The following is a 72,089-nucleotide window of genomic DNA, read 5'->3' as shown; positions in this document are numbered from 1 at the left end:
AGGCCGCGCGCCCCCTCCCCCCTAGTCCGAATAGGACAAGGAAAGGGGGGCGGCGCCCCCCTTTCCTCTTTCCCCCTTCCCCCTTCCTTCTCCAACAAGGCAAGAGGGGGGAGTCCTACTCCCGGTGGGAGTAGGACTCCTCCAGGCGCACCCCTAGGGGGTCGGCCGCACCTTCCCTCTCCCTCCTTTATATACGGGGGCAGGGGGCACCCCATGACACACAAGTTGATCTTCGTGATCGTTCCTTAGCCGTGTGCGGTGCCCCCCTCCACCATATTCCACCTCGGTCATATAGTTGCGGTGCTTAGGCAAAGCCCTGCATCGGTAGAACATCATCATCGTCACCACGCCGTCGTGCTAACGGAACTCATCCCCGACACCCTGCTGGATCGGAGTCCCGGGATCGTCATCGAGTTGAACGTGTGCTGAACTCAGAGGTGTCGTACGTTCGGTGCTTGGATCAGTCGGATCGTGAAGACGTACGACTACATCAACCGCGTTATCATAACGCTTCCGCTTTCGGTCTACAAGGGTACGTAGACACACTCTCCCCTCTCGTTGCTATGCATCACCATGATCTTGCGTGTGCGTAGGAATTTTTTTGAAATTACTATGTTCCCCAACAGTGGTATCCGAGCCTAGGTTTTATGCGTAGGTGTTATATGCACGAGTAGAACACAAGTGAGTTGTGGGCGATACAAGTCATACTGCTTACCAGCATGTCATACTTTGGTTCAGCGGTATTGTTGGATGAAGCGGCCCGGACCGACATTACGCGTACGCTTACGCGTGACTGGTTTTACCGACGTGCTTCGCACACAGGTGACTAGCGGGTGTCTATTTCTCCAACTTTAGTTGAACCGAGTGTGGCTACGCCCGGTCCTTGCGAAGGTTAAAACAGCACTAACTTGACGAACTATCGTTATGGTTTTGATGCATAGGTAAGAACGGTTCTTGCTCAGCCCGTAGCAGCCACGTAAAATTTGTAACAACAAAGTAGAGGACGTCTAACTTGTTTTTGAGGGCATGTTGTGATGTGATATGGTCAAGACGTGATGCTATATTTTATTGTATGAGATGATCATGTTTTGTAACCGAAGTTATCGGCAACTGGCAGGAGCCATATGGTTGTCGCTTTATTGTATGAAATGCAAACGCCCTGTAATTGCTTTACTTTATCACTAAGCAGTAGCGATAGTCGTAGAAGCAATAGATGGCGTAACGACAACGATGCTACGATGGAGATCAAGGTGTCGCGCTGGTGATGATGGTGATCACGACGGTGCTTCGGAGATGGAGATCACAAGCACAAGATGATGATGGCCATATCATATCACTTATATTGATTGCATGTGATGTTTATCCTTTATGCATCTTATCTTGCTTTGATTGACGGTAGCATTTTAAGATGATCTCTCACTACATTATCAAGAAGTGTTCTCCCTGAGTATGCACCATTGTGAAAGTTCTTCGTGCTGAGACACCACGTGATGATCGGGTGTGATAGGCTCTACGTTCAAATACAACGGGTGTAAAACAGTTGCACACACGGAATACTCAGGTTAAACTTGACGAGCCTAGCATATACAGATATGGCCTCGGAACACGGAGACCGAAAGGTCGAACGTGAATCATACAGTAGATATGATCAACATAGTGATGTTCACCATTGAAACTACTCCATCTCACGTGATGATCGGACATGGTTTAGTTGATTTGGATCACGTGATCACTTAGATGACTAGAGAGATGTCTGTCTAAGTGGGAGTTCTTAAGTAATATGATTAATTGAACTTTAATTTGTCATGAACTTAGTCCTGGTAGTATTTTGCAAATTATGTTGTAGATCAATAGCTCGCGTTGTTGCTTCCCTATGTTTTATATGTGTTCCTAGAGAAAACCAAGTTGAAAGATGTTAGTAGCAATGATGCGGACTTGGTTCGTGATCTGAGGTTTATCCTCATTGCTGCACAAAATAATTATGTCCTTTATGCACCGCTAGGTGACAGACATGCAGGAGCAAATACAGACGTTATTAACGTTTGGCTAGCTCAATATGATGACTACTTGATAGTTTTGTGCACCATGCTTTATGGCTTAGAACCGGGACTACAAAAACATTTTTGAAACGTCATGGAACATATAAGATGTTTCAAGAGATGAAATTGGTATTTCAGACTCATGCCCGTGTCAAGAGGTATGAGACCTTTGACAAATACTTCGCCTAAAAGATGGAGGAGAATTGCTCAACTAGTGAGCAAGTGCTTAGATTGTCTGAGTACTACAATCGCTTGAATCAAGTGGGGGTTAATCTTCCAGATAAGATAGTGATTGGCAGAGTTCTCTAGTCACCATCACCAAGTTATTGGAACTTCGTGATGAACTACAATGCAAGGGATGACGAAAACGATTCCCGAGCTCTTCGTGATGCTGGAATCAACGAAGGTAGAAAGCAAGAAAGAGCATCAAGTGTTGATGATTGACAAGATCACTAGTTTCAAGAAAAGGGCAAAGGGAAAGAAAGGGAACTTCAAGTAGAATGACAAGCAAGTTGTCACTCCCGCGAAGAAGCCCAAAGCTGGACCAAAGCCTGAAACTTAGTGCTTACACTGCAAAAGAAATAGTCACTGGAAGCGGAAATGCCCTGAATATTTGGTGGATAAGAAGGATGGCAAAGTGAACAAAGGTATATTTGATATACAGGTTATTGATGTGTACCTTACTAGTGTTTATAGTAGCTCCTGAGTATTTGATACTTGTTCGGTTGCTAAGATTAGTAACTCGAAACAGGAGTTACAAAATAAACAGAAAGTAGTTGAGGGTGAAGTGGCGATGTGTGTTGGAAGTGGTTCCAAGATTGATATGATCATCATCGCACACTCCCTATACTTTCGGGATTAGTGTTAAACCTAAATAAATGTTATTTGGCGTTTGCGTTGAGCATAAATATGATTTGATCATGTTTATTGCAATAAGGTTATTCATTTAAAGTCAAAGAATAATTGTTTTTCTGTTTACATGAATAAAACCTTCGATGGTCATACACCCAATGAAAATAGTTTATTGGATCTCGATCGTAGTGATACACATAATCATAATATTGATGCCAAAAGATGAAAAGTTGATAATGATAGTGCAACTTATTTGTGGCACTGCCGTTTGGGTCATATCGGTGTAAAGCGCGTGAAGAAACTCCATGCTGATGGGTTTTTGGAATCACTTGATTACGAATCATTTGATGCTTGCGAACCGTGCCTTTTGGGCAAGATGACTGAAACTCCGTTCTCCGGAATAATGGAACGAGCTACTGACTTATTGAAAATAATACATACCGATGTATGCGATCCAATAAGTATTGATGCTCGTGGCAAGTATCGTTATTTTCTGACCTTCACAAATGATTTGAGCGGATATGGGTATATCTACTTACTGAAACACAAGTCTGAAACATTTGAAATGTTCAAAGTAATTCAGAGTGAAGTGAAGAATCATCGTAACAAGAAAATAAAGTTTCTACGATCTGATCGTGGAGAAGAATATTTGAGTTACGTGTTTGGCCTTCATATAAAACAATGTGGAATAGTTTCACAGTTCACACCACCTGGAACACTATAGCGTTATGGTGTGTCTGAATGTCGTAACCGCACTTTATTGGATATTGTGCAATCTATGATCTCTCTTATCGGTTTACCACTATTGTTTTGGGGTTATGCATTAGAGACAGATGCATTCACTTTAAATAGGGCACCATCGAAATCCGTTGATATGACGCTTATGAACTGTGGTTTGACAAGAAACCAAAGTTGTCGTTTCTTAAAGTTTGGGGCTGCGATGCTTATGTAAAAAAGTTTCAACATGATAAGCTCAAACCTAAATTGGAGAAGTGTCTCTTCATAGAATACCAAAAGGAAATTGTTGGTTACACCTTCTATCACAAATCCGAAGGCAAAATATTCATTGCTAAGATGGATCCTTTCTAGAGAAGGAGTTTCTCTCGAAAGAAGTGAGTGTGAGGAAAGTAGAGCTTGATAAGGTAATTGTACCTTCTCCCGAATTGCAAAGTAGTTCATCACAGAAATCAGTTCCAGTGACCACTACACCAATTAGTGAGGAAGCTAATGATATTGATCATGAAACTTCAGATCAAGTTACTACCGAACCTCGTAGGTCAACCAGAATAAGATCCGCACCAGAGTGGTACGGTAATACTATTCTAGAAGTCATGTAACTAGACCATGATGAACCTAGGAACTATGAGGAAGCGATGATGAGCCCAGATTCCGCGAAATGGCTTGAGGCCATGAAATCTGAGATGTGATCCATGTATGAGAACAAAGTGTGGACTTTGGTTGTCTTGCCCGATGATCGGCAAGCCATAGAAATAAATGGATCTTCAAGAGGAAGACGGACGCTGATAGTATTGTTACTATCTACAAAGCTCGACTTGTCGCAAAAAGGTTTCCGACAAGTTCAAGGTGTTGAATACGATGATATTTTCTTACTCGTATCGATGCTTAAGTCTGTCTGAATCATGTTAGCAATTGCCACATTTTATGAAATCTGGCAAATGGATGTCAAAACTACATTTCTTTATGGATTTATTAAAGAAGAGTTGTATATGATGCAACTAGAAGGTTTTGTCAATCCTAAAGGTGCTAACAAAGTGTGCAAGCTCCATCAATCCATCAATGGACTGGTGCAAGCATCTCGGAGTTGGAATATACGCTTTGATGAGTTGATCAAAGCATATCGTTTTATGCAGACTTTTGGAAAGGCCTGTATTTACAAGAAAGTGAGTGGGAGCACTACAGCCTTTCTGATAAGTATATGTGAATGACATATTTTTGATCGGAAATAATGTAGAATTTTCTGGAAAGCATAAAGGATTATTTGAAAGGAGTTTTTCAAAGAAAGACCTCAGTAAAGCTACATACATATTGAGCATCAAGATCTATTGAGATAGATCAAGACGCTTGATAATATTTTCAATGAGTACATACCTTGACAAGATTTTGAAGCAGTTCAAAATGGAACAGTCAAAGAAAGAGTTCTTGCCTGTGTTGCAAAGGTATGAAATTGAGTAAGACTCAAATCCCGACCACGGCAGAAAATATAAAGAGAATGAAAGTCATTCCCTATGCATCAGTCATAGGTTCTATAAAAGTATACCATGCTATGGACTAGATCTATTATATACTCTGCCCTGTTTTGGCAAGGGAGTACAATAGTGATCTAAGAGTAGATCACTGGACAGAGGTCAAGAATATCCTTAGTGAGGACTAAGGAAATATTTTTCGATTATGGAGATGATAAAAGAGCCCGTCGTAAAGAGTTACATCGGTGCAAGCTTTTACACTGATCCAGATGACTCTAAGTCTCAATCTGGATACATATTGAAAGTGGGAGAAATTAACTAGAGTAGCTCCGTGCAGAGCATTGTAGACATAGAATATTTGCAAAATACATACGGCTCTGAATGTGACAGACCAGTTGACTAAACTTCTCTCATGAGCAAAACATGATCATACCTTAGTACTCTTTGGGTGTTAATCAGATAGCGATGTGAACTAGATTATTGACTCTAGTAAACCCTTTTGGGTGTTGGTCACATGACGATGTGAACTATGGGTGTTAATCACATACATATGTGAATATTGGTGTTGAATCACATGGTGATGTGAACTAGATTATTGACTCTAGTGCAAGTGGGAGACTGAAGGAAATATGCCCTAGAGGCAATAATAAAGTTATTATTTATTTCCTTATTTCATGATAAATGTTTATTATTCATGCTAGAATTGTATTAACCGGAAACATGATACATGTGTGAATACATAGACAAACTGAGTGTCACTAGTATGCCTCTACTTGACTAGCTCATTAATCAAAGATGGTTATGTTTCCTAACCATAGATATGTGTTGTCATTTGATTAACGAGATCACATCATTAGGAGAATGATGTGATTGACTTGACCCATTCCGTTAGCCTAGCACTTGATTGTTTAGTATGTTGTTATTGCTTTCTTCATGACTTATACAAAGTTCCTACAACTATGAGATTATGCAACTCCCGTTTACCGGAGGAACACTTTGTGTGCTACCAAACGTCACAACGTAACTGGGTCATTATAAAGGAGCTCTACAGGTGTCTCCAAAGGTAGATGTTGAGTTGGCGTATTTCGAGATTAGGTTTTGTCACTCGATTGTCGGAGAGGTATCTCTGGGCCCACTCGGTAATGCACATCACTATAAGCCTTGCAAGCAATGTGACCAATGAGTTGGTTATGGAATGATGCATTACGTAACGAGTAAAGAGACTTGCCGGTAACGAGATTGAACTAGGTATTGGATACCGACGATCGAATCTCGGGCAAGTAACATACCGATGACAAAGGGAACATCGTATGTTGTTATGCGGTTTGACCGATAAAGATCTTCGTAGAATATGTAGGAGCCAATATGAGCATCCAGGTTCCGCTATTGGTTATGAACCGGAAACAGTTCTAGGTCATGTCTACATAGTTCTCGAACCCGTAGGGTCCGCACGCTTAACGTTACGATGAGAGTTTTATTATGAGTTTATAAGTTTTGATGTACCGAAGGTTGTTCGGAGTCCCGGATGTGATCACGGACATGACGAGGAGTCTCGAAATGGTCGAGACATAAAGGTTGATATATTGGAAGCCTATATTTGGATATCGGAATCGTTCCGGGTGAAATCGGGATTTTACCGGAGTACCGGGGGGTTACTGGAACCCCCCCCCCCCCCCGGGGGGGGGGGTTAATGGGCCTACATGGGCCACAGGGGAGAAGAGGAGGGCCAGCCAGGGCAGGCCGCGTGCCCCCTCCCCCGCTAGTCCGAATAGGACAAGGAAAGGGGGGGCGGCGCCCCCCTTTCCTCTTTCCCCCTTCCCCCTTCCTTCTCCAACAAGGCAAGAGGGGGGAGTCCTACTCCCGGTGGGAGTAGGACTCCTCCAGGCGCACCCCTAGGGGGCCGGCCGCACGTCCCCCCTCCCTCCTTTATATACGGGGGCAAGGGGCACCCCATGACACACAATTTGATCTTCGTGATCGTTCCTTAGCCATGTGCGGTGCCCCCCTCCACCATATTCCACCTCGGTCACATCGTTGCGGTGCTTAGGCGAAGCCCTGCATCGGTAGAACATCATCATTGTCACCACGCCGTCGTGCTGACGGAACTCATCCCCGACACCCTGCTGGATCGGAGTCCAGGGATCGTCATCGAGCTGAACGTGTGCTGAACTCGGAGGTGTCGTACGTTCGGTGCTTGGATCGGTCGGATCGTGAAGACGTACGACTACATCAACCGCGTTGTCATAACGCTTCCGCTTTCGGTCTACAAGGGTACGTAGACACACTCTCCCCTCTCGTTGCTATGCATCACCATGATCTTGCGTGTGCGTAGGAATTTTTTGAAATTACTACGTTCCCCAACACATTTGACTTCTCGAGATTACCGGTGGTTGGTCATAGGCGTTAGTTGGAAGTGCACGATCATAAGCATAGTTCGGGCATACCAAATATATCCACCCTTTTGTCCATGATTTCTTTCGGTCGGTGGACACCTTCACCTTACAAACATCTCCACACCAACATGGCGGGATGTTAACATCTTTCTCCTTCACCTTGTCCAAAGATGCGTCCTCCCACTTGTTCGGCATGTCTTCTTGGTTAGCACACAGTGGCCTCGTCATGGAACCGAATGAAGCCATGCCTACAACACCGAGAATTCTTGGTTAACACTAACCCCCACTTAACAATAACCACAACCCTAACCATAGCATAACCCTAACACCAACATCAAACACGCATAACCCTAACCCTAGCATAGTATGAAGCCTAACCATAACCCTAACACCAACACCAACACAAATTTTTAAATCCAAGCCAAAACTAGGGTTTTCCCAAACTAGCAATATTTGATCAAATCTGACAATTCCTATAGATGAAAACAAGGGAATCGGAGGAGATTACCTTAAGGGAGGGGTTGGCTTCGATATCCATGGACAATATCTCCGGATCTGATAAGGATTTGAGAGGGGAGAGAGGAGGGCAGAGGGGAGGCACTGAGCTTCGGGTTTGTGTGGGGGTGGGGGTGTGGGGTGGGGATGGGTGGGAGGGGGTGGGTGCAGCCTAAGAGTCCATATGTGCAGCGCCTAAGAGCTAGGCGCTGAACAATGCAGCGCCCAGCCATTAGGCGCTGCACATCTAGACATGCCAGTCCAGATAGCAACAGAAGGTATCCAGTAGGTGGCGGCCATAGCTAACAACAACCTAGGGAGTCGATTGTATGCTTCCTCCCAATTGCCATACAACATCTTGAATGCGGCTTGCTTCGCCTTCCATGCCTTGCTGTACTTCACCTTGTAATGAAAGATGGCTTTCACAAGGTCAATGACACTCTTGATGCTCATTATTGGAAGTGTGGATATTTGGTTGGATAACCTGTAAGCAATGAACTCGGACGTGAGTTATCTGTGTTGTTGATACACAACCTCGCCATCCGCATTCTTGTGTCGGCACATGTGACTTGGTGTACAACTCACTATGCACCAAGTGGGACCTCCTTTCCATGGCCTTGCACGCACAATCCATGGACATCTTGGCACTTCACATTTAACCGTGTAACGCACTTTGACGTCCGAGTTGGACACTTTATGTGGACGATAATGCGTAATCGAGTAGTTGTCGAGCCACATCTTCAATTCCAAGAAGGATTGAAACTCACAACCGGGATATATCCCGTTCTTGCCGCCTTCCAAATCACGGTGAGAACTTGGCCTAGCTCCAAGAGATATACATTTGCCACCATCTACAACGGCTTCATATGCGAGGCTAAGATCCTTGAACAATGGTGTCTTATGATCCCGCCCGAATACCTTCTTTAATGCTTGGGCCTCCTTGGGTGTGAACCCTTCCTCGTCAACTTCTTCATCGGGACCATCGTCATCGGAGTCCGATGCATATGGACGAGAAAAAGGGATGGATTGGTCCATTGTATCTTGCACATGATATTGCTCGAGATCACCCACATTGTTGTCATGGAGATCAACTTCGTTGTCATCCTCCTCGTACTCATAATTGTCCTCTTCAAAAGCTTCATTTTGGTTGTTTGAAACCGGGCTCAATGTTGGACAAACTTGTTGCGTCAAATGAGGTTCACTAACTTGATCTTGGTTCATGGGTGGGGGAGTACTAGCAACCAACAGGGAGGGGTTCCGGTTCAAATCCAAATGCAAACTAGACTCAACCTTCTTGGTGGCAAATAACTCAAGAGCCTTGTCTAGAGATTCCACAACCGTCTCCTTGTATGCAACCCAACGTTGCTCCGAGTTCACACGCATTGTCTTCCAACGGATGTGCATTCCGAAACCAACATGATGCCTTCCCTCGAACTCAACAACGTCACTTGGGTCCATCCAATTCAAATCCTTCCTCACTTGTTCCAAGACATCCGCATAGCTAGGACTACTCTCAAACACCATGTCAAGCTCATCCGGGTCCAGCTCAACATTGCCTTTCAAAAAGGCCTCTTTATCCACATGATGAACATAAACACATGTTCTTCCAATCCCTAGAATAATCAAAAACACACATATATCAAGTAAGTACTTAACAAAAAAATTGCACAAAATACATAAGCCCTAACATATATATGAAACAATAAGCCTAACCCCCACTTATAATAACCACAACCCTAACCATAGCATAACCCTAACACCATCATCAAACACACATAACCCTAACCCTAGCATAGTATGAAACCTAACCATAACCCTCACACCAACATCAACACAAATTTCCAAATGCAAGCCAAAACTAGGGTTTCCCCAAACTAGCAAGATTAGATCAAATGTGACAATTCCTATGGATGAAAATGAGGGGATCGGAGGAGATTACCTTAGGGGAGGGGTTGGCTTCGAAATCCACGGTCAAATACTCTGGATTTGCAAGATTTGAGAAGGGAGGGGAAGAGAGGGGAAGAGAGGAGGGCCGCAAGGCTAAGGGTTTGGGTGGGTGGGGGTGTGTGGGGTGCAGGTGGGAGGGGAGAGAGGGTGGGGCCAGCCTAAGTGACAAACAGACTATGCAGCGCCTAAGGGACGGGCGCTGCACATTGCAAGTGTGACGCCTAAGGGCTAGGCGCTGCACATTACAAGTGTGACACCTAAGGGCTAGGCGATGCATGGCTAGTTGTGGGGCCGCACCTGGCCCCGGGCTGCCATGCTAGCCGGGCGTGCAACGCCTGAGGCAAAGGCGTTGAATAGTGCGGTGCAGCGCCCGGCTATCGGGCGCCACACGAAACGGTCCGTTATATGAAAAAAATTCAAGACCAGGTCAGATCGTGATTTGATTTCGTCCTCAGGTCAAATATGTGATTTCTACCTAAATATGCTACAATCTCGACTTCTACCACTTATAAATTGTCAGATTCCAAAATTAAATAACTGAAGCATTATGTGGGTCACTATGGACTGAATGCAACCCATGCATACACGTTAATGCCTCCTCTTTTTTAGTGCCCGACTGCCTGTACATCTTGGCACCGCGCGGCATAGTGCCCAGACTACATTGCCCTGGTGGTCCTCCACTTGATTCCAAGAAGAAAATTTGCCATGTCCTTTGCCATGTGCAAGAAGAACACACCTTAGGTGCCAGCCTCTCCACAAAATCATGAGAACCAGTCCTCTTCTGTCCTGGCAAATTCTTGAAAAAAGCAGTAAGAGCCAATCCAGTCCAGAATACTGGAACTAGCTCTACAGAAGCAAAGCTCTGGGATTTTTCACATTTCATTTCTCAAAGCTTTGGGTTTAAGAGCATCTACAGCAACACATAGCAAATCTAGACCCTCAAATGCCCACGGACACTCCGGCGGGCACTAACCGGGCACATGTCATATTCAAAATTTCATCACTAGACAAAAGGAGCATAGTTCATCGAAGTTCAATGGCAGACAGTACAAATCCATACTACAAACTACTTAAAATATAGATAACATATAAATAGAACGGGGAAGGGCGGAGGAAATCACCATTTCCTCGCTAGCCCCTTCCTCATACCACACTGCTGACTGGATGGTGGTGGAGGTGGGCGGCGTACCTAAAGGAGTGGAGCAGAGATGCCAGAGTTGCACGCCGGGCGGGAAGGGTCGGCGATGTTGTCGGTGCTGCGTCGACGGGCGACCGGCACTGAGGAACAACATCAGTCGCTGCTTGCGCCGCCTTGCTCGAGAAGCAACCTCCTCAAGGCGATGCGGAGGGCCACTAATACGTCTCCATTGTATCTACTTCTCCAAACTCGTTTGCCCTTGTTTTGGGCTCTAATTTGCATGATTTGAATAGAACTAACCCGGACTGATGATGTTTTCAGCAGAATTGCTATGGTGTTATTTTTGTGCAGTAATAAAAGTTTTTCGGATTGACCTAAAAATTTACGAAGCATTTTTTGGAATATATAAAAATACTGGTGCAAGAAGTTACCAGAGGGGGTCCACCCAGAGGCCACAAGTCCTGGGGGCGCCCCCTCCCCCCCCCCGGGGGGGGATGCCTAGCAGGCTTGTGGGCCCCCTAGACCTCCTCCGACCCTAACTCCAACTCTATAAGTACCTATTCGGGGAGAAAAATCAGAGGGAAGGATTCATCGCGTTTTATGATACTAAGCCACCGCCGCCTCCTGTTCTTCATCGGGAGGGCTGATCTGGAGTCCGTTCGGGGCTCCTGAGAGGGGGATTCGTCGCCATCATCATCACCAACCTTCCTCCATCACCAATTCCATGATGCTCACTGCATGCGTGAGTAATTCCATCATAGGATTGTTGGACGGTGATGGGTTGGATGAGATTTATCATGCAATCGAGTTAGTTTTGTTAGGGTTTGATCCCTGGTACCCACTATGTTTTGAGATTGATGTTGCTATGACTTTGTTATGCTTAATGCTTGTCACTAGGGCCCGAGTGCCATGATTTCAGATCTGAACCTATTAAGTTTTCATGAATATATGTGAGTTCTTGATCCTATATATCTTGCAAGTTGTAGACACCTATTATGAGTTACGATCCGCATACCCCAAGGTGACAATAATTGGGATTCTTTATGGTGATTATCATAGTTTGAGGAGTTCATGTATTCACTAAGTACTAATGCATGCTTTGTTCCGGTTCTCTATTAAAAAGAGGCCTTAATATCCCTTAGTTTCCATTAGGACCCCCCCCCTGCACGCGGAGGGTATGACAAAAGATGGCATGCAAGTTCTTTTCCATAAGCACGTATGACTATATGTGGAATATATGACTACGTTATATTGATGAATTGGAGCTAGTTCTGTGTCACCCTAGGTTCCAACACTATTATCATTGTCAATCCATTGCCTATGAGATTTCACATGTTCATCTTTGCTAAGTTACTTTCGTTGCTACTACTGTCAAAATCACTACAAACTACTACTGTTACTTTTGCCACTGTTACCGTCACTTTCATATTACTTTGCTACTCAAAAAATTGATGCAGATATTAAGTCTTTTAGGTGTGGTTGAATTGAGAACTCAACTTTTAATACTCACAATATTTTTTTTGCTCCCCTTGTGTCGAATCAATAAATTTGGGTTGAATACTCTACCCTCAAAAACGGTTGCGATCCCCTATACTTGTGGGTTATCAGCCACCACCTCCACATCGATGCTCGAATCGACGGATTCTGTACCAGAGCCACTGTTGCTTCCATCGCCGGCCATTGGATCAAAGGGAAGAGGACCGAAACTGGAGTAGGCGGAGATGGGAGTGAAGTGGAGTTCAGATTGACCGATGTCTAGGGTTTTTAGATGGGAATATTTGTGGGGCATGGGTGGGCCAGGCTGGACCAAACCAACGTGGCGGACGCACCCGGGCCACCTCATATCCGCCCCATATTTGGGCGTGATATGAGGGGCGCCAGATGGCCCTGGCGTTTGAGGACGCTTTAAGGCGCCCCTCTAGGTCGTTTTTTCACGACCGGACGGTGACTAGCTCATCCGTCCGGGAGTTTGGGGACGGTTTGGGTGCCTGGCTGTAGATACCCTAATACAGTACACTATGGCACCAAATCAAATGGGACATGCACTATCCCAGGCAACTCTTCATGCAAAAATTCTCACCTTAGTTAGCACAGGGGAGTTACAAATTAGCTTCCACATCTTTCTTGAGCAATATCCCGCCGCACTTGTCCCATGTTTTTGTAGGCTCGAGAAGAGGTGTCTAGAGGGGGGTGATTAGACACTCAACAAGCAAAAGTGGCAATTTTTAAGTTCTTCAAGTTGAGGTGGACTTTTAGCACAATTTTAAGCATACACAATACATTTCAAGCAAGCATGACAAGAGTATAAGAAGCGGAAAGAGTAAAGCATGCTAATTGCAAGAAAGTAAAGGGATGGGATTGGAGTGTGCAAACGCAATGAAGACACGGAGATTTTTGGCGTGGTTCTGATAGGTTGTGCTATCGTACGTTCACGTTGATGGAGACTTCAACCCATGAAGGGTAACGGTTGCACGAATCCACGGAGGGCTCCACCCATGAAGGGTCAACGAAGAAGCAACCTTGTCTATCCCACCATGACCATCGCCCACGAAGGACTTGCCTCACTCGGGTAGATCTTCACGAAGTAGGTGATCTCCTTGCCCTTACAAACTCCTTGGTTCAACTCCACATTCTTGTCGGAGGCTCCCAAGTGACACCTAACCAATCTAGGTGACACCACTCTCCAAAAGGTAATAGACGGTGTGTTGATGATGAACTCCTTGCTCTTGTGCTTCAAATGATAGTCTCCCCAACACTCAACTCTCTCTCATAGATTTGGCTATAGTGGAAAGATGATTTGAGTGGAAAGCAACTTGGGAAAGGCTAGGGATCAAGATTCTTGTGGTTGGATTGGAATGTCTTGGTCTCAACACATGAGTAGGTGGTTATCTCTCAGAAAATGAGTAGTGAAAGTGTAGGCACGTTCTGATGGCTCTCACTTAAATGGAGAAGGGGTGGAGGGGTATATATAGCCTCCACACAAAATCCAACAGTTGCACACATTTGACCCAACTCGGTCGGACCGAATAGAAGAAACCGGTGAGGCCGATTTAGTTAAAAATGTGAATGTTAGGAATCTCAGTGAGACCGACATGATCAACTAGTGAGACCGATTGCATTAACTCGGTGAGACCAATTTCAGCAATGAGCAAACAGAGAGTTGGTCAGACAAACTCAGTGGGACCGATTGCACATTTCGGTGAGACCGAAATAATTACAATAGGCAACAGAGAGTTTGCAAGGCCATCTCGGTGAGACCGAGCTCCGTATCGGTGAGACCGAATTGTCTAGGGTTTCTGGCAGTGGCTAGTCAAATAAACTCGGTGGCGCCGGATAGATCAAATCGGAGGGGCCGAGTTTGACTTTAGGTTTTGGACATATGTGGAAATGAGAAAGCGGCTGAGGGTTTTGGAGCAATATCACTAAGCACTTTGAGCAAGTAGACCATTAAGCAACACCTCGTCCCCTTTTAATAGCATTGGCTTTCCTATGAACTCAGTGTGATCTTGGATCACTAAAATGAAAATGAAGAGTCTTAAGCCTTCGCCAAACTTTGTCCTTAGCATTTTGAAGGGGTTCCACATTCTCTTGTCCTCGCCATGCCATTGTTGAACCGATCTAAAATGTACTAGATAAAGGTATTAGCCCAACAAGAGATATGTTGTCATTAATTACCAAAATCACCCACGAAGCACTTGTGCTTTCAGTTTTGCACTTTCTTCATTCTTGAGGCTGTAAGCAAATGTGTAGGTAATCATCATGGTAGAAAAGTCATTTCTTTCATAATGCCAGGCAGGAAAAATCCCTTTTGAATCATCAGGTGCACTCATGTTAAGACTGCTCACTTGATCTTGTAGCAAATGGGAACGGCTGATTAATGCCAATGATTCCGAAATTGGAAATTTTTATGTTCGTTTTTAGGGCCTGTCCAACAATTTTTTTATAGCTCTGCCACTATAGTCCTGTATTAGATGTTTGAACGAAATTGGAAGTTTTCTGTGATGGCAAACAAGTAAATTTGATTTGCATGCCCATGTGTATCTCTAGGAATTTTCAAGTCATAATGCATAATTTAAACATTTACACTCCCTTGGGGTCCGGGCTAAGGCCTTGAATTTACATAATGCTACAGTTATGTGATGCAACTTAATGACTTACATTCATCATTTTCGAGTAAGTGTTTCACAAATTATTTATGATCTTTAGTTTTTTAGTTGCATGCCACACATGCATCACCCAAATGAACTAAGAACAAATATTTATTAAATTTTTTTTTTAGTTTCAAAATGTGCCTCGACACATCAAACATGTTTGGCGTAGTTAAACTGGGCAACTAGGTACAACATTTTCATTCTTCCAAAAGAGTGTAACCGCGGGAAGAAGATAATAACTGCACTTTTTCGATATGAATTTATTAATTACTTTCTCAATTATTATTTTTTGTTGTGACGTGAATTTCCTGATTACTTACTCAGTTTATTTTTCTTTATTAATTACAAGGGATTTCCGAATTTTGCATTATGATATATTAGTGAATAATAATTAGTTTTTAGGAAATACACATCATTAAGGAAAAAAGGAGTAAGTTTTTGTACTAGTAAATTCATATTCTCATAATTCAATAGTTGTGAAGCTTGCATTGATTTTTAATCCTCAACATTTTTCCGATGTTGCATCAACATTTTTATACTAAACTTTTATATTTTTAAAATTATTTTTATCATAATTTATATGCCTATGTGTCATATTTTACCATATAATAATATAATCAAATTTTAAATATAGTGATTTTTATATGGTTGTAATGTAGTTACTGGAATACTAAAGTTCAACTTATTTGTTATGACAACAATTATGTTTGGATCATTTTCATAATTACATAAGTTATATAGTATAGTGTATACATGTGTGTGTGGGCGCGCGTGCGCGCTCATGTGTGTGTGTGTTCATTTATATTTTAAAAACATTAATCATGTTGGATACCTCTAAAACTTAGGTCTGTTAATATCTTAATAGTGGTTTTCTTGTGTATTTTTAGGTACATATAATTATAGGAACTAGTACATTATAAATCAAATCATGGGGAAATGTTTATTGCAATGTGGGTTCAATAATAACGTGATAACATGTGCATGGTCCGTATTAGATATCATCATTTATATTAATCACCGGTGAACATGAAAATGCTTGCAAGTGTACTTTTCATAAACAAGATTTGATGGTTTGATATGCTCATCTGGAACAATATTGGTTTCATCCGGTGTATACAAGAGCTCCTGCTAGTTTCTAGGATAAAACATTTTTCACAAAATTATATATAAAATCTATTTAGTAGGATCTAGTACAACATGTATGATATTTATCGGCGGGAGATAGGCAATACACGAGATTGGTCTGTGCTATAGACTTCTCTGCTAACTAAGATTGTTTTTCACATATTTAATAATCTTTTGGACATAATGTATAATAGTACTTGGATTACCATTGTAACATAGTATTTGAGGCTCTCCTACAAGATTTCACGGCTTAGATTCCTTCGGTGACACCTTAAGTGCCAGCCTCTCCACAAAATGAGAACCAGTCCTCTTCTGTCCTGGCAAATTCTTGAAAAAAGCAGCAAGAGCCAATCCGGTCCAGAATACTGGGACCAGCTCCGCGGAAGCAAAGCTCTAGGATTTCCACATTTCGTTTCTCAAAGCTTTGCCTTTAGTACAGTCCACTGTAGCACAAAATCAAACAGGACAAGCGCTGTCCCAGGCTACTCTTCAAGCAAAAATTCTCACCTTATTCATCACAGGGGAGTTCCAGATTAGCTTCCTCATCTTTCTTGAGCAATCTCCCTCCGCACTTGTCCCAGGTTTTGCACTTTCTCATTCTTGAGTCTGTAAGCCAGGCAGGAAAATCCCCTTTTCAATCATCAAACGCGCTCATGTTAAGGATGATACTCGCATCATGCGGGCGGAAGATTCGTCTGAGTGATTGTTCATTCCAGGAATTACTAACTCTGATGCTAAGCTAGCTCAACCTTGAATTGTATGTATATGTCTATCATTCATTCTTCCCGGACTTGGTTTTAATTTCAGGGAAGCCAATTACCACGCCAGGCCCTGACGCACTTACCATTTCCCACTCTCAAGGTGACGCTTTCTTTAGCAATTCCAGGCCATGTTCAATACCATGCCACACAGGCAAAGCTTCATTCCCAAATACAGCATCTAATAAATTACCTCTCAGGTAGTAGATTGCTTTCATATGGGTCTTGCAGCTAAACTCTGAAGGTATTGGATCAGTCGCCATGCTTTCCTGGTGCTCGCATTTCAATACACGCAAGACTCCTTGATCACCAGCTCCACGCACCCTGTCGGCTCCAGCCGGAGCATCAAGTATCTTACCAGCAAGCGACGTCATCATCGATGTCGCCATCAACTGATTGACCGCTTCCTCAAGCTTGGCTTTATCACCTCCTTTCAGAAGACCTGCCCAAAATAAAAGGAAGGAGCACATCGTGAATAAACAAACTAGCTACAACTTAATCGAGGATAATCGGTGAAGTGAGTACGACACCCCTCACCATCACTATATATACTACTCCTCTCCATACTCATCCCACTCATGACCGTCGGATTCCTTGATGGTGAAATCATCGCTACCAAGGTACATGCAGTCCTCGTCGAGTCCATCAGCCACAGTGTTTGTAACATATTCACTATTAGTTAGTATGCGATCATTGTCATACTCCTCTGGATAGTCAACATTTTCGAATAAATCTTCGCAGCGAACCATCTTCACAAACTCCACCTGGTGCCCATGGAATCCCTCCCCACTAGCAGGGTGTACAATCCTGATCCCTTCTTGCTCGCAGAAAAGGCAGCGCACTGGTTCTGCCACACGTATGCAGACCACAATCAGTAATCACAGCATGGATTTACATGCACTTAATTTTTCCAACAACAAAAAGGGCAACATTGGTATTTAACCTACAGAATATATAAACATATCCTTTCTATCTTGACTTCAGAAGTTAGATTCTGGTGAGCTGATTGTGTGTCAGCGGTATGTTAAACTGTATAGTTTCCAAGGACTGTGAGTCTATCATATATATTACTCCCTCCGATCCGAATTAATTGACACAGCCTCTATACAATGTAAATGGACATTGTATAGAGGCTGCGTCAATTAATACGGAATGGAGGGAGTATCATATATATACCAGCCCCTGATAGCCGTGTGTGGTATAAGCATCAGAAAAGTTAATGAACATCCTTATCTATCTGATGCAAAAAGAATCTTAAACAAAAGAACAGGAGCATATATATACCAGCCCCTGGTAGTGGAAACTCCACAGGGCAGCATAGAAGCTGGCAATCCTGGTCGCCATTGTTCTTGTTGCTAAGCTCAGCAAAGAAGAGTACTGGACCCGAACATACAGAGCCAACATTCCGGGTCACCAGAAAGTTGGCATGTGTGTGATGGTAGCGGTCATCTTCAACAGGAGTATCACTCTTGTCGGGACCAGATACATATTCATTCACACCGCAGACCACATGAAGCTGATAACAGGCTTGTCCCTATAAGATGGCAAAAAAAGGAGCAAATCAGCAAATGTTGCATAGAATTAAGAGAAAATTAATTGCTCATCTTTTAAAACCACTTCACTCTCATAGGACATTTGCTCTTATAGCACTACATATTTGTGAACTACTCTACATATCCCACCAACAACGCTTTTCCTGCCACCCAACCCCTCGGTCCAAGTGTTACCTCAAATCATGCACTGAAACAAAAATCTTCTTGGCCATGCCAAACTCTGTTTACAAGGTTCCGTGGTGGCCACGGTTCACCAGGATAATCAAAAGGAATGCCTAAATGGACATTATGGGCTTATCACAAGAAATCGTCGATGGAGGTCGGTAGCAGCAAGTTACACCACATGTTTTGATCAAGCAGTTCTAACTGATGGAATTTCTATCAAAAAGTGCCTAGGTGTCCGTGGGGTAAATTAATTAATCAAAGGAGGTCAGTAGCAAGTTCCACCAGATGTTTTGATCAAGTAGGATTTTGGTTGATGGAATTTGCACACAAACAAATATAGAGGTATCTGAGGGATAAACTAACTCACCGAATTCTGCACCTCATATCTGCTTAGTGCAGCCTTGACCTTTCTGGAGATTCTTCTATGAGCCCTTCGCTGTATACGTCCCTCATACATGGTAAGATTGAACCGTCGTTTATAAATGGCAACTGGTTGCTTCTGCTGGGCTAACATGCCAGTGGAACGGAAAGCAGATGACAATAGCATGGCAAGCTGCTGGACACATTGAGAAGAGAGCTGTTGTTGGCCCCCATTATCTGACAGCAGTGACAGGACTGCAGGCGTCTTGCAAGAGCTGAGGAATGCTGCTTGGGCATCGGGTCTGGGGTGCCATGCCGCAGTTGCAGCAGCCCTGAAGGCTTCTTGTTCTTCCTGGACACTGCGGCACTGCTTTGTCGCGGCCAAGTTGAGATCCGTGTCGAGCAGGATCCTTATGGCCTGATCGGCATTGAGATCTCTGTCATGGGTGCAGAGGAACGAGACAAGTCCGTAGAAGGATTGTGCTTCAATCCGCATCAGGTTCAAGGTGCCGAGAATGTCGAGCTCATCCAGTTGACTCAGTGGTGGGAAGGTGGCTTCATACCAGATGGTATTGACGATGATGTTGGTGACAGGGTCGAAAGGGCCGTAGCAATGGCCAGCCTTGAGCATGCTACGGTGGTAACGAGACCGCAGCTCGCCACCCGGCATCCTGGCGAGTGCCTGCAGGTAGAAACCATGGATCGTATGTAGGAGCACTCGCCTCAGTGACCAGGAATACTGATGAGTCACCTTGGCGGCTTGCTTACTGCGACGGGCGGCAAGCTCCCATGGCCTGATGAGGCTGCTGCCAATGCCATCAGGAGCAGGATAAGGGACATCTGGCATCTGCTTGGCCAGAGTGTGGAGGATGTCGCCGGAGGGCCGCACCGTCGAGAGCACGGAGACGGCCTTCTCGAGGGTGTCGAGGGAGGAGCACAAGGACAGCCAAACGCCTGCGAGCTCGGAGGGACACGGATGCTTGGCGGCCACCATTGCGCACTTGAGAGCGAGCTTGAGGGCGCCGTTGGTGGCCGCGGAGCCTGGGCGGAAGCACTTGGTGCGGCGGTCCTCGATGACGATGCGCGCGGCAACGAGGGGGTCGGCTTCGGCGAGGACAAGGTACCTGACGGCCTCCCAGTCGGTGAGGTGAGGGAAGAAGCAGGTGAGGAAGGCGACGAGGCCGTCGAGGGAGCGCTGCTTCATGTCCTTGTCGACGCCGGCGACCGCCGAGGCCCCGTCGACGGGATCTGCCGAGGCGGCAAGCATGGCGCTGACGACTATGTTGGAGACCGGATCGAGCAGGCCGACGCAGGTCGCCGCGTCGAGGAACCGTAGCAGATCGGGGTGCGAGGCGAGCAGCTTGACGGCTTCGTCGCGGTGGAGCTCGATCTTGCGGAGGAGGAGTGATGTGTCCTGCTCTCTTTCCTCCCACGGCAGGGCGCCATCATCAGACAGCGACGTACCGTAGACGCGGAGATGGCCGGTGCTGGCGGCGGCTCTCAGGTTTGCCATGGCCGGAGAGCTCGCCGGTGACCCGGCGACAGAGGTTTGGGGGATTGGGGATGGAATTCTGTTGCGGGATGGAACCCTACCTCTGTTTCACTTCTTGGGCCGGCCCATTACATGACTTCCTTTTTTTGTTTTGATCATCTTTTTGTTCTTTCCATGTCGTTTTTATTAGTTGTTTCCTTTTTCCTTTTTCTAAAAAAGACTTGTTTCTTTTTCCTGTTTTTATATTTTTTTTTATATTCCTTTCATTTTTTTCCTTTTCTATATGTTCATTTCCCTTTTGTTCTATAGGATTGCATTTTATTTGCTCATAATTATTGTTTGTTTTATTTTGTTTCCAATTTCATTTTTTTCTTAGTTTTTATCTCTGTTTTTTCTCTTCTTTTGTCATTTTGTTTTTCACAAGGAGATGTGTCAAATTATTGCCCTCAAAATGCTCAAATCTTGGATACATCTTCGGTACTTTGTTGTAGTAAATGTGATGGGCCATATGAGCACATGCTTTTTGAGTTAGATAGGCTTGTGACAGAATCTTAAACATGCCATGTTGGTGATGGCCACTTAACATTGCAAAATAAACGCAACAACTAAAATATGAATGTATCAACTCCTTCATCATGCGTTAAACCATTATATCCTTGGTAGAAGGTCGGTGTCGGCCTTAGCGTTGAGGCTGGCAATGGCCTTGCCAAAGCCCTAGGAGCAGATGGATCAATCCATTGGGGGTGGGGGTTATTTTTCTTCTTTATTTTGACAAAGGATGTCCTTTTAGAAGAGGAGGTTGTGAGGGGGAGGGGATTCCGTTAGGGTTGTTGATTCCGGGCCTGGGCCTAATTCACCATAACTCGTCCTGCATTGTGCACTTGAGGGAGCAACTCATAATATTTCATTTTTCTCGTGGGGAGCAACCCATAAAAATTCACATGCCTTGCCTCAATCAATTTGATTCATCCATATGTTTGTTTAGCTCAAATCTAACCAATTGACCCTCTGTTTAATTTTCTTTACTATATTGAACTCTATTGTTGTGGTTGCCAGTGGTAACACGTTTTCGCTCCATAGCTTCGATGGCGATCACTCACAATGAGTTTTTTGCTATTGCCCCAACTCGCTGCTTGTTTCACTTCCTGGTTTTTTTTGCTACTGTCACGCACTGGTGGAGCTTCGGCAAGGCCAAATGGGCCGTGGCCCACTTAGCATTTTGATATGTATACACTATGTTTTTACTCATAGGCCTTTTAACATGAGCAAACGGGCTATTTAGTTCTATTAGGACCGCCCAACCTGCCCAACAATGGGCCTCAAGCTCTGCCACTGCTGTCACGACCTAGGTTATGGAGGGGGTAGTTGTGGGTGGTTGGAGAGCAACGGCGAAGGGGTTTAGGCTTGGGCGCTGCGTCGGCTGGAGAAGCTTTATAGCACAGTTTGGCAGTACTATAGGAAAGACCTGAACCGATACAACTAATAAGGAAAGATCTAGACAGAAATACATAATTTAAACTAACCAAACTAATTTGACTTGGAAAGCAATAAAAACAATTAGAACCTATCTGGCTGAGCCCAGTACCCTATGATGTGATATGTTCACATGCTTAACTATTTTATTCGTCTAACTGTAGAGGGAATCGATTATAATCTGTAGCTTATTGTTCTGCAGCTAAACGAAGTTCACAAGGTGGATGATGTTATTGTAATTGCACGAAATGATTTTTCAGATAATCTCTACTTCCATAGCTGAGGGTGATGTGCTCGTGGGTACATTTTCAGTGGAAAAAAGATGGCTAACCTGAAATATGGGCAGGTTCATAAACTATATAGGTCATTCAAATATCGCGGCAATAAAAGGAAAAAATTAATTGGACATGTGTTCCTCATTGGTGCAGCGCGGCTGAGTAGTGATGAATATTTTGATATGGTTAATTATTATGGAATTTGGACTCATCAGATACCGCCTGTCTTTTTTCTGAATAGAAAAAGATACTGCCTGTCTTGCCTCAATTATCTAAGAAAAACTGTCTTGCCTCAAACAATTTGAGTTATCCACAATTGTGTTTAACTTAAATTTAACCAATTCACCCACTGAATTATGTGGGGTTTTCTAGAGAGAGAACAATCAAATTTTCTAAAGAGGCAAAATTGTGCATGAGAAACTTAATAAGGGTTCGTAACATGCCTTTCTCGGAAGCCTTGTTGAATTAATGGCAAGGGAGATATTAACTTAATGGCTTGGCTATGCTTGAGTCAGCGGAAATCATTTATGACGAATAAAATCAATCAGAGGTAGTTACCTCTCCTATAGCCAGGTATGAGAGGTCTAGTTCGGTGAGAATAGATAGGGATAGAAAGACCATCCTGGTGCACATGCTATGGGTCTTATTGTCTGTTGGGAAAGCAAGGAAGACTAGCTTTGGCGTGGGAAGCTTACCAATTTATGCGGTGGCTACTCGATCGAGAAGAAAGAGAAGTTGTTACCCGCCTCCACTATTAAGCAGCATGAGCCACTAGACTGACTCGATATCCGTGTGTGGATCCGCCCGAAGGCAGTCGATTGGAAAAGATGAAGACAAGGAAGAGCCATTCTTCATACATAGGAGCGAGTGGTCGAAATGGAAAGCGGACAAACGGAATTCTGTACAACTATAGGGTTCGGTTCTTTCTTCTGTCCCAGGTCCTTTCTTCTCTTGCGGATCTTTCTTACTTTTATTCCTCAACTCGCTTACAAAAACTACATTTTTTTAGATATGGACCTGGGGTTCTCGCTTCTGCGCAAGCTATTTTCCGAACCTGCCTGCCTTCGGGGAGATGGGTTGGGTCATACGCGGGACCTACCCCGAGGAAGGAGGCTTGAGGCACGCTAAATACAATTGTTTTATCAACACGGGGTGGAGAAGGCATTGCAATTTCCTACTTTTATGATTGCTTCGATTCCTCTGGTTCTTCTTCTGACAGGAATTACCAATCCTTTATTGTCTATGTCATCCTCTGTTTAGTAGATGTATGGTATGATATGGTTACTAGGTAGTGTTGCTCGATACCCGAGCTTGCACCAGTATTAGCTGGCTATTCCACTATTGCCAAAAGAATTCTGGCTATTGGCTTTCCAGCTTTCACCTCTCTGCAGCTTCTGGAGCTGCTTAAGCGCTTAACTTCTACCAAAGTGTGATATACATTGGATGGAATTAGAGTGGGCGTGGCTACCTACATCGGGCAAGAATAGGAGTCGTATTTCGTTTTGTACCACCGAATAAGATAGCGAGAAATGAGATCAAGCATGGAACATGTGGACCCTCCGACAGTACGAGCCCTTGTTCGCTTGGTTGCTCAACCCCTATCTCCCAGGCTACGACCTATCGCATTGCCTTCGATGAGTCTATATCGGATGGGTGTTCAAGTCTTTTGAAAAACCAGCCCATTCTAGTCTATCTATCCCACTCTAAAGAAGATAGTGAACCTGAGGTTGTGTTGTCTCCAATCCCACGAGTCCAATAGGAAGAGCTAGTCCTCTAAAGTAAAGTAGGCGAATTATGGCTAAATAAAAGAATTCTTACTTTCACGGCCATCAAACATTCCAAGACATCTCTTCAAGACTATCCGACTCAGCTCTGCGTAGGCAGAGCCAGGAACTAGATCCGTATCCCATGATCAGTAATCTTACAATTACACAACACCAGATCCTTTAGGTTTGTTCAATCTATCGATAACTGATAGACAGACGCCTTTGACACTTCCTCCAGGTGGAGTTGATTAACACTCTCATGGTTGGTCGATGGAAATAGCAAGACGAGATAGACATGATAATCTGAGAAATATATGTGGTGATCCCTTAAGAAATATCTAAGAATTAAATGTGTCCAAGATTCAATTGATTGGTTGAAGCCAAGGTCTCGAGCTAGTCCATCTTCCTATATGATATTCTTAATAATGTGCAGCACCAAGCCTGAAATTGGGGAATGAATTGAATCAATTGCCTTCCTTTCCTGGACTGGACTGAAACTAATAGGCTGCTTCCTCATCTGTACTTCAACTAGGAGGTTGTTGATATCACTCTAGATTCTCGAAAGGATATTGGATTGATTTCAAATCAAGGAAACTATTGAAATCGGGTAGCGAACCTATTGTTCCTTATTCTTTTGTCCTCCTCGGCTCTAGTTGAACAATGCACACACCCCGCTTTAGCTACACATAATAAGGTGATCCATGAGGCGGCTAGCTATTAGTTAGTGCGATGTGCAGTGAAGTGAGAGATCTCTCTACTCTAGTAGACCAGACGAAATAGCTGCAATGACTAATGATTGGGAAGACATAATACATACGTTGACGTGCCCAGTCGAGCTACCGTAAGGTAGTCTAGTTAAGGAAAGGAAACCGGCTATTCCCCTCACGCTAAGGGTGCGATTCCTTACTCTCCCACAAGATCACACTAAATACAATAGGTGCGTGATCTACTAGATTCTTATAGAATCAATTTATAACCTTAGTTGATAGACAGGAACCACCATCCCATAAAAAAAAAGGGGGCGAAGGTTATTTTGTACCAATGAAGACGGATTTCTCTCTCGAGCTACTCAAAGATCTTTAAGTGGCTTACGAGGTAGACTTGATCATGATCCATATCCAACCTTCTCCCATCTGCTTCTGTCTCTAAAGATTAGAGTCATCGACGCGATTCCAGTCTAGTGCTGATAAAATCCTGCTGTCCAGTTTGGGAAAGCAAGTGATTGATTAGTTCCATTGGTCTATTGGCTTCAGCTTCCTTTGCGCAAACCAACACCTATTTGAATTCGCTTGAGAAGAGCACATTCTTGAGATGCTAAGGGCTGGCCAAAGGGTTAACTAAACTAATAAAATAAGATCTCTTCTTCCTTCTCTTTTATGCTTCAGTGAATCGGCTTCTTCTCGATGATGGACATTCCACAGGCATTTCTAGAGTAAGATTCATGTGCAGCCTTTCTCGATCGTTTATTATTCTAGAATAGAAGATGATAAGATGCATACCCCCTCCTCATTAACTATGTTACTTATTTCCTCACAGCCTCTTGATGCAAAAAAACCTATTCTTTCAAGGAAATGACCTTTCTAATTCAGTGTAGTTTTTCACTGACTATTCTAGTGTAGTTTAACTCAAGTATACGTTTTCAGAAGTCTCAGATTGCATGCATTTCTTAAACAGTATTGCACACTACTAACCAAAACCTAGTACTTTACTGACAGGAAGTTAATAAGTATATAATATGAAAACAATCCCTCGTTTGGTAGTTTCCTTTCTTTCCTACCACGCAATCAATCTCTTGCTTACTTAAAACTCTAGTTTTGTCGGACAACCTTGCTTCTTTCTTATAGCAAAGTGCTGAATCCATAAGCTTTCGTCGGAGCCTGCCACCAATCAAATTAGTTACTTAATTCCTTAACTACCTAGCTTGCAGAGAATAAAGTAGGCTTTGGCTGAGATACGTAAAGGAGAAATAGTCAACTATACTTTGAATGTGCTTTGAGCAGACAGATATGTAGGTTGCTAGGAAGGAGGTAAGCGCTTGTCTTTCTGATGTCAAGAAGTAAGAAGTGGTAAAACTCCTAAAAAACAACTTGATCTATGTTGAAAGTTTATGTCAGTAAGCAAAGAGATTGCCTTGGGTGAAAGAAAATAAAAAAGATAATAAGAAAATAAGTGTTTCAAGCCTAAGCAAAAGATAGAATGTTGTATTGCCATAACCTATGTACTTAAGCAAACTAGCGAAGAAAGGCGAAGAATGGCTTTGTTCAAGCCCAAGTCAAAATCTATCTCTGATAAAGCATTCAATCTTTCATCTTTATATTCATTATCTGCAAGTTTCGAGTCCTTCTTTGACTTTCTCCTTCCGGCACTTTTTAGTCATAGTAAAGATGTGCTGTAAGGATCAAGAGTGTACCTTATTTGTTTTAAATTCTGCTTCGCTTTCATCAGCCTTATTATGGGTTTGCCTAAGGGGAGCCTTATATTCGATATACTCCCCTCCCTTTAATATTATTCTATTTAATGCAAGAGTAAGGATAGACGTCTTATTCTTCAGTGTTGAGATAGAATGACTGTAGACCATCTTCTCTCTTTTAGTTAGACTTACTTATTCCAATTCCTAATCTATACCATAAAGCAAAGCCCTTTTTGCGCAAGGTTCTCTCCTACGTATACAATTCTCACTGATGGGAGTAATATGCCAGTAACTATAGAAGACTTTATTGTTATTCTAAATAGGCGGCAATAGGTCCATCGAGATAAAGTATGACTAATAAGTAGTAATATAGCTAGTTGCTATACATAGACTTGAAGTCAGGGCTTACTCATTGAGGGAGTCCTGGATTAGGGGGTGTCCGGATGGCCGGACTATGACCTTTGGCCGGACTCCCGGACTATGAAGATACAAGATTGAAGACTTCATCCCGTGTCCGGATAGGACTTTCCTTGGCGTGGAAGGCAAGCTTGGCGATATGATATGAAGATCTCCTCCCATTGTAACCGACTCTGTGTAACCCTAGCCCTCTCCGGTGTCTATATAAACCGGAGAGTTTTAGTCCGTAGGACGAACAACAATCATACCATAGGCTAGCTTCTAGGGTTTAGCCTCTCTGATCTCGTGGTAGATCAACTCTTGTACTACCCATATCATCAATATTAATCAAGTAGGAGTAGGGTTTTACCTCCATCGAGAGGGCCCGAACCTGGGTAAAAACATCGTGTCCCTTGTCTCCTGTTACCATCCGCCTAGACGCATGGTTCGGGACCCCCTACCCGAGATCCGCCGGTTTTGACACCGACATTGGTGCTTTCATTGAGAGTTCCTCTGTGTCATCACCTTTAGGCCCGATGGCTTCTTCGATCATCAACCACGACGCGGTCCAGGGTGAGACTTTTCTCCCCGGATAGATCTTCATATTCGGCGGCTTTGCACTGCGGGCCAATTCGCTTGGCCATCTGGAGCAGATCGAAAGCTACGCCCCTGGCCATCAGGTCAGATTTGGAAGCTTAAACTACACGGCCGGCATCCGTGGGGACTTGATCTTCGACGGACTCGAGCCACGGTCGAGCGCGCCGCACTGTCACGATGGGCATGATCTAGATCTGCCGCCGGACAGCGCCCAGAGCGCCGCTCAGGTGTCCGCTCCGACCATTAGCTCGGAGCCGACTACGCCAGTCGGGGACGGACGGTTGGACGCCACCCCAGGAGCCACAATCTCTACGGCGATAGATCCGAATACCAGCCTAGTCCTTTGCGAGGCCTGTGACCCCAAGGTGCCGGACTCCTTTCCGGACTCCGAATCTTCTGCACCCCTTCCAATCGAACCCGATTGGGCTCCGATCATGGAGTTCACCGCCGCGGACGTCTTTCAGCACTCGCCCTTTTGGCGATATCCTGAATTCACTAAAGTCTCTTTCTTCGTCAGGAGAGCCCTGGACAGACTATGGTCAGCAAGGTTGGGATGCGGACGACGAAGAAATTCGAAACCCACCCACCACCCACTTCGTAGCCACTATCGACGATCTAACCGACATGCTCGACTTCGACTCCGAAGACATCGACAGTATGGACACCAATGAAGGAGACGACCAAGAACCAGCACCTATAGGGCACTGGAAAGCCACCTCATCATATGACATATACATGGTGGACACCCCCAAAGTAGGGGATGGCGATGAAAAAACGGAGGACGACCCCTCCAAGAAGCAACCCAAGCGCCGACGTCAGCGGCGCCGCTCTAAATCCCGCCAAAGCAAAAATGGCGAGTCCGACACTGGAGACAACAACACCCCGGACAGTGCCGAAGACAACCCCCTCCAGCAGGATTCAGTGCAGGAGGACGGAGGAGCCAGCCCTCATGAGAGAGCGGCAGACAAGGAAGTCGAGGACGACAATTATATGCCTCCCTCCGAAGACGAGGCAAGCCCCGATGACAACGAATTCGTCGTGCCAGAGGATCCCTTCGAAAAAGAGCGTTTCAAATGCAGGCTTATGACCACGGCAAGCAGCCTCAAGAAAAAACAGCAGCAGCTTAGAGTTGACCAAGACTTGCTAGCCGACAGATGGACTAAAGTCCTGGCGGCCGAAGAGTATAAACTCGAACGCCCCTCCAAGAGCTACCCAAAGCGCAGGCTGCTACCCCAACTAGAGGAGGAAGCAACTAAACCTACATCACCAGCGTACAATGCGCCCGATCGGCCACCCCGTGGCCGCGATAGAGAGGCCTTTCGGCCCTCAACTCAAGCCGCACCCCGGCGCCGCTCAAAAAATACCAGAGCACGGGGAAACACAACAGACCTGCGAGACATATTGGAGGATAAGGCAAGGCAAACAAGATCGATCTACGGATCGCATGGGCGCCCCACGTCACGTGACGATAACCGTCACGCCGGATATGATAAATACGGCCAGGCTGAACACAACAGACAAAGCTCATTTGAGCTACGTCGCGATATAGCCCGGTACAGGGGCGCCACACACCCACTATGCTTCACAGATGAAGTAATGGATCATCAAATCCCCGAGGTTTTAAACTAGTAAACATCGAATCATACGATGGCACAACAGATCCCGTGGTATGGATCGAGGATTATCTCCTTCATATCCACATGGCCCGTGGTGATGACCTACACGCCATCAAATACCTCCCGCTCAAGCTTAAAGGACCAGCTCGGCATTGGCTTAACAGCCTGCCAGCAGAGTCAATTAGTTGCTGGGAGGACCTGGAATCCGCGTTCCATGTCAACTTCCAGGGCACTTATGTGCGACCACCAGACGCCGATGACCTAAGCCACATAATCCAGCAGCCAGAGGAATCGGCCAGACAATTCTGGACACGGTTCCTAACCAAGAAAAATCAAATAGTCGACTGTCCGGACGCCGAGGCCCTTGCAGCCTTCAGGCACAACATCCGAGACGAATGGCTTACCCGGCACCTAGGGCAGGAAAAGCCAAAATCTATGGCAGCCCTCACGACACTCATGACCCGCTTTTGCGCGGGAGAAGACAGCTGGCTAGCTCGTAGCAATAACATAACCAAGAGCCCTGGCAATTCGGATACCAAGGACAACAATGGCAGGTCACGTTGCAACAAGCACAAGCGTCGCATTAACGGCGACAATACTGAGGATACGGCAGTTAATGCCGGATTCAGAGGCTCTAAACCCGGTCAGCGGAAGAAGCCATTCAAAAGAAACCCTCCAGGCCCATCCAGTTTAGACCAGATACTCGATCGCTCGTGCCAGATACACGGCACCCCCGAACAACCAGCCAACCACACCAACAGGGATTGTTGGGTGTTCAAACAGGCAGGCAAGTTAAGTGCCGAAACCAGAGACAAGGGGCTGCATAGCGATGACGAGGAGGAGCCACGGCCGCCGAACAACAGAGGACAGAAGGGCTTCCCCCCACAAGTGCGGACGGTGAACATGATATACGCAACCCATATCCCCAAAAGGGAGCGAAAGCGTGCTCTCAAGGACATCTATGCGTTGGAGCCAGTCGCCCCAAAGTTCAACCCATGGTCCTCCTGCCCGATCACTTTTGATCGAAGGGACCACCCCACTAGCACCCGTCACGGCGGATTCGCCGCATTGGTCATAGACCGAATCATTGACGGATTTCACCTCACTAGAGTCCTCATGGACGGCGGCAATAGCCTGAACCTGCTTTATCAGGATACAGTATGAAAAATGGGTATAGATCCCTCAAGGATTAAACCCACAAAGACAACCTTTAAAGGCGTCATACCAGGTGTAGAAGCCAGTTGTACAGGCTCGGTTACACATGAAGTGGTCTTCGGATCCCCGGATAATTTCTGAAGCAAAGAGTTAATCTTCGACATAGTCCCATTCCGCAGTGGCTATCATGCCCTGCTCGGATGAACCGCATTCGCAAAATTCAATGCGGTGCCGCACTACGCATATCTCAAGCTCAAGATGCGAGGCCCTCGCGGAGTCATTCCGGTAGATGGAAACACCGAACGCTCTCTCCGAACGGAGGAGCACACAGCGGCCCTGGCGGCGGAAGTACAAAGTAGCCTCTCAAGTCAATTCTCCAATCCGGGTGTTAAACGTCCGGACAACGTCAAGCACGCCCGAAGTAACCTACAACAAAACCGACTGGCACATTCCGAGCAAGCATAGCAGTGCGGCCCCAACCCCAGCCCTCACCTGATGGCGATAGCCGTACCACGCGTGCATAATTATGCTTTGGAAATACCATGGGCATAAGGGGAGGGGCACAACCACGGCACGCCCAGAATGCGGCTCAACCGCACTAGGGGCTCCCTATTCTGCCGTTTCCTTTTTTTATATACTTTCAGGACCCAACTATCCGGAAGGCCTGTCCGGCAATACACTGGCCGAACACACAATGCAACAGCCAGGGAGACAACAAGCCACGTCAAATGTCCAGGTGGTCTCTATAACGAGCTAAATACCTGTTTTACTTAAAGTCTCGCAGCTTGCCCCTGGAGGGGGACATGTCAAATAATCCCATCTCTTGCTTATCGCACTATTTGTATCGTTCTGCTTTCATAGCAGCCCTTTTTAATAAACAATACATAGCTCTTATCTATTATTGTATTCATCTATTTTTATACAAATATGTTCAGTCATGACATTATGCAACCGTACACTTTGGTACGGCCAATACACCAGGGGCTTAAGCACCCCATAACACGGTGTGAGAAGACCGAACACTCTCATGAGTGCGGCACCCCGAACTTATAGCACTATATGCATCGGCTCCGAATCATGTCTTGGGTCAATAGTTGGATTTGCCCGGCTCCCATGTTTTGGTACCTTACGTTCCGCAATGTTGGCTAAGGTAGCGCTGGGAGAACTACTGCGATTGTGCCCCAGTTGAGCTGGGTTAACACCTCAGTAGAGAAAGCTAAAACTGACCGTCATGATAGTGCGAGAGACCGGTCGCTGTTCGCGAGGTTTTTCGAGTCCCTAAAGACTTATGCCGCTTAGAGCGAGGAGCCGGATTTATCTGGCCTAGGCATGGATAGCACCCCGAACTCGGTCTTCCGAATACTAGGGATTTCGCCGAAATTTAAAATTATAGAATTTTATGGCTAAGTGAGAGTGATAAAGCATTATAAGTCTGATGGCCTTGTTCGTTGTGCTGAGCGCCTCCCTAGATGGACCCAAGAATGGGAACAAGAGCGCTCAGGTTTATCCCGAACACCCCAGCACTCGTGGCATGGGGGTAGAAGCCGACGACTTGCATCTCTCAGATTTGATAAACGGCCGCACAGAAGGTAATATTTTAAATTAACAAGCGTTGCTTAGCGCATATGAACAAAGTTTCCAGCGTACAGGATAACAGATGTGAGTCTACTAAAAATTACATCTTTGGAGCATTCACCCGCTATAAGGCGGGCACCCTTCAGGACGCCCTCATAATACATCTCGGGCTTGCGATACTCCTTGCCCGGCGGTGGCGCGTCCGTCACAAGCTTCTCGGCGTCCATCTTGCCCCAGTGCACTTTAGCACGGGCAAGGGCCCGACGGGCACCTTCAATACAGACGGAGCGCTTGATGACTTCAATCCATGGACAAGCGTCCACCAGCCGCCGCACCAGACCGAAGTAGCTCCCAGGCATGGCTTCTCTAGGCCACAGCCGAACTATGAGGCCCTTCATGGCCTGTTCGGCCACCTTGTGGAGCTCGACCAGCTGCTTCAGCTGGTCGCTCAGGGGCACCGGATGTCCGGCCTCAGCATATTGAGACCAGAACACCTTATCCGTCGAGCCCCCTTCCTCGGCTCGATAGAACGCGGCAGCATCAGACACACTATGGGGCAGATCGGCGAATGCTCCTGGCCGGATTCGGGTAAGTAACAAATAATTCACTTTTATATGCTTGCTTTGCATAAAGAATGCCTTACCCGCCGCTATCTTGTTTATCGCCTCGATCTCCTGGAGGGCCTTCTGGGCTTCGGCCTTAGCGGTTTTGACACTCTCAAGAGACAAGGCGAGCTCGGACTCTCGAGTCTTCGAGTCACGCTCCAAACTCTCGTGTTTCTCCACGAGAGCCTGGAGCTCTTGCCGCACCTCCGCCACCCGCGCCTCCTGCTTCTCTCGCTCGGTGCACTCCAAGGCCGCACTGTTTTCCGCCTTGGACACCGCTTCCTTCAGGGTCGCCACCTCGGTCGTGGCCCCTGCAATACCCACGTTATTCCTGTCATTTTTTGCAACCAAATCCTTTCTATAAGGTATTACTTTAATAAGGTATTACTTACCTTCCTTGTCCTCGAGCTGCTTCTTGGCACGGCCGAGCTCGTTCTCGGACCGCTCGAGGTTCTGCTTCAATGCGTCGACCTCCGCAGTCAGTGCGGCAGAGGTCAGCAGCGCAGCCTGCATTCGCATATTGACATATTTATGTTAGACTCCTGCGTATATCTTTTTTTAGATCCTCAGTCCGGCTTTTCTTTCCGAACACCACACTGAGCATCAGGGGCTACTGTCTATGCGGTAACATTTTTATATGTTTTGAATACATACCTCAAAGCCTGTTAACAGGCTCGTACAGGCTTCTGTCAGCCCGCTCTTGGCGGACTGAACCTTCTGAATCACCGCACTCATAACAGTGCGGTGTTCCTCGTCGATGGAGGCGCCGTTAAGCACCTCCAGCAAATTGTCCGGCGCCTCCGGTTGGACGGAGGTCGCCGGCGTCGTAGGCTTGCCCTTCTTACGAAGGCGCCGCCTGCCGGACTCCGGAACCACTGAAGGTTCCGGAGCAGTGTCCGGCCCAGGGCCGGACTTAGACACCTCTGGGGCTTTACCCCCTTTGGGCCTGGAATCCGGGAGGTCGCCTTGCGGCGCCTCCAGGACCACCTCCTCCTGGTTTAGTCCCTTTTGGGACTCCACCTCGGCGTCGTCCGCAGGGAGCGGGGAGGAGGCCGTCGGAAGTGAAGCGCTATTCACATCCGACGAATCCAGGGAGCCGCTCGACGAATCGCCGAGCTGGGCCTTGGGCGGACTGCATGATTGAATTCGGCGTCAGAAGGTACCGTATAATAGAGGAGCGCCATAAGTTATTCGGGTATCCGGATACTTACGGTTTTGCCAGGGGCTTGACCCTGGATGGCCGTTCCTCCCCGCCGTCTTCGGCATCGGAGGCGTAGTCCGGTAGAAGGGTCTTCCCCTTCTTGGACCCTCCGGCCTCCCCAGTTGGGGCGGCCTTCCTTTTCTTTCCTCCCCCCGCTGGAGGGGGAGAGGCTTCTTCTTCCTCCTCCTCGTCCTCAGAGGCGGAGGGTGCTTCGGGGTTGTCAGGCGATGAATCCGACACCACCAGGCGTCGGGAACTCTTTCGAGTCCCCGTGGCCTTCTTCTTGGCCTTCTTCTCCGGCACCACGTGAGGTGCCGGAACCAGCAGCTTCGTTAAACGAGCGTCCGCTGGGTCTTCGGGCAAAGGAGCCGGACAGTTGGTCCCTCCGGCCTTCTTCTGCCAGTCCTGTTAAAGGGATGGGAGTTTAGATCCCGCATAGAATCAAAACTATGGAAAACAAATACCCCGTAATGGGAAAATTAAGCTTACCGCACTGGCTTGGCGCTTCGCGCAGAATCCGCGATCCTCGGTGATGGGAGGGTGGACCTCGGAGCTCTTGAAAAGCACCTTCCAGGCATCTTCGTGCGTTGTATCGAAGAGCCTGGACAAAGTTTGGTGCTGAGCCGGGTCGAATTCCCATAGATTAAAGGCCCGTCGTTGACACGGGAGGATCCGGCAGAAAAGCATGACCTGGACTACGGTGACGAGTTTGACCTTCCTGTCTATCAGATCTTTGACGCAGGTTTGAAGTCCGATCAGCTCTGTCGAACTACCCCATGACAGGCCCGTCTCTTTCCAAGATGTGAGCCGTGTAGGGATGCCAGATCGGAATTCGGGGGCCGCTGCCCATTCAGGGTCACGCGGCTCGATGATATAGGACCACCCCGACTGCCATCCTTTGATGGTCTCTACGAAGGCGCCCTCAAGCCGTGTAACATTGGCTATGTTGCCCACCATGGCGCCTCTGCACTCCGCTTGACATCCGCTCACGACCTTCGGCTTGACGCTGAAGATCTTCAGCCATAGGCCAAAGTGAGGCTAGATGCGGAGGAAGGCCTCACACGCGATTATAAATGCCGAGATTTTGAGGATGAAGTTCGGGGCCAGATCGTGGAAATCCAGGCCATAGTAGAACATGAGCCCCCGGACGAACGGGTGAAGAGGAAAGCCCAGTCCATGGAGGAAATGGGGGAGAAATATGACCCTCTCATGGGGCCCAGGGGGTGGGGATGAGTTTCCCCTCATCTGGAAGCCAGTGCGCGATGTCGTCAGACAAGTATCCGACCTTCCTTAACTTTTTGATTTGCCCCTCCGTGACGGAGGAGGCCATCCATCTACCTCCCGCTCCGGACATGATTGGAGAAGGTTGAGGTGGGAAGTGCGGACTTGGGCGCTGGAGCTCGAGTGCGCAGGAATGGATAAGCAAAGGAGGAAGAAGGCATAAATGGAAAGGGTGGATCCTTATCCCCTTATATGGGCGGGCGAAACTATAAGCCCCCACCAGCCTAATAAAACTCGCTTATCTCCCAAGCGCCGCGGTTAATGGCGCGGTTGGGTTACCCACGCCCGTATTGATGAGAATCCCGGAATAAGGGGTCACGATCTCTGCTTTGACAAGACGTGCCAAGGAAACCGCCTCGCTAAACGCGCTAAGGTGGAATAGTAAGACGATTCGAATAAAGGCTTGGCCGTGGCGTGATGTCATGTTGCGGAATACGTCAGCAGATTAGATTTGTGCAGATATTATTCTCTCTATGGTGGTATGTGGAACTTATTTTGCAGAGCCGGACACTATCCTTGTGTTCAACATCTTCTATGAAGTATTCGGAGGAGGAACCTGCCTTGCAATGCCGAAGACAATTTGCGCGCCAGACTCGTCGTCATTGAAGCCTGGTTCAGGGGCTACTGAGGGAGTCCTGGATTAGGGGGTGTCCGGATGGCCGGACTATGACCTTTGGCCGGACTCCCGGACTATGAAGATACAAGATTGAAGACTTCGTCCCGTGTCCGGATAGGACTTTCCTTGGCGTGGAAGGCAAGCTTGGCGATATGATATGAAGATCTCCTCCCATTGTAACCGACTCTGTGTAACCCTAGCCCTCTCCGATGTCTATATAAACCGGAGAGTTTTAGTCCGTAGGACAAACAACAATCATACCATAGGCTAGCTTCTAGGGTTTAGCCTCTCTGATCTCGTGGTAGATCAACTCTTGTACTACCCATATCATCAATATTAATCAAGTAGGAGTAGGGTTTTACCTCCATCGAGAGGGCCCGAACCTGGGTAAAAACATCGTGTCCCTTGTCTCCTGTTACCATCCGCCTCGACGCACAGTTCGGGACCCCCTACCCGAGATCCGCCGGTTTTGACACCGACACTCATCCTAATCTTCTCTTTACTACTTAGTTGAGTTTAGTTAAGTTATAGGATCAGAACGAGATTTTCTTTGATTGATGTTATAGGAAGTGAGCAAGCAAGCTAGACACGAAAACTCAGGATAGACGCGCTGCTCTTCTAGCTTTGGTTGGAAATAGAAAAGTAAGTTATAGGGCCCATGCTGCATTCCCTCAAATAGCAGTCTTTTTTTATGTCTAAAGAAAAGTTGCCTATTAATAAGCAGTCTTCCCTCTTTCATAAGGCTCTAACTTGCGTAAGGAATCAAGGAGCTACAGGAGTATACCGCCGAGTACTTACTATCTTGGATAGCTTTTTGCCTTGCAAAGAGCATAGATTCCACTTCAATATATGTAGCTAACTCTCTATTGCTTTATAGCAATCCGCTCCGCGCCACTTACTCGGGACTATATAGTTCTGTCTATAGCTAGTGCTTACTTTTCATAATGTATAGTTACTGGTCAGATTCTAAGTCACATATAGTTGTTGTGCGTAATCCAAGGCAAGGGGATAAGTGCTTGCATAGGTTAGGTTGATATAAACTCTATATTTCCAGTCTTTAACGCATCCATTCCTTGGACTTAAGCATTGTTGAGCTTGACTTGTTCTAGCATAAGCCATCTAGTAGGCATGTTTAGCATTCTAAGCAGCCGCCTTCCTATACGCATAAAGTGGAGTTATATTAGTATCTCACACCACAATATAAGTCTTATTATAAGTAGGATCACCCACATTTATTTACTAAGATTTTCTTTATGAAAGTAAATGACACCAGGATGGTTTCAAAATATCTTTCTGATGATAATAATCAAGAAGGTAGCGTACTCACTCTTCTAGTATAAGCTTGCACATGTAAGCCGGTATTAAACTACTCTTATTAGGCAAGCTGGTAAAGACCTACTCTTAGGCATCGATAGTAGGTATTGTCAATTTCTTATTTTTTTCAAATATCCTCAACCACATGGCCAGAGAAGGGAAGTAAGGAAGAGTATAAGTCTAAGATATAAGTAAAGGTGGGGCTAAGACCTCTAAGTCAAAGAGTGAGGGCGTTAGCGGGTAGTATTTTGGAATGCTGATGTATTTGATTAATAAACCATTGAGTCGTAAATGACATATTTAGTTCTGGATGAAATATTGATTGACTTTCCATTATACTCTTCTTCCAGCGAAGTGCTTTAACTCTCGTACATCTACCCTCTCTTCCAATCAAGTATCTAGAGAAGGTAGTGGGCCTTTTGAGGTATGGCCTGATAGCGCCTTATAGTCTTGACCCGAATGCTTGAATTTCTGACCTCACTGGTCTCAAATAAATAGACTTTCCTATCCTCTTAAGGTTCTCTATGCCCTCAGACATTGATTGCTATACAGAATTTAGCATAAAGTATTTGAATATTCATTATTATTATGAGGCTGAGAGAGCAAGTAACTTAATGAAGCAAGACTTAGAAGAAAAGGAGAGAGATTCTCCACACGAACGAACGACTCGTCAGGTTCGAACTGACATAGGTGAATCGGACCAACACCTATCTTACACCAACAAGGAGTCGCTTTGTTTACGCAGTTGGCAGGCCACCTTCCTAATCTGCGGGCTCACTGGTCAAAAGAGTCCTCTATCCGGACTCCCCCTAGACCTCTGTCTGGCCTAGGGAACTTATCTAAGCTCGGGAGCTCATGTCTCCTCACTTAAAGCGTAACCGGCTCACCTCCCCCATCCCCCTTTCCATTTTATTACTGACAAAACCCACCTTTCAATTGACTTAATGAAACGACTTCGACTTTCAAACAATCAATCGTAGCAGCTCCTGCACCGATGGAATTTTCCAGCATGCCCTTCCGACTAGTCAAAGTATTAATTAAATAGAATCCACGGTCAAACCAACACGGATTTAGGGAAAGAGAAAGATCTATAATCATCTTCCCTCAAAAGGAAGGATCTCGAAACAAATTCTCATCGTTGACCACAAGATGTTCTAGTATCTCATAGGTCGACCAACCACATGTTCCGCTCTTGTTAAAGAAACATATTGATGAAGTGTCAATTCGTCAGATGAGATCTTTGCTTTCCTTCCACAGGTTAATGAGCGCTATATTCGGGAAGTATAGGATACCAGAGAAACTAGCAAGTATTGGGGTGGGGGCACTACTTCAGACAGCTTTCCTTTGGACTTGCTCTACCTTCTAAATTGAGAAATGGCTATCATCACATCGAGCTGTCTACTTCTTATCCATAGGAGGGAGTGAACCGTTATGTTCCTGAAGTCAGTATTGGAAACACAGGTATCCAGAGCTATTCTTTGAGCAGCATCGACCTAATTCCTATGTTTTTCCGAAGATCATTCAGGGAAGAGAAGAAGACATGGGAAAGAAGAGCACGGTTGTAAGTAGGCATCAATAGATAGATATGATTGGTTGACGAAGATTGGCTTCTTGGGCCCCCCGTAGGGCTATGTTGCTATGCTGCTAGAAAGAAAGGAAGAGTTCGATGTCCATCAGTTCGTGGTTTCAGAGATTGCTTACCAACTTTCATTCATATCTGAAAAGATCAAGGGTGCCAAAGCCTTCATTGATCCAAAGAAAGAAGCTGACACAGGCAAGACCTGGATGATCGAGTTATCATATTGACTTGGGTTATGCCAACTTGTGTTGTGTTTCATAATCAAAGCTACTTGTCCTTGCGTTGCCCAAGAGAAGTCATCTTTGCTAGGCTGTTTTTCGGTTGTCTAGCCATGCGTGGGAGCGAAGATAACTCCAAAAACGTTCTGGTAGATGAGGGGAGACTTGCTGTATCCATTTCCCTCTTTGGCCAATGATTTGAGGAGCTAGCATCAGATGGTCTATCGTGGCCTTTTTATTAAAAAACATATAAAATGAAGCATAGATGAGACACTGTTTAGCGAGAAACTTGTGGAAGGCTTGGGCTATCCTCGTACTCTTTGGTGCTGACTCATTATTATTATGCAGCAATCATATCACTGTCTTTATCGACTCCATGCAAAACATGTTCATTGAATTTGATAGGCCTAAAATGGCTAACATTATGACCAAAACAACTAACATGCCAAAACTGGTAATAGGCCCGCGGATCTCTCTGGTTATCAATGCTATTTTATTGTGTTCTGTAGCCTTCCTAACCACAGGCGTGGATCCACAAGAACAGAACAAGCAACAAGAGCGTGCTTCCCTGCTTTAGGAGTTTCTTCCACCGATGTGCCTATAGGGAGATAATGACTCTCCTAAAACCCTTATTTGCGGTTAATTGTTAATTGGATCTACACTTTTGTTGGATCCACATCTTTGAAAGAAGACTAGTTTGGCACGGGTGGGCTAGAAAGACTTCAAGGATAAAAGCGATCATTCAACAGATAAGGTCCTTTTGGGTGACTCTGGATGGAGCAAATCTATAGCATCAGCCAGTCTAGCGCATTCTAACCACTATCACTTTCGTCTTGTAAAAGTGTAATAAATGCGACTATGAATTAGGGTAAGTAGACTAGAACTATAAATTGACCTGGCGTCGACGCGTAGCCGCTCACCATTATGGTTCTATTGGTTCTCATCGAAGTATCTAAATGGTTCTATTGGGGTTCTCTTCGAGATATCCAAATATTATTTGGAATTTACCACCCGTGTGGAGCCTTGAATGCGACTAAATTGGATCAGTCACACTGGGCGATCACTCTCCTAGAGAGCTCTTATGGCTCTCATGTGATAACTAACTCGCCTTTCTCAGAATCTTCTGAATCAGGATCCATGGTTGCGTCTGTTGGCAGTAGCACTTCTTCATTGTATTTGTGACTTGGCTTTGTGAAAGCTCCCGTTGACATTCTAACACATTAGAATTCTAATCTTTGATTATTTCTTAAGAAATTCGACCCGAAAGGCTTTTTAGCTGAACATAAGGAGTGGTGTGCGGACCCATAGGCAGTTACCAATATATCATTAGATTAGTTACTTCCCACGCGCCAAACAGGCGTCACCACACTGCCTCCCAAAGGCTTCTTTTAGGCTTCCCCGCCACATCACACACTTTCTTGCTTTTGCTAATCCGATCCAGAAAAAATGAACATTCTCCCACGTGCTTTGGGCCTTGCAATAGAAGTAGATGCTACAGACGTGGTGTCATTATCCGCGATACCTCAATCGATCATAAGAAAGGGAATATAACCTGCCCCTCATTGTCCAGGTTTTCTTTGAACAACATCGGCCGGACAAGAACAAAGGTTTTCACCATCGTCTTTGGGCTTTGCTGGAACTATGTAAGGTTTACGCTCGTGACTTCACGAGATAGTGATTGTCAACATCCCACACAACTCTCACTCTCGCTCTGGCAAAAGGAAATGAATGTATCTACTCCTTCAAACAACAGGAAAGCAGACACGCATCCTACCCACATCAATGCCTCTGCCCTCTTGTATCTACATATCATGATATGGATACCCTTGGTCATTAATAAAGCGAAGATGATTTTAGCCGAGGTGATCGGACTAACACTGAGTGCATTTGTCCTGACTAGGCTTATTACTGTTCTTAGTGTTCTAAAGTGGGACAGGCGCTAGCTCTAGTAACCATTCTCCATTGATTGGAAAGGGCTTCGAAAGGCGTTTATGAAACTAAGAAAGCATAACTCTGGCTTAGAGTCACCAACCATCGAACCATCTCCAGGTCACAGTCACCCACCAGGAAGGCATAGAGGCAAGACAGGAAGTAAAGACAACAGGAATCGAACCTAGGAATAGTAAAATGATGATTCAAAGCGCTACCGGGATGCAGCTCTTGTTCAAGGTAGGTTAGTAGCTCTAGCCAGAAGTCAAAAAGCATTAGTTGGTGGTAGCCCTTAGGAACACGAGGAGGCTAATGTAGTGAAACTGGATGAGCAATGACGAGGCCCTTTCACACTATCGCCCTGGATTGTTCACCTAGTTCAAAGAACACTCAGGTTGCTTAGAAAGCGTAGCGTTAGGAGACACCAGGGTGTTAACATTCAAGAATGAGATCACACCAGTGGTACCAGAAGCTCCAAAGACTGTTGAAAACAAAGGGAGTGGACAAACAAAGAAGAGAAAGGAACAAGAACCCAGTCGTCGAACCAGTATAAAGCCCTAAGTGATCTGCTCTACAAGAGTATATTAACTCATGTTTGAAGTATGAACAGGGAAACCCGATACCTACTACCTTAGAAGAAAGAATTCTGGAAGAAATGAAGAAGAGCTGTTCGACAACGATCCTGACCTATCAATTCATGAAATTGGAGTTTGATGTTGTGTTGTAAACGAAATCTTCAGAGAAATGGAAGACAGGCAAAGTATAGATTAGTTCATCTGTCCACTCAATGAATTCCACATTCATATCCAATCTCATTTCATTAGCAAAAGATACCGCTATGCTCTAAATTGCTCTATTGACTTTGGATAGACGTGATCAAAACCAATATGCTTGGTTAGTTCATGCTTGACTGGATCATTGGCAATCTGAATAGGATTCAGAGTCTCCTGTACTGCCTTCATTCACTGCCAAGCTCTAGTAAATATCTGAGTGAGTAAGTTATGGATCATGGGCTTTTCCATCTCCTGCTTATGGCAATATCTACTTCTTTTTAGCTGAGGACAAGGGCCCCTCCTATAAGGTATTTTGTAGTTGGTGGGAGCGCTTTGGCGCGAGAAGTGATAGCTATGGCTTAACAAGCATCAACTGTTCGCACAAGCGCTGGTATCTTTATGTGTCCTGTGAGAAAGAGAAATAAGTGGATGGTATCGATCGAGGCAAGTAATAAAACATGCTGGGAAAACTGGAACTGACGGATGCAGAAAAGAAGGTACTCGCGATGGACGATCTTGACGATGACAATGGCACATCTCAGTCGCCGACTGTGTGTCAAGTCCATCAATTCCAAAGGAGTGGTTTGTTTGCTTCACTTCACTTTACGATACTGTTCCATTGCTTCTGTGCAGTAAGAAGTTGGCAACAGGGATTTCAGATAGGTAGGTTCAGTCAACCCAAGAGAACTGTTGGCGTGATGAGCTAATGGGTATAGATATTTTTTGCAGGTTGGATACCATTGAGGTCAGTGCAGGTATAAGAAAGGCTGAGAGACGAGAAAACAGTTGTCCCGTGGCTATCAAATTAAGAACGATAACATGAGTTGTAGGTTCTCGTGCAATTCTGGGTCATGTGGCAAAAACAGGTCACTTGACTCAGTCTGTCACTTTCAGGCCATTGCATAAGCACTTATTAAATTGAAATAGGGGCATCCATTTTCGAGATCTATTGCACTTTCCACACCTGTTGTGTACAATCATCCATGCATAAGTATAACAAAAGATTCGGATCCGGAAACTGAAACAAGACATAGTTGGATAGGTGCCATGCCCTGGTCCAGGGATATTGCTAGGACCAATAATAGGAATATCATTTCAATAGTGCTAGGAAGAAGCCCCCCGGGGCGTAGCAGTTGGTGGGGAGGTTGGTGTACCGCTAGCCCATATTCTGGCACCGATACGATGTCCTTTCGAGGAAGTGGTTCAATCAGAAATAAGGTGCGCGGATCAAAGCATTGAACGACAAAACCCCTTTTTAATGTGGATTTGATAAAGAGCAAGTCAATCCACCGTTTACGGATTGGAAAACAGGGGCTATATACTAAACCTGGGATGGGATTCCACCACCCGTCAACCCTTTGCTTTGAACTGCTTTTCCAAGGAACCAAACTGGGCTAACTTGAATCTGTTTACTTGACTTCTATTTGAATCTACTCCTCCCCTCGGTGCATATTATCATATAAAAAGAAACATTGCTATTCCATTGTGTCTTAGACATTTCACTGATGCGGGGCGGGGAATCGAGTCTATTTAGGAGTGCATTTCCCTAGCGGACGAGGTGATTGATGCAAGATCTTGTCAAATTGATTGATTTAGCTGGCGACGAAAAAGAGCATGAAATGCAACTCAAAAACGTGTATAGTAAGTAGTCTTCGTCGATGGGACAAACGCTCCAGTGTATGCGTTACGAGGCAACTAGCATTTTGTCATGGAAGTTCGTGAAAGAATGTTCTTGTTTTTCGTTGGAAAAACCAACACCGACGTCAAGATCAGTATCCCTTCCTTTCTCTTTTCGGGAGCAGAGCTGAAAAAGATGGGAAATTCCAATGATTCTTCGTTCATTATCATGTCGATTCCTCACAATCGCTCTTTGTGATGCTGTGGAACCATGGCAATTAGGATCTCAATACACAGGAACACCTATGATGCAAGGAATCATTGACTTACATCATGATATCTTTTTCTTCCTCATTCTTATTTTGGTTTTCATATCATGGATGTTGGTTCGCGCTTTATGGCATTTCAACGAGCAAACTAATCCAATCCCACAAAGGATTGTTCATGGAACTACTATCGAAATTATTCGGACCATATTTCCAAGTGTCATTCTTTTGTTCATTGCTATACCATCGCTTGCTTTGTTATACTCAATGGACGGGGTATTAGTAGATCCGACCATTACTATCAAAGCTATTAGAAATCAATGGTATTGGAGTGCGCCTCTTAAGAGGGTGATTTAAGTGCAACGAAATGTACCGGTGGTTCATGAAGCATCTGGCTTACCGGTCATCTCCCATTCCCGTCGTCGAGAGACTAAAAGAACTATAGCATGCCAGAAACGGGGAGTTGAGGTGGTTAGACCTATACCCCGAAATGCTCCCAGCATAGAAGCCTATGGTTCCATTCTTGTTACTGCTGGAGGTACACATACCTCTTCTCGGTTTGCTGGAGCGATATACGAAAAATAGATGCTAAGCCTGCAATGTCCGATAACGGGGCTTCAGTAGTGAATATATCGGCACGACAGCAGTGGCATACAACTTTGGACCTAAGGGCTGGTCCCGTTACCTTTAGGAATGGGGGATCCCCGTTGGCAACAACCACGGTAGTAGTTGCGGAACTGCTGGGCCAGGAGAGGACAACCTGTTGTTCATGCTCCTCCTTCTTTGCTTCGGGGATGGAGGTCCTACGGTAGGTAAGAGCACGCACAAGCACTTGACCGAAGGGGACCAGCGCTTCTACTCCTCCACCGAGAAGCCGTTCTTGCGAGAAGCAAGGGATGTCGTGAACGGTGGGAGGTCAAAGAAAGAGAATTGACCTATGAATACAGTGATCCTATGATCTAGATAGACTCCGTCCTTTTATTTTTAGATAAGGGTGACTCAAGAAATTTGGGTGGGACCTGCTGGCATAATGCAGGCTGGAACGTGGGAATTCGAGGTCTCATGAACGAGTTTTTTTTCATGGACAAACATACTTTCCGGTCTTTTTTATGGATCCTTTTAGATCTATGGGCCGGCCATTCACATGAGCATAGGGAATCTATACTCGAGCCTTCGACTTGGCCCCTGGCAGGATAGGTGAGGAATCACTCTTGAGATCTGATCTATTGGGGCCTACAACTTTTCCAAAGCCGACTAGCATCCCTTTCCGTGGTGAACTGGCCGTCCCATACCTTCATTTTGTCTCATGTGTGTTGAACATTGTCTTCCTCGGTTCCAGCTTCACTGATGTAGGTAGGGCTGGGCAAGAAAGGGTCCCCTCTTGCCTATTAGTAAGCAGGCCTTCTATTCCACCGGGGTCTTACGGTCTCATAGAGGGGGGAGAACTACCTAACTAAAGAAGAATAGTGCTCTTTATAAATAAGAGTAGGCGTGGAGAGCTTTTTGCGGGGAAACTTGCAAGTCAAGTTTGGGCGGAGGCGGGCGTCGACCTAACCTTATGAGTATTCGGACTATAACAGTTCCGATGAACAGTCACTCACTTTTGACAGTTATACGATTCCAGAAGATGATCCAGAATGGGGTCAATCACGTTTATTAGAAGCTAACAATAGAGTGGTTGTACCAGCCAAAACTCATCTACGTATGATTGTAACACCCGCTGATGCACCTCATGGTTGGGGTGTACCTTCCTCAGGTGTCAAATGTGATGATGTACCTGGTCGTTGAAATCTTACCTCCATCTCGGTACAACGAGAAGGAGTTTACTATGGTCAGTGCAGTGAGATTCGTGAAACTAATCATGCCTTTACGCCTATCGTCATAGAAGCAGTGACTTTGAAAGATTATGTGGATTGGGTATCCAATCAATTAATCCTCCAAACCAACTAAACCGAGGAAACTGAAGCGGAAATGCAATTCTCGGGTGAGGGAAGGGGGAAGCTCCAGGAAGGCTTCGCTCACTCGCTCAAAAAGCTCTAACGCTCATTTACAAGTGGAGCGCATAAGCCCTTATTGAAGTAGGGTGAGTGTCGGTGTCAAAACCGGCGGATCCCGGGTAGGGGGTCCCGAATTGTGCGTCTAGGCAGATGGTAACAGGAGACAAGGGACACGATGTTTTTACCCAGGTTCGGGCCCTCTCGATGGAGGTAAAACCCTACTCCTGCTTGATTAATATTGATGATATGGGTAGTACAAGAGTAGATCTACCACGAGATCAGAGAGGCTAAACCCTAGAAGCTAGCCTATGGTATGATTGTTGTTCCTCCTACGGATTAAAACCCTCCGGTTTATATAGACACCGGAGAGGGCTAGGGTTACACAGAGTTGGTTACAATGGGAGGAGATCTACATATCCGTATCGCCAAGCTTGCCTTCCACGCCAAGGAATGTCTCATCCGGACACGGGACGAAGTCTTCAATCTTGTATCTTCATAGTCCGGGAGTCCGGCCAAAGGTTATAGTCCAGTCATCCGGACACCCCCTAATCCGGGACTCCCTCAGTAGCCCCTGAACCAGGCTTCAATGACGACAAGTCCGGCACGCAAATCGTCTTCGGCATTGCAAGGCGGGTTCCTCCTCCGAATACTTCATAGAAGATCACTACTAGGGAAAAGCCTATACACAGAATCTTACCAGCAGCGCTCCCCAAAATACCACGCTACTGCTATTTAGCAGCAGCGCGTGTTAGCGAAACGCGCTACTGACAGGAAAATAGCAGTAGCGGGTCCACCACAAACCGCGCTACTGCTATAATTGCCATGACCTCACCCCCCGCTAGTTATAGCAGTAGCACACTATATTGAACAGTGCTACTACTATAGAAGTTAGCAGCAGCGCACTTATAGGAAAACAGCTACTGCTAAGATCAGCCCACAAGTTTAGTCCCACCTCGCTCCGTGAACAGGGTGTTTACCACCTTAAATATGTTATTTCTGAAACTACCACAACCAGTTGGTCTTCACTGAACTCTATGTGTAAAATTTGTGGCCGCAATATGAGTCCTCTCCGGTTCCTACCGGAGAGGATTCATATTGACAATTCAGATTGTACACAAAAAGATCATTGATGGCCAATGTATTTTTGCATTGACGTATTTTTTTGTATAGTTACACTTAGCAGTAGCGGTTTATGTGCAAAGCGCTACTGCTATTCAGATTAGCTGTAGCGCATTTTGGTAAACGTGCTACAACTATCCCTACCTTATCCCCACGCGCACGACCGACCCTCACTCACACTCTCACCCTCGCCCCCGTGCCGATAACCGTCGTCATGCGTCGCCGCCGCCGCCTTTGTCTGTCCGCCGTCGAGGTACTTCCCTCCTTCCGTCCCTCCTCCCTCCTCCTTGCATATTCTCCCTCCGGCTGCGGCCACCCCTCTCTCCTCCGCCGCCGCCCTCCTACCTCCGCCTGCGGCCACCCCTCCTCCCTCCTCCGCCGGCAGCCCTCCTCCCACCGCCCTCGACCTCGCCGCCCCTAGCTACCTCTCCATCGCCCCCACCCCCTGCAACTAGTTAGTACTAGATTTAGTAGTTGTAGATGTTAATTTAGGGTTCATAGCTAGTACTAGATGTTGCTTAGTTAGTACTAGATTTTTAGTAGTAGTAGATGTTAATTACTAGTAGTGATGGTACTAGTTAACTAGGGCAGTATGATTAATAGTAGTTGTAGTTGAACAAGTTTAGTAAGTAAATTAATAAACTAGTTGAACTAGTTGAATTAATAGAACTAATGTATTTTTAGTAAGATAATTAATATAACTAGTTGAACTACTTTATTTTTAGAAATAACTAGTTTTTTTTCTATTTATAGTAAGTTTATATTTAGTAAGAACTAGTTGAATTAATAAAACTAGTTGAACATGTCATATTTGTTGTTATTTTTTAGTTTAAGCAATTATTCAGGATGTATTAGTGATAACTTATATGGTTTCAGGTGACCACCGTCGTCCCCATCACCGATCCCCTCCGACATCCCCGCCGTCGTCCCCGTCACCGACCCCCTCCAACATCCCCGCCGTCGTCCCAGTCACCGACCCCCTCCGACATCAAGGTGAGACCAGCCAAATATCCTTGTATATCTTGTGTTGTTGCTCAAATAGGATATGTGGTTGCCCAAGTGGCCGATCATGTTCAGTTTACATCTCCGAGTGGCTTATGTTTTGCCAGAGTGTTGATTAATTTCCGTTCCGGCAAATTTCAGGCGCTCGATATGTCCTTTTTTAGCAAAGGTCATGTCGGATTTTTTCGTGAATTCTAGCATGACTTGTGCTAGAATATGTACAAGTTTAATCTTTGAATTATGAACGTAGGAAATGTCGTACTCGGACGACGACAGTCTCCCGGGGGAGTGTAGCTGGTGCCACGACGATAGAGGTATGTGCGACAGGTTCGTTCAGCTGGACGAAGATCGGCGCTTCAGCATTAAGCTCGAGGAGACCTTTGATTGTGAAACGGTACGCAACAACGACAAGTGTTTTTTTTCGTAATTAAGCATGACTTCAACTATTTCAATGCCTAATTTTCATATTTTACAATTCGACTAGCTTATCCCATGCCATGCAAGACGCTATATCTTGGAGAGGATGGGTTTTGAAGACCATGAAAATTTCGAAACAAAGAAAATACACCTAAGGACCCATCATGATATGGATTTTGAAGTAAATCTGTGCAATGCTCAGAGCGTAACCCATTTTGGTTGCCAAAATTGGGAAGCACTTTGCAAAATGTATGGTTTTTATGAGGGTATGATTGTCACCATGGATCTTGGTGATCCTGACATCGAGCAAGACAATATGGACATTTGGGTCCTTGTTAATACGCTTCCGATTGTACCGCTATGTGAGTTTCTCAAACATAGTTATTAACTAATTTATATTGTTTATTTCAAAATAGTTGATAGCTTATTTCCATTGACAGCTTATTTTGATTCTTCAAAGACTGTGCGGAAGATGGTAGATAAAACCCACTACACCGATGGCACCGAATTAACGTATAAGGAGAAAAATCATCTGATCGCATTTTGTACTCTTCTTGAGAATTACAATAAATATTATCGAACTCCTCCAAATTATGGTGAATACGTGCCACTAGTGCATGTGTTGAACCACGGTAACTTCTCTGGAGATACCCTGGTAAGATTTTTTACTATTACGACATCCGTGCATCTTTTGCATACTTCTAAAACTAGTACATCATTGCTAACTACGAAGTTATTATTATGTTTTTCAACAGAAACTCCCGATGGATTGTGTGCCTCATTTGATGTCTCTGCATGGTCGCCTCTCAGTTCTGAACATACTGCCAGGTAAATCTATGGAGCTCACCTGTGCATATCGGATTTCTAAAACCCGTGAACACATGTTCATCAAAGAATGGAAGAAATGTATGGACATTCGCAAGGAGGTTCTTGGAAGTAACATTCAGCGAAAGGCAAGAATTGGAGACAGGCTAATCTCCATTCTCCATAATGGAGAGTCAGGGGCTATCTTGTTTTTTGCTATTTTACCTTAGAGAATGTAGTAGGTCTTAATCAAATGTAATAGGTCCTATGAGGTACAATATGTTTATTATGTGGTAATTTAGAGTTGATAATGAGGAGTACTTGTGATTACGACTAGTGACCAATTTGCTATGTGATGTCATTGATGAAAACAATGATCTTGAGGAGGTGTTATATGACAATGATGTATTATGATGATAAGTTGTTAATGATATGATGATGACGATGATATTATTATATCATTGGGTGAAAGAACCGCAGATTAGTTTCAAGTGGATGGACATCCACTTGAAACTAGTCCACGGTTCTTTCACCCCGTGATGTAATAACTCATTATGATGTAAAAATAATCTCTAAATTCCTGTTGTATGAAAACTTGTGTAAAGGTGTATAAATACAACATGAAATAAAAAAGAAATAAAATACTAAATAATAGTAGTAGCGCGGGAAAGGAGAAGCGCTACTACTAATTACCAGTAGCGTTGTTCCAAAGGAGTGCTACTACTAAGTCAATTTAGCAATAGTGTGGATCCATGTGCGCTATTGCTAAGCATTAGCTGTAGCGCCTTATCAGTAGCGCTCCTGCCCGCGCTACTGATAGGCCTAAAACCCGCGCTGCTGCTAGGCTTTTCCCTAGTAGTGGATGTTGAACACAAGGATAGTGTCCGGCTCTGCAAAGTAAGTTCCACATACCACCGTAGAGAGAATAATATTTGTACAAATCTAATCTGCTGACGTATTCCGCAATGTGACATCATGCCACAGCCAAGCCTTTATTCGAATCGTTTTACTGTCCCACCTCAGCGAGTTTAGCGAGGCGGTTTCCTTGGCACGTCTTGTCAAAGCAGAGATCGTGTCCCCTTATTCCGGGATTCTCATCAATACGGGCGTGGGTAACCCAATCGTGCATGTTGGTATGTATTCTCAAACGAAGGCGAATCCCAGACGGTCACGGGGAGGGCTCTTGGTATTCAACCTCTTTATAAAGAGACCAAGGCTCGACTCCTTTCTTTCAATCTCAATCAAATCCGCCTGTCGCCCTGAGTTCCAACACCCAAAGCTCCAGATTCAGGCGCTTCGGACCTTCGATGATGTCCGGCTCCGACCTTCAAGGCCGGTGGATGCCCTCCTCCGTCACGGAAGAAGACGTGTTAAAGTTAAGAGACGCCAGGTATCTAACCGGCGAAATCTTGCATAGGCTGCCTGCTCAAGGGCAGGTTATTCCCACTCCCAAGCCCGGTGAGAGCGTGGTGTTCGCGTCTCACTTCCTTCGGGGGCTAGGCTTCCCGATTGACCCCTTCGTGAGGGGGCTCATGTTTTACTACGGGCTGGAATTTCACGACTTAGCTTCGGAGTCTATCCTCCATATCTCATCCTTCATTGTCGTGTGTGAGGCCTTCCTCTATATTACTCCTCACTTCGGATTGTGGCTTAAGACCTTCAAGGTAGAGCCGAAGATGATTGAGGGGCAGCACGCAGAGTGCGGAGGCGCTGTTATAAGCAAGATTGCCGGTGCTCCATGGCCCGAGGGCTCTTTTCAAGAGGAGTTTGGCTCATGGCAACGAGAGTGGTTCTACATCACAGCCCCCAGGGGCACCAAATGCATGGCGCCTCCTGCCTTTCGCTCGGGTCCCCCACCACAGCTGGCGTCATGGGTCAATGAAGGGCTCAACTGGGGGTCGTCCAAGGACGTGCCCTTGTTGCAAGGCCGCGTTCGAGATCTCTTGGAAAGAGATATCAATCTGGCCGTAGTGACGTAGGTTATGCTGATTCGTCGCATCCTGCCCTGCAAACGCCGTCCCCTCAGCCTGTGGGAGTTTAATCCCGAAGGACCACGAGCTCTCCAACATTTTATGGGCATGACACCCGTGGAGATGTACAAATTGTTCTTCGGATCACAAGCAATGTGTCCGGACTCGTCTGAGGATGCAGGTCTGAGCTGCAATCACCCGGATACTCAAGTAAGTAGCCTTGTACCCGGACACGCTATCCGTATATTTATCATAAAATTGCCCTTAAAAGAGCTGTCCTTCAAACAGGAGTGGATAGCAAAAGCAAAATTAATCAGGTGTCCGGCTCCCCTCCTCGAGACCACGCCGGATCCCGTGTTAACCAGGATGCTGGAGGTTGCGCCTTTGGAAGAAGGCAAAGAGGGGAACAAGGAAGGTACCGCCTCCCCGAAGGAGGCTGTCAGGGAAGGAGGAATCGAGAATTCCTCCATCCAGGGGAAAAAGAGGACCACCTCTGAAGACCCGGAGGCTATGGCCTCAAAGCGGGGGAAGAAATCTTCATCAGAGGGTCTGGCGCCGGGAGGTGCCTCGGCGGCATTGCATCCCCAAGGGGATCAGCTCTCCACCGAGCCGTAAGTAGAGGAAGGTTTTTTTTAAAAAAATAAGAGACATCCCCATTCTATTTCTGAGGAAGATAACCGAAATTTTACCTTGTAGTTCGGATCTCCGCCCTTCTCAGCAGAGCTCATCTTCAGGGGATCTTCGTCCGGAGATGATGGAGAGCGGAACGCCTCCCCCTGCCATACCGGCTTGCGAGGCGGGAGACCCTAAGGTGTCGTCACGGAGGGTTTCTTCGAATCCGGCAGGGCCGGAAGGTAGTCGTATAGCCCCCCCAAGGCCCTCCGTGTCCGGCCTTCGAAGAAGGCCATCGGACGAGTCCGGCACCGTCCGGTGCACGGTCGGAGGAGCTGAAGGATCTGCTCGGGCGAGCGTCTATCTCAGAAGAACACCGTGGGTTGATGGATACGGTGATTAGAAGGATTTCATCTGTGGAGAGCGGGTTGTACGAGGCCGTCAGGAGTTTACTGACGGGTTTTGAGGTACGTGAAAGGATGTACCTTTTGACAGATCCGCATATATAAGATGCGCCCTGTATAGATAGTAGCCCCTGAGACTCGGTGTGTTGTCAAAAAGGACAGCGCACCGAGGATCATAATCCCAGGTATAATATTGCGCCTTTCTTATGTAGGTGGCGAAGTGTCCGGTGGCTGGCCGGACTGAAGGATTTGCCGAGCTAAAGCGGCAACTTGACGTGGTAGATGCCGACATCGCGCTTGTCAACAAGCGGCTTGACGAGGCACAAGGTATGTAATTTCTCCGAAGACACCTGGTAAGAGGATCTTGATGCCCGTACCTTACAACATATATGCTTGATGCAGATGGTGCCGCTGCCATGGAGAACCTTCGGGCGGAACTTGCCCGAGCCAAGGAGCAGGCCAGGAAAATAGATGCAGCTGCCTTAAAGGCGGCTGAAGAGCTGAAAGCCGAACAGGCTGCTCACTGCCAAAGAAAGAAGGAAATGGCCGAGATGGCTGAAAAGTTGAAGAATGCTTCCGACCGCTGCCAGCTTCTTGAAAAAGAAGATCGGGTGGCACAGAAGGACCTAGAGAAGGTCACTACCGAGGCCAAGGACACTCGCTCTGCGATGAGAGCTATGAAGGAGGAGCTACGTCAGGCCAGAGATATCACGGCTGGAAAGCCCTATATGCTGCGGATGAATTTCGGGGATCCTAAATATGCTCCGTTGGACCGGAAGTGGAGTGCGGAGAACACTTACCTGGACTTGGCGGCAAGTGCCGCGGACGCGGGCGAACACTTCTATCAAAATGACCATGAAGTGGAGAGGTTTTTTTGGTCGCGGTTCCAAACAATCCAGAGCGCCCACTTCCAGTATCCGATCGTTTGGCCGCATGGGCGGAGCTGAATAGGTTATCCCGACTCACCATGAATCATGTCGTGAGTCATCTGTGGCCGAAAAGGCCTGAGCCGAAGAGTTATTTTAGCTTGGTGCAGCAGTTCCTCGGTGCGGTGCCGCATATCAATGCAATGAAGAGGTCGGCGTGCATAGAGGGTGCACAGATGGCTCTTGCCCGTGTCAAGGCATACTGGGCGGATATGAAGGCCAGTGCTGTTGCATCCCAAGATTCGGACGAAAGCCGAGTACCTGCCGAGCACTATTTTCAGGAAGTTCTGCCGGGCGCTCATTTAATAGAGACGCAGTGTTCGAAGGATGTTATGTGTGAATAACATGTATTATTGTAAAACAATGTTTCGATGGAATATAAAAGCTTTTTATACTTGTGCTTTCAAGAATTAGAATACCTCCTGTGCAGCCGTTAATGTATATGTGTATATAACCTGAAAGATGGCAGTCTTCGGCTTCAGCCCCCACGCATATAATGCGAGGGTGTTCGCAAAAGGCGCATTTTCACACTTGATCCAACGTCTTGGTCCTATAAAGGAGGTGATAGCGCAGCGAACTAGGCAACCGGACTATAATGCTTTATCACTTTCACTTAGCCATAGGAGTTTGACAGTGGGGCTACTATATAGCCCCTAGGGGCACCGCGCTCACCCGAATTCGGGGCGCATGTGTGCCTGTCCGGGAAACAGCCCTTCGTTAATGCGGAGGAATCCTAAAGATTCCGGCGGGTCATTGAGTGGTTGACCAGTCTCACGCTATATCATGACAGTCAGTTTTTGGCTTTCTCTACTGAGGTGCTCGCCTGGCCGAACCGGGGCACAATCGCAGTAGTTCTCCTGGTGCCGCCATAGCCGATAGAGCAGAACGTAAGGCAGCAAAACACAGGAGTCAGGCAAACCCAACATTTGACCAAAGACATGATTCGGAGCTGATGCATATAAGGCCAAACTCATGACGCCGAACACTCACTAAGGTATTCGGTCTTTATGGAAACGGGCTGAACAACGCCCTTGGTAAGAAGCCCCTGGTGTCCAGGTACGCGCAAAATTTTGATGTGGCCAAATGCCAAGACGCCAGCCTCCTCCTCGATTAGGGAAAGAAACCGGGGGATGTTATCAACAAGAGACAGTAAAAAAGGTTTATGCAGGGTCTTAATCTGAAAAGAATCCTTAGAACGGGCCCCTACTGCATGTCTGCGCCTGTGTCTCTGTTGTGCCGTATCCTGGACGGGTGTAGCACGGTGCTCATCTGTAAAAGAGAGGAACTTAGTTGAAAAACAATCATGCGAAAATTTATGTTATATTAAATAAACAAAATATAATTCGGAAAATGGGTAGAATTGAGCTTTATTGTCTCTTGCTGTATACGCGCGGAGCCCCTTGTACAGGGGTGTGCGGCTAGTAAGCCTTTGTATGTTTACGCCGGACTCGTCTAGCCGTGTCCGGGGTCTGAACGACCTTTTTGGGTGCTTTGACTAGTAAAGCTGGTTTAGTGTGTGGCTGTTAAGGTAGCCGCATAGCCTTCCGCTTTCGTGGAACACTCGATATTTCCCTTTAATGAAATGATGCCTCATGGACCGGGCATTTTAAGTGTAAGGGCTGCATAATGCGGTATTGCGTTAAAGCGGGCGAAAGCTTCACGTCCCCGCAGTGCTTGATAGCTACTTGTATATGGGGCGATGTGAAAGGTTAGCTTTTCACGGTGGAAGTTGTCGGGGAAGCCGAACCTAACTTCCAATGGGAGAGAACCCGTACAATGGGTATCTGGGCCTGGCGTTACACCTTGAAAGGAAGTGTTGCCATGGCGAATTTTTGTTGGGTTTATCCCCATTTTGTGGACTGTGTCCTGGTATAGCAGGTTTAGATCACTGCCGCCATCCATTAGGACTTGTGTGAAGTGGAGTCCGCAATTATCGGGTTAAGACCAAGGCAGTCCAGCCTGCGTTCCGGATACTTTTAGAGTAATCCTGATGGTCGAAGGTGATTGGTTGTAACAACCAGTGGCAGGACTCCTCTGGGACAGGCCATATGGCGCGTATCTCCGTAGGCGCCACTCTGTATTTCCCTTTTGTCACATGAAGTGAGTTTACTGTTTTGACTTCTTGTGGGAACTTCTTTTGTTCTCCGGTGCTCTGCTTGTGGGGTTCGTCATCGTCCTCACTTGGTATGTCAAGCCCCTTGTGTTCGGCGTTAAGTTTGCCGAATTGCTTGAAGACCCAACAATTTCTGTGGGTATGGTTTGCAGGCTTCCCGGGAGTACTATGGATTTGGCATGTTTTGTCCAAGATGTTGTTTAGGTTAGATAGCTCATCCCTGCTATCCTTGAGGGGCAGCTTTTTCTAATTCTGCCGAGAGCTTTTGAATCCGGCGTTGACTGTCATGCTCTTCAGGCTGTTTCCCTTGGTTCGGTGCTGGTCTTTGCTACGTCGTGGTTTCCCGTTTCCATCCCTGACTTCGGATGTGCTTGGATCGCTGGTGTTGCTCCTTGCCAACCACCTATCCTCTCCGGCACAAAAGCGGGTCATGAGGCTTGTTAATGCGGCCATTGTTCTTGGCTTTTCTTGGCCGAGGTGTCTGGCGAGCCATTTGTCTCGAACGCTGTGTTTGAAAGCTGCTAAGGCTTCGGCGTCCGGACAGTCGACTATCTGATTCTTTTTAGTAAGAAATCTGTTCCAGAGTTTCCGGGCTTACTCTCCGGGTTATTGAGTTATATGACTTAGATCGTCTGCATCCGGAGGTCGGACATAGGTCCCTTGAAAATTTTCCCGAAAAGCATCCTCGAGCTCCTCCCAACTTACGATGGTGTTTTCGGGAGGGCTTTTAAGCTAATGCCGGGCTGGCCCTTTGAGCTTGAGGGGTAAGTATTTTATGGCGTGGAGGTCATCTCCTCTAGCCATGTGTATGTGGAGGATATAGTCCTCAATCCAGACTCCAGGGTCTGTTGTTCCGTCGTATGCCTCTATGTTTACGGGCTTGAATCCCGCTGGAAATTCATGGTCCAGCACCTCATCGGTGAAACAGAGGGGGTGTGCGGATCCCCTATATTTGGGTGTGCCGTGATGTTTAGATACTTGTTGCATTGCATTGCTTACTATAGCTTGCTTTCTTGGCCCGTAGATAGATCTGGCTGGGCCGTCTTTTTGATGTGAATCCTTGCGCGGATCGCGTGCCTTGCCGCTCTATGTTGGCCATGGGGTTGTTTATCCAACTGGATATCTTTTTTATTTTTTTGATTGCGGGGGCTCTAAGGCCTCCTCGTCAAATTCCGGCAGTAATTTCCGGTTCGGATAGCTCTTTGTGTGATGACTGTTGCCGTACTTGTTTGCGATGTTGAGTACTTTGCCCCATCTAATTCTGAGTGCATCTTCCTCTGTTTTGAGCTTCCGCTTCTGCTTTTTCAGGCTACGCGCAGTGGCGACGAGCCTTTTGTGGAGGTTATTCTTCTCCAGCAACTTGTCCGGCGTGAGGTCGTTCGGACTATTATCTTCACCGGGGACGGGTTGTTCGGTTTGTTTACCCAAATTGCCCTGTTCGGACGGTTGCTCGATGGCATGTTCGTCGTCCGCCGGTTCGCCCTGCTCGTTGGCTGGGTCTCTGTCGAGGTGGGGTTTGGCACGTCGCTTACGCTGCTGTTTTGATTGCTTTTCGAGGGAACGGTCCCTCGTTGCGTCCCTTTGTTCCTCGTCGTTGTTTCTTTTAGGTGTGTCCACCATGTATACATCGTGAGATGAGGTGGTTGTCCAGTGCCCTATAGGCGCTGATTCCTGTTCGTCTCCTGCATCATTGTCCATACCGCCGATGTCTTCAGAGTCGAAATCGAGCATGTCGGTTAAATCATCGATAGTGGCTATGAAGTGGGCGGTGGGTGGGCTTTGGATTTCTTCGGAGGCCGCATTCCAACCTTGCTGACCATAGTCCGGCCAGGGCTCTCCTGATAAGGAGAGAGACTTTAGTGAATTCAGAATGTCGTCGAAGGGCGAATGCTGAAAGATGTCTGCGGCGGCGAAATCCATGATCGGCGCCCAATCGGATTCGATCGGCAGGGACGGGGAAGGTTCGGAGTCTGGAGAGGAGTCCGGCACCTTGGAGTCGCGAGCTTCGCAAAGGACAAGACTGGTGTTCGGCTCGATCGCCGTAGAGGTTGCAGCCCCCGAGGCGGTGTCTAGCCATCCGTCCTCGATTGGCGTAGTCAGCTCCGAACTAAGGGTCAGAGCGGACACCGGGACGGCCTCGTGGGCACTGTTCGGCGGCAGAGCTAGATCATGCCCATCGCGATAGTGCGGCGCGCCCGGCCGTGGCTCAAATCCGTCGAAGAGCAAGTCTCCGCGGATGTCAGCCGTGTAGTTCAAGCTTCCAAATCTGACCTGATGGCCAGGGGCGTAGCTTTCGACCTGCTCCAGATGGCCAAGCGAATTGGCCCGCAGTGCAAAGCCGCCGAATACGAAGATCTGTCCGGGGAGAAAAGTGTCACCCTGGACCGCGTCGTTGTTGATGATCGGAGAAGCCATCGGGCCTAAAGATGACGACACAGAGGAACTCTCAATGAAAGCACCAATGTCGGTGTCAAAACCGGCGGATCTCGGGTAGGGGGTCCCGAACTGTGCGTCTAGGCGGATGGTAACAGGAGACAAGGGACACGATGTTTTTACCCAGGTTCGGGCCCTCTCGATGGAGGTAAAACCCTACTCCTGCTTGATTAATATTGATGATATGGGTAGTACAAGAGTAGATCTACCACGAGATCAGAGAGGCTAAACCCTAGAAGCTAGCCTATGGTATGATTGTTGTTCCTCCTACAGACTAAAACCCTCCAGTTTATATAGACACCGGAGAGGGCTAGGGTTACACAGAGTCAGTTACAATGGGAGGAGATCTACATATCTGTATCGCCAACATTGCCTTCCACGCCAAGGAATGTCCCATCCGGACACGGGACAAAGTCTTCAATCTTGTATCTTCATAGTCCGGGAGTCCGGCCAAAGGCTATAGTCCGGTCATCTGGACACCCCCTAATCCGGGACTCCCTCAGTGAGGCCTTACTACACGAGAACGTAAATCAAGCACGGGACGAGCCTTGTCTACGAAGCTTCGCTTCATCATCTTGCTTGCTTCTGGCGAAGCTTAACGCACTATAACATAGGCATGCATGATGGTATGGTAGGAAGACTCCTTTTAAGGCCGACAACTACATAGGAGCGATAGGAAGCCAAGCCGTGAAAAGGAAAGGCGAGCAGCCCTTATTGCAATAGCAAACGGCCTACTTATAGCCCTATTTATACCCTTTCTCAGGGACTTCAACGGGCCTTACAAGCTCAATAAATTGCAATTCTTCACCTTTTCCTCAGACAGTGGGAATGCATTTTCTTACTTGATTGACATTGACAAATATGTGTACCACACCGAACAAGCAATATGTCATATGCTTGATGTACCAGCCAAGCCAGCTCTTTTTTTCTCAGTTCCCTTATCCTTAGCGCAAAAGTAAAAAGAAAATGAAAGATAGTTTGTATTTGCAAATGAAAATGAATATGGATCTAAATAAATTAGATAGTCAATAAATAAGAATTGGAACAATAGAAAAAATATCCTTCGCCCCTTATCTCTTCATCATCATCGGTTCCGTCACTTGTGGTATTCGTTTAGAATCTTGTTGACCCTATTCGCTTACTCCTATTTTCCTTATTTCTTTTTCTACATAATTAATTAGAACTTTCTTGAAAGAATGGGGTTCTCTCTGGGGGGCGCACCCTCTCTTCCTTTTTGAGAAAGATGGGCTTGTTTTTTTTTCAATAAGTTCTATTGCTTTGACACATTTAGTATATAACATAATATATATAAGAAAAGTACTAAAGGCGAAGGGCATTCTGTTGTACAACTACTTTGGTATAGTTACAAAGGTAACCGGTAGGTGACTGTTGAATCAACAGTAGTTACGAAAGGGGGAAATAGCTTAGTTGGTTAGAGTGTTGGTCTGTCACGCCAGAAGTCGCGGGTTCGAACATCGTTTTCCCCGCCCGATCTTTCTTTCTTCCCGAGGTCATACCTCTGCCACTTTACCCTGAGTTTCACTAAGGCATATAACCCCATTCGGGTAAGAGGAGCAAGTAGTGGGGAACATCTATTTATATGCGTGTTAGCACCAACGACATCTTTTTGAAAGTAAATTACATCGATCCTCGGTGCTAGGTACTCAGGTAAGTAAATCCTGAGGATAGAACTCGAACAAGCACTACAAAAAAAAAGACACATCCGTGACATTTTGGGCCAAACGAATTTTTTTCTGTCATACATATGACACTTCTATGAGGATAATTGTGACAAAACCCGGTATCAGCATAGATGTGGTGGGCTCCTACTTCTATGACAAAAAATCATGACAAAAAATGGGATTTTTGTCCTGGGCGGGCCGGAGACGCAGTTGCATGACATTCTTTGGGCCGTCCATGACGGAAAAAACCGTGGTAGAAGCGAGGCGAGGAAAATTTCGGGGAGTTCCTGGTTACGGTGGGTGGTCGGGGGCCGAGCGATGCGCGTTTCTCTCGTACACGTACGCGCATGTGTGTGAGGCGTTGTCTCTAACTGAACCCGAGCGAGGCGTTGGGCTCTAACTAAACCCGAGCGATTGCACTGCAGGCTACGCGTTACTGAACCCGAGCGATCGATTCCTTCGCTACTGCTGCTAACTGAAGCTGATCGATGCTACCTCTCTAGATGAACAGTGAGTGTTGCGGGGGGTGGGGGGTTGGATGAACAGTGAGCGGTGGGAGTGGATGAACAGGACCCGTGGCATTGCCTCTGGATGAACAGGACCCCGACCGATCGAGCCGGTTGGGGCTGGATGAACAGGACCCCGTGGAGGGCTGGATGAATAGGATGACCCCGTGGAGGGGTGGATGAACAGTAGGCGATGGAGGGGTGCCCGTGGAGGGGTGGTTGAACAGTAGCCGGTGGAGTAGCGCGCGATGGAGGCTGGATGAACAGGAGCCCATGGATGAACAGTCATAGGTGGAGGCTGGAGGAGGTCGACGGTGGATGAACAGTAGCCCGTGGAGGCTGGAGGAGGTCGACGGTGGAGATGAACAGTATCCCCTGGAGTCCCGTTTTGTGGTACGCCACACCCCTCCCGATGAATAGGACCCCCGTTTCGACCATAGCGCTCCAACACAAGTCCGTTTCGTCTGTTTTGCGGTACGCCACACCCCTCCCGATCAACAGGACCCCCATTTCGACCGTAGGAGGTCCATTTCCTCTGTTTTGTGGTACGCCAGACCCCGCCTGATGAACAGGATCCCGTTTCGAACATGGCCGGTCAAACACAAGGCCGTTTCCTCCGTTCTGCGGTACGCCATGCCTCGTTTCCATTGCATGTTCCGTCCAAGCCCTCCCGATGAACACGACCACGCATTCTGTTCCGACCCAGCCGGTTGGCTCCCCATGAACACGACGACGACGCTGTTTCTCCGTTCCGACCCAGCCATGTACACGAGCCCTGCCCGTATGTATATATGCGCGAGTAGGCGTTCGAGACCCCGCCCGTATGTACACATACGTGGTCGTATTTTCTTTCTTGCACACTGGCCGCTGTACATACGTGTACATGCTACGTGCACGCCTCTACTACGACACGTGCGTGCCTCTACTATGACACGTGCGCGCCTCTACTACGACACATGCGCGCCTCTACATCGACCAGTATATATGTACGTACACGTTCGCGACCTGAATGACAATGCTATGTACGCTTCGACCAGGTGGGTCCCGATTGTCAGGCACTTTCCTTGTGTGCGAAGATGTAGCTGGTGGGTCCCAGCAGTCAGGGGGTGAATCGTTTTTTTTTCGGACGCATTCCTTGTGTGCGAAGATGTAGCTGGTGGGTCCCAGCAGTCAGGGGGGCGAATCGTTCTTTTTTTTGCCCGGACGCACTTCCTTGCGTGCGAAGATGTAGCTGGTGGGTTCCAGCAGTCAGGGGGGCGAATCGTTTTTTTCCCAGACGCACTTCCTTGTGTGCGAAGATGTAGCTGGTGGGTCCCAGTAGTCAGGGGGGAAACGTATTTTTTGCGAAATAAGGTGGCCCGTCCGGTGGGTCCCTGCTGTTAGGGGGAGGAATAATTATTTTGCGTGTAATAAGGAGGCACTTCCTTGCTGCGGCCGTGGACCCAGCTGTCAGCCTCTCCACGTACAATCCACTTTAGATGCATGTCGGTCGTTGACCATGTTGACCAGGCCGCGCCGAGGCACCAGGGTGATGGACGACGTCGAGGCCTAGGAAGGGAATGAGACGGAGGCAGGGAAGATGCAACAGTTGTTTCCCACACGGAGGGGAGTACGATTGTACGAGGGTTTACTGGTTCGTCTGCCGTCGCGAGAGAATAACAGCAGGTGTGGGTCAGTAGAGGGATGGCTAGGCCATCGATGGGAGTACGGTGGGGCGGTAAGGCCTGCCCGGCAGCACAGCCGGCCGCGGGGAGGAGGGAGCAGGCAGTCCCGCCGGTGCTTGTTTGAGCGGCTGGAGCGGGAAGAGCAGAGATTGAAGAAGCACGACGGCTATTGGATGGAAATCCAATAGTCACTGCTTGTGCGTCAACCTTTTTTTAGGAAAGCCTCAAATCTGTGGAAAACAACATACAACCCATCTGCCATTATTTCTAATAATTTACAGCCCATTTGCTAATTCTTAAGGGTTTTTTGGAGCCCATATTCTTTTTGTTAGCATTACAGCCCATATTGTGGCCACGGTTAAAAAAATTATACGAAATTTTGCATATTTTGGTACGTTCCGAACTGTTTTTAATCCCGAAATTTCGAGCCACATTCAAACTGATTTTAAAAATAAATGTATATCAATATAAAATCCAACAAATTGTCCACGCATAAACATCAATGCAATTTAAAATCTTGAAATGAAAAAAAGAAATTTGAAACTAATTGCCGGTTTGATGTGTTTTCAAAATGTACAACCCATTTCTCATTACTGATAGTCCATTTTCTCGGCCAGCCAAATGAAGCTCTCCTCGTCTTGAAAGATTTGCAGCCCAACAGGCCTGACAAAGCGACTTACTTGGCAAATCACCAAAAAACTGGGCTGTGGTCGTGGACCCTGCTGTCAGCCTCTCCAGGTACAGTACTTTTCCGATGGAAGTCGGTCATTGAGCACATTGACCACACCGCGCCGAGAGCACCACGACGGTTTTAGGGCTTGGCGGCGGCTCCGTATCATAAAACGCGATGAAACTTCCTCTTTGATTTTTTTCTCCGCGAGACGGAATATATGGAGTTGGAGTTGAGGTCGGCGGAGCCTCAGGTGGCCCACGAGACAGGGGGGCGCGCCCAGAGGGGGTGGGCGCTCCCCCCACCCTCATGGACAGGGTGTGGGCCCCCTGGTCTTCATCTTTTGCTAGGATTTTTTATATTTTGTGAAATTTGTCTCCAAGGATTTTTAGGTCATTCCGAGAACTTTTGTTTTCTACACATGAAACAACATCATGGTAATTCTGCTGAAAACAGCGTCAGTCCGGGTTAGTTCCATTCAAATCATGCAAGTTAGAGTCCAAAACAAGGGCAAAAGTGTTTGGAAAAGTAGATACATTGGAGACGTATCAACTCCCCAAGCTTAAACCTTTGCTTGTCCTCAAGCAATTCAGTTGATAAACTGAAAGTGATAAAGAAAAACTTTTACAAACTCTGTTTGCTCTTGTTGTTGTAAACATGTAAAGCCAGCATTCAAGTTTCAACAAATATTATGAACTAACCATACTCACAATAACACCTGGTCTCACAATTACTCATATCAATGGCATAATCAGCTAGCGAGCGATAATAATAAAACTCGGATGACAACACTTTCTCAAAACAATCATAACATGATACAACAAAATGGTATCTCGCTAGCCCTTTCTGAGACCGCAAAACATAGATGCAGAGCACCTTTAAAAACCAAGGACTGAGTAAACATTGTAATTCATGGTAAAAGAGATCCAGTCAAGTCATACCCAATATAAACCAATAGTAATGAATGCAAATGTCAGTGTGCTCTCCAGCGGGTGCTTTTTAATAAGAAGGTGATGACTCAACATAAAAGTAAATAGATAGGCCCTTCACAGAGGGAAGCAGGTATTTGTATAGGTGCCAGAGCTCGATTTTAAAATAGAGATTGAATAACATTTTGGGCGGCATACTTTCACTGTCAACGCAACAATATGAGATGGTTGTATCTTCCATACTAAATGCATTATAGGCAGTTCCCACGCAGAATGGTAAAAGTTTATACTCCCCCAACCACCAACAAGCATCAATCCATGGCTTGCTCGAAACAACGAGTGCCTCCAACTAACAACAATCCTGGGGGAGTTTTGTTTAATTATTTTAATTTGCTTTGATCTTTTTGGATCATGGGACTTGGCATCCCAGTTACCGGCCCTTTCTCGTGAATGAGGAGCGGAGTCCACTCCTCGTGAGAATAACCCACCTAACATGGAAGATATAGGCAGCCCTAGTGGCAACATGAGCTGCTCGAGCATACAAAATAGAATTTCATTTGAAGGTTTGGAGTTTGGCACATACAAATTTACTTGGAACGGCAGGTAAATACCGCACGTAGGAAGGTATGGTGGACTCATTGGAATAACTTTGGGGTTTAAGGAGTTAGGATGCACAAGCAGTATTCCCGCTTAGTACAGGTGAAGGCTAGCAAAAGACTAGGAAGCGACCAACTAAGAGAGCAACAATAGTCATAAACATGCATTAAAACTAATTCACACCGAGTACAAGCATGAGTAGGATATAATCCACCATGAACATAAATATCATGAAGGATATGTTAATTTGTTTCAATTACATGCGTGAACATGTGCCAAGTCGAGTCACTCAATTCATTCAAAGGAGGATACCATCCCATCATACCACATCATAATCATTCTAATAGCATGTTGGCACGCAAGGTAAACCATTATAACTCATAGCTAATCAAGCATGGCACAAGAAACTATAATCTCTAAATGTTATTGCAAATATGTTTACTTCACAATAAGCTGAATCAGGAACGATGAACTCATCATATTTACAAAAACAAGAGAGGTCGAGTTCATACCAGCTTTTCTCATCTCAATCAGTCCATCATATATCGTCATTATTGCCTTTCACTCGCACGACCGAATGATGTGTATAATAATAAGAGTGCACGTGCATTGGACTAAGCTGGAATCTGCAAGCATTCAACTCAAGAGAGAAGACAAAGTAATATAGGATCTAAGTTAAATAAACAATCATGCATAAGAGAGCCACTAAACATTTTCAATATGGTCTTCTACTCTCAACCCCTCAAAGGAAAGAAAAGAAAATAAAACTATTTACACGGGAAAGCTCCCAACAAGTAAAAGAAGAACAAAAAATCTTTTTGGGTTTCCATTTTAATTTTTACTACAAGCATGGAAATTAAACTAACTAATTTTTTTGGGTTTTTAAGGTTTATCATGCACACAAGGAGAAAACTAGAAAAAGAGAATTAAACTAACATCGATAATAGAATGAAAGAGTATGAGCACCGACGACTAGGATAGTGTGTGAACATGAATGTAAAGTCGGTGAGAAATACGTACTCCCCCAAGCTTAGGCTTTTGGCCCAAGTTGGTCTAATGCCACGGGTAGCCTGGCTGATATCCGTAGTTGTAACTAGGGTCGTACTGAGATGCAGCAGCTAATGCATCCTGAGCTGCGGCATGTTGGCGAGCCGCCTCCGCTCTCCTCTCGTGTTCAGCTGCTTCCTCTCTGGTAACAACATATCTTCCTTTTGCATAGTAATCAAAAAGGGAAGGAGCAGGAAGAGTAACATGGACAGAGCTATGTCTGTCAAAGATTAGTCGATACTGGAGGAATTGTTCATTCATCTTAAGAAAATGATGTTTGACCATAGCGTCATAATCTAAATAAGTAGGCGGCAACATCACATCACCCTCCCGTGGAGCTAGACCAAGATAATTTGCCACACGGGTCGCATAAATTCCTCCAAATAAATCTCCAGCTCTACCATTTTTATGCAACCTATGTGCAACTATTGCCCCCAAGTTATAATCTTTACAACCTAGTACAGCACTCTTGAGGACACACAGACCAGGGACACACATATGACATGCTTCATCTTTACCGTTAATGCATCTACCAATGAAGAGAGCAAAATAATGTATAGCGGGAAAATGAATGCTCCCTATGGTAGCTTGTGTAATATCCCTATATTCTCCCACAGTAATACTAGCAAGGAAATATCTAAATTCAGATTTGTGGGGATCATTAACACTTCCCCACCGCGGGAGTTTGCAAGCAGTAGCAAAGTCTTCTAGGTCCATGGTATATGATTTATCATAAATATCAAACATGACACTATGAGAATTACGCGAATATGAAAATTTAAACCTTCTCATGAAAGAATCAGTTAGGTGGTAGTATTGAGGACACTTATCTTGCATGAAGTCCTCAAGATCAGCATTACACACATATGTGTCAAATTCATCCTTAATGCCTGCATTGACCATAAACTCTTCTGACGGCCATTCACAAGACCGCACCTCAGCCTCCCTTGGTAGTTCATCGTCTTGCTCACGCATGGCAAGCCTAGGTCCTTTCTTTACTGAGGAACCACCTTGGTACATTTTCCTGAACATATTTATTTTTCTGCAATATTTCTGAAATTTTTAGTAACTTCAAAATAAAAGTGAGTAAAACTAAACAAGATTGATAGCAACTACTCCTACAAGTGCCTAGAGCCTATATCATGCATTAGAGTTACTTGGAACCTCATAAATTTAACATGCAAGCTCAAGAACAGGGTCACCAAGGCAGCAAGGATTTGCAATGAATAAAGCACTAGAACAAAAACTATTTGGACCAATGGAGGAGTCACATACCAAGCAACAATCTCCCAAAGCAGTTTTGTGAATGGAGCTTTGAGCAAGGAGATCGAAAATCGCAGCAAAATGAGCTAGAACTCGTGCTTGAGCTGGATGAGGATTTTTTTGGGAAGAAGATGGAGTGTATGGGTGCTGGCATAAGTGGAGGGGTCCACCAGGGGCCCACGAGACAGGGGGCGCGCCTAGGGGGTGTGGGCGCGCCCTCCACTCTCGTGGCCAGGTGGCAAACCCCCCTGCGGTGTTTTCAGTGCCTAAAATCCTCAAATAATTCATAAAAAATCATACTAAATTTGCAGGGCATTTGGAGCAGTTTTATTTTCGGGGTATTTTTCATTGCACAGATAATTCAGAAAATAGATAGATAATATTATTTTTGCTTTATTTATTTTAAATAACATAAAGTAAAAGGAGGGTACAGAAGGTTGTGCCTTCTAGTTTCATCCATCTCATGATCATCAAAATGAATCCATTAACAAGGTTGATCAAGTCTTGTTAACAAACTCATTCCGAATATCACGGAACCGGAGAAATTTTGAAGTGACACTAGGTTACCTCAACGGGGATATGAACATCCCCAACAATAAGAATATCATACTTTTTCTTGACAGTAGGGAGAGGAAATTCAAAACCTCCAATAATATCATACCGTGTGCTCATTTCCATTAACATGAAAGGTGACATTGCCTTTGTTGCAATCAATAACAGCTCCTGCAGTATTTAAAAAGGGTCTACCAAGGATAATAGACATACTATCGTCCTCAGGAATATCAAGAATGACAAAGTCTGTTAAGATAGTAACATTCGTAACAACAACAGGCACGTCCTCACAAATGCCGACAGGTATAGCAGTTGATTTATCAGCCATTTGTAAGGATATCTCAGTGGGTGTCAACTTACTTAATTCAAGTGTACGGTACAAGGAAAGAGGCATAACACTAACACCGGCTCCTAAATCACATAAAGCAGTTTTAACATAATTTCTTTTTATAGAGCAAGGTATAGTGGGTACTTCGGGATCACCAAGTTTCTTAGCTATTCCACCCTTAAAGATATAGTTGGCAAGCATGGTGGAAATCTCAGCTTCCTGTATTTTCCTCTTATTAGTAATGATATCTTTCATATATTTAGCATAAGGGTTTAATTTAAGCATATCAGTTAAGCGCATGCGTAAGAAAATAGGTCTAATCATTTCAGCAAAATGCTCAAAGTCCTCATCATCCTTTGTTTTGGATGGTTTAGGAGGAAAGGGCATGGGTTTCTGAACCCATGGTTCTCTTTCTCTACCATGCTTCCTAGCAACAAAATCTCTCTTATCATAATGTTGGTTTCTTGATTGTGGGTTATCAAGACCAACAACATGTTCAATTTTTATTTCATTGTTATTACTAGGTTGAGCATCTACATGAACATCATTATTAGCATTATCATCAGGTTCATGTTCATCTCCGGATTGGGTTTCAGCATCAGAGATAGAAGTATTATTAGGATTCTCAAGTGTTTCTGCATTAGGTTCACTAGAAGTTTGCAAAGTCCTATCATTTTTCTTTTTCTTCTTCTTAGAAGAACTAGGAGCATCTAGATTATTGTTCTGAGAATCTTGTTCAATTCTCTTAGGGTGGCCTTCAGGATACAAAGGTTCCTGAGTCATTTTACCCGTTCTAGTAGCCACTCTAACAGCAAAGTCATGTTTATTATTTAATTCAAATAGCAATTCATTCTGAGCCTTAAGTACTTGTTCAGCTTGAGTAGCAATCATAGAAGCATGTTTACTAGTGAGTTTAAGTTCATCTTTAACTCTAGCTATATAATCATTCAAGCGTCCTATCGTATAAGCCTTATTCTTCAATTGTCTACCAACATAATCATTGAAATTTGCTTGTCTATCCATGAAATCATCAAATTCATCTAAACATGGACTATGAAATTTAGTAGACGGGATTTCATCTTTATCATATCTATAGAGAGAATTTACCTTTACTACCTGTGTCGAGTTATCAAGACAATGTGTTTCTTCAATAGGCGGTTTATTAAGACCATGTATTTCTTCAATAGGAGGTAAATTCTTAACGTCTTCAGCTTTAATACCTTTCTCTTTCATTGATTTCTTTGCCTCTTGCATATCTTCAGGAGTGAGAAATAGAACACCTCTCTTTTTCGGAGTAGGTTTAGGAATAGGCTCAGGAGTTGGCTCAATTGGTTCAGGAATTTCCTCAGGGATTAGCTCAGGAAGAGTCCAATTATTCTCGTTAGTCAACATATTATTCAATAGTAATTCAGCTTAGTCGACTGTTCTTTCCCTAAAAACACAACCAGCACAACTATCCAAGTAGTCCTTGGAAGCATTGATTAGTCCATTATAAAAGATATCAAGTATTTCATTTTTCTTGAGAGGATGATCAGGCAAAGCATTAAGTAATCGGAGAAGCCTCCCCCAAGCTTGTGGGAGACTCTCTTCTTTGATTTGTACAAAATTATATATTTCCCGCAAGGCAGCTTGTTTCTTATGGGCAGGGAAATATTTAGCAGAGAAGTAATAAATCATATCCTGGGGACTATGCACACAACCAGGAGCAAGAGAATTATACCAAGTCTTAGCATCACCCTTTAATGAGAACGGAAATATCTTAAGGATATAAAAGTAGCGAGATTTATCATCATGAGTAAACAGGGTAGCTATATCATTTAACTTGGTAAGATGTGCCACAATAGTTTCAGATTCAAGGCCATAAAAAGAATCAGATTCTACCAAAGTAATAATTTTTGGGATCAACAGAGAATTCATAATCCTTATGAGTAACACAGATAGGTGAAGTAGCAAAAGCAGGTTCAGGTTTCATTCTAGCATTAAGGGATTGTTGCTTCCATTTAGCTAATAGTTTCTTAAGATCATATCTATCATTGCAAGCAAACTCTAGCAGCTTCTTCATTCATAACATAACCTTCAGGAACAACAGGCAATTCATAATCGTTCGGAGAACGTTCATCATCACTATCATCAATAATTTCATTCTCAATAATTTCATTCTCCCTAGCCTTAGTGAGTTGTTCATCAAGAAATTCACCTAATGGCACAGTAGTATCAAGCATAGAAGTAGTTTCATCATAAGTATCATGCAAAGTAGAAGTGGCATCATCGATAACATGTGACATATCAGAATTCATAGCAGTAGCAGGTTTAGGTGTCGCAAACTTACTCATAACAGAAGGAGAATCTAGTGCAGAGCTAGATGGCAGTTCCTTACCTCCCCTCGTAGTTGGGGGATAGATCTTGGTTTTAGCATCTTTCAAGTTCTTCATAGTGATCAACAGATATAAATCCCAAGTGACTCAGAGAATAGAGCTATGCTCCCCGACAATGGCGCCAGAAATTAGTCTTGATAACCCACAAGTGTAGGGGATCGCAACAGCTTTCGAGGGTAGAGTATTCAACCCAAATTTATTGATTCGACACAAGGGGAGCCAAAGAATATTCTTGAGTATTAGCAGTTGAGTTGTCAATTCAACCACACCTGGATAACTTAGTATCTGCAGCAAGGTATTTAGTAGCAAAGTAGTATGATAGTAATGGTAACAGTGGTAAAAGGTAAAGATAGTAATAGCAATATTTTTGAGTTTTGTAGTGATTGTAACAATAGCAACGGAAAAGTAAATAAGCGAAGCACAATTATGAAAAGCTCGTAGGCAATGGATCAGTGATGGATAATTATGTCGGATGCGATTCCTCATGTAATAGTTGTAACATAGGGTGACACAGAACTAGCTCCAATTAATCAATGTAATGTAGGCATGTATTCCAAATATAGTCATACCTGCTTATGGAAAAGAACTTGCATGACATCTTTTGTCCTACCCTCCGGTGGCAGTGGGGTCCTAGTGGAAACTAAGGGATATTAAGGCCTCCTTTTAATAGAGAACCGGGCCAAAGCATTAACACATAGTGAATACATGAACTCCTCAAACTACGGTCATCACCGAGAAGTATCTCGATTATTGTCACTTCGGGGTTATCGAATCATAACACATAATAGGTGACTATAGACTTGCAAGATAGGATCAAGAACACACATATATTCATGAAAACATAATAGGTTCAAATCTGAAATCATGGCACTCGGGCCCTAGTGACAAGCATTAAGCATAGCAAAGTCATAGCAACATCAATCTCAGAACATAGTGGATACTAGGGATCAAACCCTAACAAAACTAACTTGATTACATGATAAATCTCATCCAACCCATCACCATCTAGCAAGCCTACGATGGAATTACTCACGCACGGCAGTGAGCATCATGAAATTGAGGATGGAGGATGGTTGATGATGACGATGGCGATGAATCCCCCTCTCCGGAGCCCCGAATGGACTCCAGATAAGCCCTCCCGAGAGATTTTAGGTCTTGGCAGTGGCTCCGTATCGTAAAACATGATGAAAGTTCCTCTCTGATTTTTTTCTCCGCGAGACGGAATATATGGAGTTGGAGTTGAGGTCGGCGGAGCCTCAGGGGGCCCACGAGACAGGGGGCGCGCCCCCCACCCTCGTCCACAGGGTGTGGGCCCCCTGGTCTTCATCTTCTGCAAGAATTTTTTATATTTTCTGAAACTTGTCTCCGAGGATTTTCAGGTCATTCCGAGAACTTTTGTTTTGTACACATGAAACGACATCATGGTAATTCTGCTGAAAACAGCGTCAGTCCGGGTTAGTTCCATTCAAATCATGCAAGTTAGAGTCCAAAACAAGGGCAAAAGTGTTTGAACAAGTAGATACGTTGGAGACGCATCAGTGGAGGAATCATTATTATGCACATAATAAGGAGGCATTTCCTTGTGTGCAGCCGTGGACCCAGCTGTCAGCCTCTCCATGTACAGTCCACTTCCGATGGATGTCGCTCGTTGACCAAGTTGACCATGCCACGCCGAGAGAACCTGGGCGGTGGACGACGGTGAGGCCTACGAAGGGAACGACACGGAGCTGGGGAAGACACGGCAGTGGCTGCCCACGCGGTGGAGAGTACGAGGGTTGACTCGTTCGGCTGCCGTCACCGGAAAATAACAGGAGGTGTGGGTGAGTAGAGGGATAGACAGACCAGGGATGCGAGTATGATGGGGCCGTGAGGCCTGCCAGGCAGCACAGCCGGCCATGAGAGGCGGGAGCAGGCGGTTCCGACAATGCTGGTTTGGGCGACTGGGGCAGGAAGATCAGAGACTGAAGAACCATGATTGCCGTTAGATTGACATCTAACGGTCTGACACTGGTAGAGTCGATTGTTGACTAAGTTTCTTTTTTGAGAAACCTTGTGTAAGCATGAACTTAGTAGGCCCACAAGTCAGCCTCCAAATCTGTGGCAGACAACATAAAGCCCATTTGCTATTTTTTTATAATTTGCAGCCCATTTGCTAATTCTTAAGTAATTTATTACAGCCCATTTTCTGCCCAGGACCACGGTCAAAAAGTTCAACCTTATTTTGCATATTTCGGTGGAGTCCGAACTGTTGTAATCCCGAAATGATGAACATTTTTTAAGAACTTATTGATTTGCCAAAAAATCGTTTTGTTTTTGTAAGAAAATAAGACGTGGGACAATTGAGTTGGTTTAAGGGAAAACCAGTGGTAAAAAAATCAGCGCTGGGTGGGAAAAAACAACAAAAATAAGGATGTAAATATGAAAAGGGAATTTTATGTGTTTTCAATATAATGATATGTGTATATGAACTAGTAAAACTATAGGTAGAGATTAGAAAACGGATGTAGGACATGCGTTTCAAGAGGAAAATAGAACTAGGTTGTGTGTTTGATTCAGTAAAAAACTGCCTGCGTTAACTAACGCTGGTGGGCCAGAGGCCAGTAGATACCTGCTAGATCTTTGTGCCCCGTTGTCGTCATGGTCTGGGCCTGTTAAAAACAAAACCAAGCCTGGTCAGTCTACATCCCAGTTGAAACTTGCTCGGCCTGAAAAAACAATATACTGTCTGGAAAAAAATATGAAAAAACAATATATATGCTCAATAAACGAGAGAATTCTGCAAGTACAGACTGATAACTGGGATGCAGCAGGGATATTGTTTTTTTGTCGTGATCATAAGAGCATGCACTTGTTTTGAAATAATTGGAGAACTGGGAATTCGAACGGCAGGTGCTTATGCTACCCATCAAATAAAAATCAGGTGCCTGAAAAATTGTTTCGAAACAAATGATTCAGCTTTATATCCACGTCGACCCTCAACATGATGGTTGGAAGCAAATGCAAGTTCATACCAAAAGATCGTTAACAACAATACGAACTTGCGAATGACAAGGTAGTACAACTACCAATACCAAACTAACTTATAATCTTTTTACTCCTGGCCCTAGTGTTCGTCTGGTACAAAATCTTGCATAGGACCAGCTCCCGCTCCTTCTCTTGCTCCAGGTCCCCGAGGTGGTACTGGTGCATCACCCAGTTGGTCCTCTGCTGGTCGAAGTTCTTGTTGGTGTGCAGCACCAGAACCTTTGTGCTGCCCGTCTTCCAGCCGATGACCATCATCGGCAAGGGACTGCCGGACTTGTGCCACATCGCGTGCGTGCCGCACTCCGACTGTATCTTGCGACG

The 72,089-nt window shown here is 45.5% G+C and overlaps 1 protein-coding gene, 1 long non-coding RNA gene and 1 pseudogene across 2 annotated transcripts; 1 reads left to right on the top strand and 2 right to left on the bottom strand.

Moving 5' to 3' along the window:
* Nucleotides 1-16,376: 16,376 nt before the first annotated feature.
* LOC123110248 (uncharacterized) lies at nt 16,377-20,778 on the bottom strand. The gene is made up of 4 exons (XM_044530723.1): nt 19,188-20,778; nt 18,387-18,636; nt 17,640-17,949; nt 16,377-17,544 (listed from the first exon to the last, which is right to left on the bottom strand). Exons 1-3 carry the CDS (start codon nt 20,691-20,693, stop codon nt 17,654-17,656), a joined length of 2,052 nt encoding a protein of 683 aa, XP_044386658.1. The 5' UTR covers nt 20,694-20,778; the 3' UTR covers nt 16,377-17,544; nt 17,640-17,653.
* A 17,184-nt stretch (nt 20,779-37,962) lies between these two features.
* LOC123115535 (uncharacterized) lies at nt 37,963-58,098 on the bottom strand. The gene is made up of 3 exons (XR_006456654.1): nt 57,742-58,098; nt 39,814-39,817; nt 37,963-37,973 (listed from the first exon to the last, which is right to left on the bottom strand). It is a non-coding gene; the product is annotated as an uncharacterized lncRNA (long non-coding RNA).
* Nucleotides 43,263-45,285, top strand: LOC123115534 (cytochrome c oxidase subunit 2-like; annotated as a pseudogene).
* Nucleotides 58,099-72,089: the final 13,991 nt, after the last annotated feature.

This window comes from Triticum aestivum, chromosome 5B, assembly GCF_018294505.1.
Source record: "Triticum aestivum cultivar Chinese Spring chromosome 5B, IWGSC CS RefSeq v2.1, whole genome shotgun sequence".
Classification (NCBI taxonomy): domain Eukaryota; kingdom Viridiplantae; phylum Streptophyta; class Magnoliopsida; order Poales; family Poaceae; genus Triticum; species Triticum aestivum.
This window is presented reverse-complemented; position numbering and strand designations above follow the sequence as displayed.

What these genes read in the sequence shown, in the direction of transcription:
- LOC123110248 (XM_044530723.1), bottom strand. Translation starts at nt 20,693, where the DNA reads ATGGCAAACCTGAGAGCCGCCGCCAGCACCGGCCATCTCCGCGTCTAC. An exon ending in GATATGAGGTGCAGAATTCG is followed by an intron (nt 18,637 to 19,187) that starts GTGAGTTAGTTT and finishes GCCATCTTATAG; the next exon opens with GGACAAGCCTGTTATCAGCT. An exon ending in GTTTCCACTACCAGGGGCTG is followed by an intron (nt 17,950 to 18,386) that starts GTATATATATGC and finishes TACGTGTGGCAG; the next exon opens with AACCAGTGCGCTGCCTTTTC.